A 72089-nucleotide genomic window follows, 5' to 3' on the forward strand; every position below is an offset into this window, starting at 1 on the left:
AACAAACCACGGTGATAACTACACACGCTGCATGGAATCAATTACAAACCCCGATGCGAACTACACAGCCTGCATGAAACGAATTACAAACCACGTTGACAATACAAAAGCTGCGTGTAATGAATTACAAACCCTGGTGATAACTACACAAGCTGCTTGGAATGAATTACAAACCATGGTGATAACCACACAGGCTGCGTGGAATGAATTACAAACCCCGGTGATAACAACACAGGCTGCATTGAATGAATTACAAACCCCGGTGATACCACTATACCCCGTGGGACATCAATTATACACCCCGGTGATAACAAAACAAACCACGGGGCATCGATTATACGTCCCAGTGATAACAATACAAACCACGGGGCACCGATTATAAGGCCCGGTGATAACAATACAAACCACGGGGCATCGATTATACACCCCGGTGATAACAATACAAACCACGGGGTATCGATTATACAGCCCGGTGATAACAATACAAACCACAGGGCATCAATTATACACCCCGGTGATAACAATACAAACCACAGGGCAATGGTTATACACCTCGGTGATAACAATAAAAACCACAGGGTATCGATTATACACCCCGGTGATAACAATACAAAACACTGTTTAAAACAGTGAAATACCTGTTTTATTTCCCTGATATTTCTCTATAACCCACTGGAAAGCATTAAATAAAAACCATGGGGCATCGATTATACACCCCGGTGATAACAATACAAACCACGAGGCATCAATTATACACCCCGGTGATAACAATAAAAACCACAGGGTATCTATTATACAGCCTGGTGATAACAATACAAACCACAGGGCATCAATTATACACCCCGGTGATAACAATACAAACCACTGGGCAACGGTTATACACCCCGGTGATAACAATACAAACCACGGGGCATCGATTATACACCCCGGTGATAACAATACAAAACACTGGGCATCAATTATATGGCCCGGTGATAACTATACAAACCACAGCGTATCGATTATACACCCCGGCGATAACAATACAAAACCACGGGGCATTGATTATACGGCCCGGTGGTAACACTACAAGGCTAGATTGAACTTTACCGGTACGCAGTTGTTTACCACCATCGACAAAGCGGGGGTTTAGGGCGGTAGCCTCTGATACCAAAGAAATATATAGGATAAAAGGATTATAAGGTGTTGTATTAATTGTTATGTGTTAGGTGTTAAGGGTTAGGGTACGCTGTTTGATGTAAAGTGTTGCGTGCCGGTAAAGTTCAATCGTCCCCACTACAAACCACGGGGCATCGATTTTACGGCCGGGTAATAACAATACAAACCACGGGGCATCGATAATACAGCCCGGTGATAACAATACAAACCACCGGCATCGATTATACGACCCGTTGATAACAATACAAACCACGGGGCTTTGATAATACACCCCGGTGATAACAATACAAACCACGGGCCATCGATAATACGGCCCGGTGATAACAATACAAACCACAGGGCATCAATTATACACGAGGCATTGATTATACGGCCCGGTGATAACAATACAAACCACAGGGCATCAATTATACACGAGGCATTGATTATATGGCCCGGTGATAACAATACAAACCACGCTTATATGAACAACAGCAAAAATTTTAGGCACGCAGCTAGAGTATTAGTTTTTTGGATCTAATAAAGCTTATTTAGTTAAAATAAATGTGATTGACACGCTGTGAACTTATTTGTTTCATTCAGTGTTATTTTTGCGTTTGTGTGTGTTTATTTAAATCTTACCAGGTGAAGTAACTTGAAATCAAAGAATGCACTGTTAACAGAGGTCAAAATGGCGCAGTTCAGGTCGCAAACAACTATTAAAGTTGTTTAAATAAATATATATATAGGTGTCTTAAAACAATTAACAAAGATAAACCATCGTTGTTAAATGTAATCATGCATACAAAAAAACAATATAATGCAGGTTGAGATGCATAAATATTTATTTTAAATCAGTATTTTCAATTCAGATTATATTAATACAAATTTAGTTCGATGTAGCCATCAATTCAGTACATTTCGACCTTTTGCACATGCGCATTAGGGACGGTGATTATCCCGGTGCATAGATCGTAAATAAAAGTATTCTATATCTCGCTCATTGTAGATTTCGAAGCCTCCGCCATTTTGTTTGTTTGTGTCTGAATCACGTGACACGAAGCGCGAAATACAAATAGAAAGGGATTTCCCAAGGTAGACGCAAAAGTCGTAATACAATTTGGCTGTTGCTCTTTAGTTTTGTAGTTTTTAGCAAAAGGTTGAGTTGGATATGGTTCAAATTAACGAATGTTATTAATTAATATCAAAATAATAGCCTGCTAAATTCAGGAAAATAATCCATTGGACAGTCCCTTTAATAAAACTATTGTGTTTCGTCACAGAAATGACGTCACACGATTTACTACGTAATACATTTCGTTATATAAAATCAAAGCGCTGAAGGCATTTAAAAATGAATTAAATACTATCTTATGCAAACGTATGATCATTGATGATATTTCGATTAAAATACAAAGAAGTTTGTAAATACAGAAAAGGGCTTTGTGTTATTCTATTGTTTTGGGCTAAAGGTGGGGATGTCCGACAAACTGCAGTTGTTTGCTCTTTTCGTCTTTTTAATATTATAGTCACGGGAAATGAAGTTCTACTTTTTAAGGAAGCTAATCGAGCAGCCACGAAAAAGTAAAAATGTATGCGAGCATTATGGTTACCATCAAATAATGCACAGAAAGAATTGGCTTTCAAGTTGATTTGATCTCCCCGCGCATTCCATCCCGCGAATCCCTTATTCTCCTAAGCAATTTAATCAAGCTATTATACAGCATTGCAGTTTACCTATATATTTTTCAAAAGGTCAGATAGCTTAATTGGTAGAGCAACACATGCCGGTATCATTTGATGGCTCATTCGTGGTTTCGGGACGAATCTCGATCTGACCTTCGTAGGTAAACTTGTGATTGAAAGGCTGGCAACTGATAGTGTGACAATCTGTTTTGAGCGGGGTTTTGGGCTAACAGTTCATTTCATCAGGTCACATGAAACGCTTAAATGTGGCCCGTTTGTTGTTTAATTGCTGATTAACATAATAATAAAAAGTTCATATCCTCATTTTTATACCAATCTTTACGAACTCTACGTTCTTCTGCTAGGAAGTGCCTTTAATAATTTAATTCAAATATTATCTTTATAAAAGTTTTGTGTTAGTTTATTTTATTCAACATTAATCGAGCTCGCTTTGAGGCTTTGCCTGTTTTAATATTATATAAAATCTCTCAGTGACATCGCTTCAAATGCATTTAAAACACACATGAATCATAAATAAATAAATAAAATATAAAATGTAAACAAATCTCACTATTACATCGCTTGAAATGCATTGAAATACACGTGTATTATGATTGAATAATCTTCAAATACATTCAATGTGTTTTTAGCTTGCACAGTAGTGACAAAGGTGCTAAAGTTTCTTTCTAGTATTCACCTATTATTCACACTTCTACTGCACATGCTATCTATTGCTACTTGGACGAAATTACTAAGTTCCCCTATTGCACACAAATATCAGTGTACGAAACTGTAGTAGGACGAAGCTAGTCTGGATTACCTGCCCCGGCCACTGTGGAACTAAAATATAATAATACGACGGGAACCAGAATATTATAGTACGACGGGAACCAGAATAGGACGGAGCCTCCATAAACTAACGAAATAGTGGAAAGTAACCTCGTCTATAACTTCCGCCTTCAACCGTTTGTGATCAGAAATGTGTTTTTACCATTTTTACACGAAAAACACGCACTTTGATATCGGCGGTATCAGGTAGAAATCTTTATATTTGTTTCTTTAGATTTTTTGTTTGATTCAAGTTCAGTTTTTTGTCGATGACATTTAATTATCTGAAATGGCAAGTAGTGGGTGGGGTATTCTTGTTTTCGCGCTGACGTCACCCACGGGGCAGTACCTTAGTAACTTCCTTAGCGACGGTGAAAACAATGCCTTAGATACGGTCGATTAACAACGCTGATTGAGCTATATCTGCTGGCATTTCGCCAATTGCATTCCTATTTGGAAGTTGATAAGTAATTAAATGTTAATTAAATGTTCTGTAATTGGTGTTTGAAATGTCTTTTGACTGTTCTAAATGGTTAGATTGCACTTTGAAAGCCCAATATGACCAGAAAATTAAAATATTTTGACTAAATGAAATATCCGTATAAATTACATACGGGATGTTGAAAAAATGACCCGAACAAATGGCCAATGTTCGAGTACGGCGACATTCATATCTTTCTTATTGAGACACTAGTAAATAAGTTTATTCTCTAATAATGGGAGTATCATGTAGATGTTGATGTAATTTATATTGTTGTTCTTTTAGAGTTCATTAATATTCGTACATTGTATTTGTCTACTATGTCAATTCATAATAATAATGTGAAGCTGGAAAATTAGTAGGAAATTCTGGTACATCTACTGAAAGCCTAAGTTGTGTTATCAAAATTAAGCTTTATTTACTTTATACTGATCTGATTTATAGTATTTCTTTTATTTTCGTGCATTATCCATTTACGTTGTGATTTACATGACATTCATTATGACCCAAGATTGGTTTAACAAACGTGACTTACTTACTAATTGTCTATCGCTTTTACGTTTTTGATGAAATCAAATTAAAACAAATAAATAGATCTAATTAAATAGATCTAATACATGTCAACCTGTAAGTTAGCAGTTACTCAAATGGCAAATGCATTAGAGCTGTAAGTCAATACTTAAACTGCAGTACTCAGCCCTGTTATATATCACTTCTCTTCCCTGACATGTGTTGTATAAACCAGTTGATTGTTATGAGTGACAAATATATAAGATTTTTAACACACACATCTATGTACATATTTTTAATAATTATTTACCCCTGTTGCTGTCAAACGTAATTTCTTGTTTTTATGATGTCGTTCGTTTATTGCCGTAACATTTAATCTTAATACGGTCCGTAAGAACGATTGTCCGGGATTCGGAAGGACGTCGTTTGAATAAACTGATTCACGTTAGATACGTTACTTGTGTTTTACGTAAATTTTATAATTATTAAATGCTTTATTTTTTTATTAATTAATCGGGCTAGTATCTTTAAGGTGGACAATTTCTGATAATCTTAATTGGACATGACTTTTAATTTGTACAATATGTAACATATCTAATTTAAGCAACTGTTAATATAAGTATGTTGGCGTTAATTATTCAACCAAATGACTGCTTAATACACACAGGAAAAGAAGACATGGTGGCATCATTATTCGTGTTTAATGGCGCTGTCATCTACCAACCATTGTGGTTTATGACACCATGCTGTTAGTTATGTCTGGATAATATCTGATCAAGACAAGATAATCGGTTTATGCAGAACAAAGGGGCAATTAAACACCGGAATGCAAAGGCTTAAAAGATTTTAAGATTGATGCAAACAATCAAATAAAAAATATTGCATTTAATGTAATTAAATGTTTATTTAAGGTATCAACGTGTTTGTTTTCCCAGTCAAGTACCATTATGGTTAATGTATATATGTTGTATATTTGAAATTGATATATTTATTTTTGTTTTTAATCTAATTTGTTTCAGTAAAGTAGAACAACTTGTTTGCATGTTGAAAAAAATCTTTATTTAATTGTTTAAATATATAAATAACGATCACGCTCTATTTCTCAATGCAAATAAAATAGCGCAGCGCTAAATATTGTTTTCACCGTCGTCAAGGGGCACGTTACTCTAACTGACTCAAGTGCCCGGATGTTGCGATATTATGAATTAATGTAAAATATTAGCTTGATATATTAAGTTAATAATGAACTTTGAAACAATAAGCACAACCAAAATAAAATATACTTCAGTGAATCATGACATTGAATCAGTTCTAATAAAATATAAAGGAGTAAATAATATCATTGTTTCACCTTATAAACAACTTTCTTCTTGGGGACTGTAGAAGATAATTTTAGAGTCTGGTAGGTTCTTGTCGAGGCTTGATTTCTTTTTGAGTTATAGAGATTGCATGAAATAACATGATAGATATCCTGCTTGATGCAGTCGTTACGAAAAAAAGTTTTGACACAGTCACCATAATTTGCTGAGCAAAAATGCAACAAAGAGTTCAATATTGTAATTCATCAGATATATCCTCTTTTTATTTTTATCCCTGATCACTGGGTCATAAGTTGTCCAATTACATCTTTTTAAAATTGATATAAAAAAACTACAGGCTGAAATTGATGAATTTATATTTAACTATTTCCTCTTATGTTCCCTTTATTTCCTAAATTGATCTACCAGGTATTTCTTTATTAAATTGTCCAAATAAAGTTTATTATATGTTAAAAATGAGTCCTGTTGCAGGGATTTTTCTTCCCCAATTGGGAATAGTACCTGTCCCATACACATTGGGAAAAATAAGCATGAACAACCCTGAAATTGGAAAGATTCGCTTCGTGAAATCTTCCAATTGAGATTACAGTTTTTTTAATTGCTTGGTATCAAAAGCAAAAATCAACTCAAATATTAAAGTACATTCATTCTGGCTTAAAATGTTCAGTGTAAGTGCCCATTTTATTTGTGAACTTGCAGACTATGCTCTTTTGGAACAAAAATGATGGCATTTTGTCTTTTTGGGGGAAAATTTTTAGACAGCAATTGGGAATTTTGAAGTTTCCCTTCAATTAGGAAAGTACCTTTTACGGGTACCGGTACTTTACAAAGAAGAGAAAACTCGCAGAGTTGCTTGCTTGTCCCATTCCCGGATTGTTTAATGCAGCTTGGATGTAGTCTGGTGGGAGTAGTGAGGACGTGAAAGTTTTACACAGCAGCTTGTACACACCGTCCTGACTCTCATACGCTGTCCTTAGACCCAGATTCCTGACACTTTCTATACAATTCTTAGCTCATGCTTCTGCAAAACCTGAAATGATAACAAAAATAACAATAAATATTATTTAATAAAATATCATTATAAAGGCAATACTTTCATAACATGATAAACATATAAGGTGACTTTTTGTCCATTGTGCGTCGTCAACACGTGTCAGATGAGTACAAAAATGGTTCTGGGTAGGTGAAAACATGGCCACCAGTGGGCGGCGCATTTTTCCTTATTAGCTTACCTGAGCAAACCGTCCAATCGTCATAACACTTGGTCAGAACATGTGTTGCAACGATATCTTGGATGAGTTTGCAAATGGTTTCGGGTGTTTGTGAAACATGGACGCCAAGGGGCCGGGCAGGTTTCCTTATATGGCTATAGTCAGGGGTTTTTATCTGATTTTTGGGAAAGGGCCTGGCCTTTTTTGTGGGGAAAAAAATCGCACGAAACGCCGCATTTTGGGGAAAATAAGGAAAGTCTTAAATAATCAATTAAGCATATTTTACTGTTTTTAAAACAAATTCAAGATAACAGAAATTTAATTATGCATTATTTTCTATTTTCTACTCTGGATCAGGTTAACTTATATATTTAAAGGTTTTAAAAAAATATATTTTTTTTTTGGAGGGGAAAATGAAATATAGGGGAAAATTAACCAGCTGAAGGGAACAAAAAATCAGAGGGGACAGGGCAGATTTTCGGCAGGTCACAAAGAAGGAAATAAAAAACCTGATAGTAAAACTTTGTTTACACTCTAAAAGTCACATGCATTGTCCAAAGTTCATGAAACTTAGTCAGAAGATTTGTATGCCCCCCATCCCCCGGATCGAATGATCGGGGGTATATTGTTTTTGGCCTGTCTTTCATTGTATGTGTGTGTCCCAAAACTTTAACCTTGGTCATAACTTTTGCAATATTGAAGATAGAAAATTGATATTTGGCATGCATGTGTATCTTATGGAGTTGCTCATTTTGAGTAGTGGAAGGTTAATGTCAAGGTCATCCTTCAAGGTCAAAGGTCAAATATATGGCTTCATAGCATTGAAGAGGGCATTGTGTTTCACAAACACAGCTCTTGTTTCTTTTGATATCTTTGATGAGTTCGAAAATGGTTCCGGTCTGTTGATATGGCCTCCAAGGGGGCGTGGCATTTTTCCTTTTATGGCTATAGTAAAACCTTGTTAACACTAGAAGTCACATTTTAAGTCCAATCGTCATGACACTGATTAGAACATGTGTTCTTAATATTATATCTGGGCTGAGTTCGAAACTAGAAAGTTAAAAAACATGGCCGCCTGGGGGCGGGGCATTTTTCCTTATATGGCTTTCGTAAAACCTTTTTAACACTCTAGAAGTCACATTTATTTTCCAATCGTTATCAAACTTGGTCAAAATATTTCTTTTAATGATAGCTCGGCTGAGTTCGAAAATTGTTATGATTCGTCAAAAACATGAGCGGGACATTTTTCCTTATATGGCAATTGTGAATCATTACTAACACTTTAGAGTCACATATTTAGTGCAGTCTAAATGAAACTTTAAATGAAACGGTGTTTGGTTTGTTTTTAGGTGTTAACGTTATTGGTGTACACAAGCCATCTCAAACCGAGACCCATGAGCCTGAGACGGAGGCATGAGAACTGTAGTGTGCCCCTGCATGCACAACAACAACAACACTAATTTTCTTATTTTCCTACCGACAAGAACTGAAATGTTATTTTCAAGGTAAATATTTTGAGTTTTTACGTATATAATTGATTTAAATGATATTTGTTAAAAAATGAGTGAGTTCAAAAGTGTAAGGCATTATCTCTCTTATTATGAATATTGATATACAAGATTTGTTTAAGCCACTGCGTTTGATTTCCCAATTTGTTCAGAATTGATGAGATAATTGGGGTTGGGGTGGTTAGTAAGTTTTTTTAATTTAAAGTCTAGAGAATCTTTGAAAAGTTTCTTCTCTAAAACACATACGCCTAGTCCTATAGATAGCTGCCGGTACTATAGGGCCAGTTAAAAAGCTGTTTAACAGGTAACTGAAAATAAACTCTTTTGTCTGCTCTGACTGGCACCTGGCCAAGGCGTCATCCTGGACTCCACCGGGGGCCTTCAAGCCTTCTGTTCCTCGTGTTTATTATGCCCCCTTTCGAAGAAGAGGGGGTATATTGCTTTGCACATGTCGGTCGGTCTGTCGGTCCGTCCACCAGGTGGTTTCCGGAGGTTAACTCAAGAACGCTTGGGCCTAGGATCATGAAACTTCATAGAACACTGTATTATGTGAATTGGGAATAAGACATCAATTTGGGAATAAATTGTGTTTTATCAAAAGTGCATAATATGCAGTTTTATATGTTGCATTTATCTAGTTTTACAAATTATAATTAAAACATATACTTGCATATATAATAACATCATTGATTTTACTTAAAAACTGGATTTTTTATTAATTTAAAAAAAATCCTCATGAAATGAAACTGTGTCCATGCCATGCATGGACACGGTTTTAAAATACACTTAAAATGATACAAATTCAATCACTGTTAATGAAAAAGTAATGGAAAATTTCTAATTAAGCTTAAATTATAGATAATATATTACAAAAATATATGTAGATCATGAAATGAATAGTTTTGTTTGAGAAAATCACCAAAATGATGTCCATTCCCAGTTTGATGTCTTATTCCCAATTCACATAATACATTGTTATAGGTACATTGATCATGACTCGCAGATGACCCCTATTGATTTTGAGGTCACTAGGTCAAAGGTCAAGATCACGGTGACCCGAAATAGTAAAATGGTTTCCGGATGATAACTCAAGAACGATTATGCCTAGGATCATGAAACTTGATAGGTAGATTGATCATGACTCGCAGATGACCCCTATTGATTTTCAGGTCACTAGGGCAAAGGTCAAGGTAACGGTGACTCGAAATAGTAAAATGGTTTCCGGATGATAACCTAAGAACGCTTATGCCTAGGATCATGAAACTTCATAGGTAGATTGATCATGACTCGCAGATGACCCCTATTGATTTTCAGGTCACAAGGTCAAAGGTCAAGGTCACGGTGACCCGAAATAGTAAAATGGTTTCCGGATGATAACTCAAGAATGCTTATGCCTAGGATCATGAAACTTGATAGGTAGATTGATCATGACTCGCAGTTGACCCCTTTTGATTTTCAGGTCACTATATCAAAGGTCAAGGTCACGGTGACCTGAAATAGTAAAATGGTTTCCGGATGATAACTCAAGAACGCTTATGCCTAGGATCATGAAACTTCGTAGGTAGATTGATAATGGCTGGCAGATGACCCCTATTGATTTTCAGGTCACTAGGTCAAAGGTCAAGGTAACGGTGACTCGAAATAGTAAAATGGTTTCCGGATGATAACCTAAGAACGCTTATGCCTAGGATCATGAAACTTCATAGGCAGATTGATCATGACTCGCAGATGACCCCTATTGATTTTCAGGTCACAAGGTCAATGGTCAAGGTCACGGTGACCCGAAATAGTAAAATGGTTTCCGGATGATAACTCAAGAATGCTTATGCCTAGGATCATGAAACTTCATAGGTAGATTGATCATGACTCGCAGTTGACCCCTTTTGATTTTCAGAACACTATATCAAAGGTCAAGGTCACGGTGACCTGAAATAGTAAAATGGTTTCCGGATGATAACTCAAGAACGCTAATGGCTACAATCATAAAACATCATAGGTACATTGATCATGACTCGCAGATGACCCCTATTGATTTTGAGGTCACTAGGTCAAAGGTCAAGGTCATGGTGACCCAAAATAGTAAAATGGTTTCCGGATGATAACTAATAAACGCTTATGCCTAGGATCATGAACAGTGATTTTTTTTGCCAGAAATTGCAGCCGATATTCGGCTGCTTCCCAATTGCAAAAAATGACGTTTTTTCCCAAAAATTTGATTAAAATTTCCCAAAAAAAGACAAAATTTTCCCAATAAAGTCAATAAGATTACAATGTAATTAAGCAATAATTTCGAACGAGTGCCGATCGAGTTGCCGAGTCGTCGCCGAACAACAACTGACTTACGTATTTTTCGCGAATTTAGCCGAATACGATTTTACGTTGCTATCCACATCTCTCTCTATATTGCGGAGGATACCGACGATAGTCGATGTATCCCGATTGTAAACGCCTGTTTTTACACACGCCCAAGATGGCGGCAAGCAGACGAGAAATTTGCGATGAGCGGCGAAAATGATAAATAACATTCAAATTAACAATGGGTATCATATGGTTATTACGGAATAATTTAATGCGTTTGTCAATTAACGCAAAATATAACGTTTGAGATAAAAACAACAAATATTTATTACAAATCTTCACAGTGAATGTGCATCAAGGAAATCAGTGTTGGGAAATTGGAATTAGTCTACCGTTACTCACAAAGTTAATGCATTTAACATGAGTATCGTTCGAAAATGGAAAGAGACAAACATGATATGATTTATATGTTAGTGGATCTGTGTAAAATCAGATTCATATGCATATTCTGCTTTATTATGTTTGTCACGCGTTTCAGTTTACTGAAATAGCATTGAAGTGCAAGATGTTGAAAGGTAAAGAAATGAAATAAATTATTTTAACTCCATATAATACATCATTAATATAGCAAGACCACAAAAGCGTTTTTTTTTATAAATATTTGTTAATGTTTTCACCATATGATATTTAATTTAAAAGAATACTGAATTAAATTCTTACTGCTAAAGAGGTTATGATTAAATGGTATATTTAAGAATCTTTATAGATTAGATTTTATTGCAAGTTCAATATGAATGTGGAAGGATATTAACTTAACATTGTCTTCATTGTAAGAACACATTAAATTTGTACTTTATAATATAAAAATGCTGTCAAACATACTTTAATAATTTTAATTCTGTTATTATAATCATATTTATAATGTTTCCCAATTTCATGGTTTATCGCGCTATTTTTCCCAATTTCATGGTTTATCGCGCTAATTTTCCCAATCCAAAAGGCACAGGCTGTAAGAAAAAAAAGCAAAAAAAATCACTGATGAAACGTCATAGGTACAATGATAATGACTTGCAGATGACCTTTATCCATATTGAGGTCACTAGGTCAAAGGTCAAGTTCAAGGTGACCCAAAATAGTAAAATGGTCTCCGGATGATAACTGAAGAACGCTTATTCCTAGGATCATGAAAAGAACAGAACAGAAAGTTTATTTGCGTCTTAAAGGGGCCTTTTCACAGATTTTGGCATTTTTTAACTTATTCATTAAATGCTTTATATCGATAAATGTAAACATTGGATCGTAAAAGCTCCAGTAAAAAATCAAGAATAAAATTAAAAAAAGGAAAAGAATATTGCCCGGACCAGGTTTCGAACCAGTGACCCCTGGAGTCCTGCCAGAGTCCTGAAGTAAAAACGCTTTAGCCTACTGAGCTATTCCGCCGAGTACATATACATGAAGTATTTTATACCTTATATAAGCAATCTTCGTAGTTTCACAAAATTTAACGACAAAAACAGAACTCTCCAAATTATTCAATCGTTTCGCGTTGCAACGCTTTATAATTTTTAGGTTTTAAAATCGTCAAAAGATGCATATAATGGCTATATTAGACCATGGTAAATGTTCAGTATTACTGTTTCCTCACAAATATCATAACTAAAACGAAAATTTGCGAATCTGAAACAACTTTTTTCAATTTTGTCAATTTACCAAAGCGTGAAAAGATCCCTTTAAGCAAAAGAAACTTGATAGGTAGATTGATCATGACTCGCAAATGATCCCTATTGATTTCAGGTCACTAGGTCAAAGGACAAGGTCACGGTGACCCGAAATAGTAAAATGGTTTCCGGATGATAACTCAAGAACGCTTATGGCTATAATCATGAAACTGCATAGGTACATTGATCATGACTGGCAGATGACCCCTATTGATTATGCCCCCCTTCGAAGAAGAGGGAGTCTATTGCTTTGCTCATATAGGTCGGTCTGTCGGTCCGTCCACCAGTTGGTTGTCAGACGATAACTCAAGAACGCTTGGGCCTAGGATCATGAAACTTCAAAGGTACATTGATCATGACTCTCAGATGACCCCTATTGATTTTGAGGTCACTTGGTCAAAGGACAAGGTCATGGTGACCAGAAATAGTAAAATGGTTTTTGAATGATAACTCAAGAACGCATACTCCTAGGATCATGAAACTTCATGGGTAGATTGGTCATGACTCGCAGATGACCCCTATTGATTTTGAGGTCACTAGGTCAAAGGTCAAGGTCACGGTGACCCGAAATAGTAAAATGGTTTCCGGATGATAACTCAAGAACGCATACGCCTAGGATCATGAAACTTCATGGGTAGATTGATCATGACTTGCAGATGACCCCTATTGATTTTGAGGTCACTAGGTCAAAGGTCAAGGTCACGGTGACCCGAAATAGTAAAATGGTTTTCGGATGATAACTCAAGAACGCATACGCCTAGGATCATGACACTTCATAGGTACATTTATCGTGACCCGCAGATGACCCCTATTGATTTTCAGGTCACTAGGTCAAAGGTCAAGGTCACAGTGACAAAACTCGTATTCACACAATGGCTGCCACTACAACGGACAGCCCATATGGGGGGCATGCATGTTTTACAAACAGCCCTTGTTTTCAGGTCACTAGGTCAAAGGTCAAGATCACAGTGACTAAAAACATATTCACACAATGGCTGTCACTACAACGGAGAGCCCATATGGGGGAAATGCATGTTTTACAAACAGCCCTTGTTTATTCAGGATTGTTACATCAATTTCCTCAGATTTCCCCACCACCTCTAGTGTTGAAAATTATTGTTTATTAACTAAACTTTAGTTATTTATCTAGTTAAGTAAATTAAGAATGATATGCCTTACGTTTCAGTTGGTTTGATTCTTTGAACAGACGATCTCAGTTTTGTAAAATATACTTATTTAATTATAGGACAAATAAAGCAACCAAGATAACATGATCAGAGGATGCTCATAGACAAGAACATTTACGACGTGCCATAATACCATCTACTCCTCGGTTGTCCACAAACTAACTCTACTGAATGGTTCATTTAGTCTCCTGGGGATGGCTGCCGACACCAACATCTTCACCGATAAGCAGACCAATAACTGGTTCAAAGCGTGCATTGCCCTCAATTTGACAAAGGATGGATTGACTGACCTTGTTGTGACGGAATTATTAAACGTCCAAACAAAAGTTGGTAGAAGTTGTGGACAATGCTTTATTCAAAATCTTATACCGTGTCCAACTCAGGACGTGTGTAAAAAGAGGAAAAGAAACAACTGTTCTTTCCACAATTCACAACAACCAAAGTCATGCCAAACATGTGATAAAGTGAAACAAAATATCACATTGTTACACAGATTTAAAGGTCCTAGTTGGGCAAACACTAAAGCTGAATTATGGGCGACGGATCCGTGGGAAATCGGTAAATGCTACCTCCCACGGGACGGATATAGCAGCGTATCATCTGTGCAAGAATCTGACGTCAATGGTGTGGTTAGCATTGTGTTGAACTGCACACATTTCCAGACATGCCTCTCCGCCGCATGTCTATCACCGCCACCACCTGATAAGCAATGCCCGCTAGAAAAGGTTTTCTTAAAATATACCAGTCTAATGGGCTGAATATGTGATTATTTTTTATGCCCCCCTTCGAAGAAGAGGGGATATATTGCTTTGCTCATGTCGGTCGGTATGTCGGTCTGTGGGTCCGTCCACCAGGTGGTTTCCAGATGATAACTCAAGAAAGCTTGGGCCTAGGATCATGAAACTTCATAGGTACATTGATCATGACTCGCAGATGACCCCTATTGATTTTGAGGTCACTAGGTCAAAGGTCAAGGTCAGGGTCACAGTGATCCAAAATAGTAAAATGGATTTTGGATGATAACTCAAGAACGCATACGTGGCCAACAGGGCAAACTCTGAACAATATAACTGAAGCAACTGGTCTGTAATCCTAAATCTATAATTATCAGTCCAATGAAACATTATCCTTTGAGTAAAATAAAGTGGATCAGTTAAAATATTATCAGAATATGAGATTTTTTGTATATTTTGTATTAAATATTGTGTTAATGTTTAATTTTGTTGATGAATATAAATACAAGCAGGACAGGGGAGGTAATACACTATTATATCTTTCTTATATACAGGGGAAACAAATGCAATAAGTTTAAATTTCATGTTTAATAAATAGAGGATATTTGTTCATGTCAGTGTGAGATCATTTGTTATTTTTTATGATCACATTTTATTATTACTTTGACAAAACAACACTTACCTGAATACCACAATGGATTCCACCCAAACAATACCCCACGCCCCGTCCAGAATCCCTTCCCTCCCCTCCCCAACCTCACCTCCCCATTTTTTTTATTTTTTTTAAACATCATCTAATAAATTACCACACTCCACATTATACCCCCTCTCACCCCCCTACCCCCCACCCCCCCCCCCAATTTTTTTTTTTAAACATTAATAAATTGCCACACCCCACATTATACCCTCCTCTTAATTCCCCCTTACCCCCTAACCCCAACCCCCCCAAAAAAATTTTTTTTTTTGTTTAAACATCAAATAAATTACCAAACCCCACATTATACCCCCCTGTCACTCGCCCCTTGATCATGACTGGCAGATGACCCCTATTGATTTTCAGGTCACTAGGTCAAAGGTCAAGTTCACAGTGACTCGAAATAGTACAATTGTTTCTGGATTATAACTTACATTAGGTCAAAGGTCAAGGTCACAGTGACAAAAAACGTATTCACAAAATGGCTGCCACTACAACTGACAGCCCATATGGGGGCATGCATGTTTTACAAACAGCCCTTGTTTCAAAGTTTAGTTTGTTAACTGAATCATTATAATACTGTGTTTTGTGACGCGATGTATGTCATGCAATTATTTCTCATTGTATCAAATATGCAAGTCTTATTTAAAATAGTCTGTGCATATTTAAGCATTTTTTAAATCACGTGTAATAACTTTGACGCTGAGAGTCCATGTGTGTGTAGGTTTACCTCAATGCTGCTTCTCTTGATCTTTAACGTCACAGCAATCCGTTCTCTCTCTAGGTCCGACAAATAGGCCGAGATGTACGCCATACTGCCGACTGCAAGGTTACAGATGCTGATCTGCAGTACTTCTTTCTGACACTGACCACCCTACTAGCGGATCCAGTCCACTTATTGCATGATACCTCAGCGACAGAAGCGCGCGTAAAACTCAGTGATGTAAATATTATTGTGTTTGTGTTTTTTGTCTCTATATAAAGGCGTATACAATGTATTTTAGTGAAGGATGATGTAAGCAATAGTCCAGAGAAATATTTGTACAATGATATTTTTAAGCGAATTGTAAATCTGTGTCATGTAAGAATAGATATTTGTATTCATCCTGATACTGAAACATTTTAGGAACAGTATGCAATTAGCAAGCGCTTTAAGTGGACAGAAAACATAATAATTTGATAACAGACAAGAGGAATGTCTTATTTGAAAATATAATTATATCGTACAGTTTATGTAAATTGGTCTATAGCTATTATCAACTGCACCTATGCTTGGTTATGTGACTAGAAAATTGCGCTTGAAATCATTTTAAATGAAAATCTAAAAACTGTTTTAGGAAATAACATCAAAATCGTGGATTGAACTAGCCCCAATAAACTGGACAAACAGGGCATATCACTACTGTCGTCACATATCAACTTTATCACGCACATTTGCACCTTTGAAATATCCACTCTTTTTGACCGGAGATACTGAAGTCACATTATTAAAAGGAGATATTGAAATCGCATTCTTAAATGACAGTAAATAATTAGTACAATCCATTAAGGCTTTATTAAAAACAGACGCATATATGAATTAAACAAATGTCAATTTGATAATTTTTTATATCTTTTACTGCCTTGCAAAATGTGCTCTACTTGATCTGTTGTATAATATGCAGACACAGATAATATAATAATGACAACTGTATCGATAATAATCTACAAATGCAAATAATGTTTGTAGTTGCAGAATGATCGTCTTTCACTTGTTGATTTGGGCAAGATGTTGAAAGAAGCAAATCAGACCCTCACACATGCAAAAGAGGCCGGAGAACGTTTTTCCGAAGAGGCTGAAAGGACCCTGAAAGAAGGACTGAATACCTTAGAAGCTAAAATACAGGCTGGGAAAGAACGCCTTGAAAACAAAACACAAACTAGTGAACAACGAATTGAAAAAAAGGCACATTCTGGTGAACAACGCATTGAAAACAAGACACAGGCTGGAGAACAACGCATTGAAAACAAGACACAGGCTGGAGAACAACGCATTGAAAACAAGACACAGTGTGGAGAGCAAAGCATTGAAAACAAGACACAGGCTGGAGAACAAAGCATTACAAACAAAGCACAGGCTGGAGAACAACGCATTGAAAACAAGACACAGGCTGGGGAACAGAGCATTGAAAACAAGACACAGGCTGGAGAACAAAACATTGAAAACAAAGCACAGGCTGGGGAACAGAGCATTGCACACAAGACACATGCTGGAGAACAAAGCATTGAAATCAAAACACAGGCTGGAGAACAATGCATTGAAAACAAGACAAAGGCTGGCGAACAAAGCATTGAAAACAAGACACAGGAAAGCATCAACCGCATAAATCAAGCAGAGTTTGGAAAGGAGCTAGACGAATACGAGCGTGGTGTAACAGGTTTGTGAACAAGTTTTTATTGAACAATATATATATATATATATATATATATATATATATATAAACAAAGTCTACATTAGCCTTGTATTATTTAAACAAAACGCTGTATTTATTTTTGGCCGAAGCTTTCGACCTCACGGTCTTCATCAGCGGCCATGTTTTATTTTCAGATGTATTATTATGTTATGCACGACGTCATTTCCGTTCATAAATATACATCTGAAAATAAAACATGGCCGCTGATGAAGACCGTGAGGTCGAAAGCTTCGGCAAAAAATAAATACAGCGTTTTTGTGGTTATATATACATAAAACATATAAATATGATCTAAAAATGGGAAATTTAAATGGAGAATCAAAGTAGTCCAAATCAAGCAAGAACATTTATTATTGTTAAATGCGGACATGCAATATGTATAATTGAATACTCTAAGCTAAAAAATGTATGTGCCAGTATTACGTTTCGCGGCGACGTATGCGTTTCGCGGCGACGATGACGCAATGGTTGTGACACCATGTCGAGTCGGTTGGGACAATGACGTAAATAATCTGGTTATTTAACTATAACTCGAACATTTGATGACGATGAAAGGAGGCTTAGGTGAAACGAGTGTTTGATGACACGCTACAGATGACGGTGTGTTATTTACACGTTGATTAGATGCACGTTTCACTAATTTTAGTGATGATGACACGATAATTCGATGGTGATGATACTATAGTTCGATAAACATGACACGATGGTTCGATGCTGATGACATTATTGTTCGTTTCCGATGGTTCAATGTCGATGACAAGATGGTTCGTTTAGGATTACGCGCACTTCCAGCTTTGATGTTATCGTTTGATGATGATGTCAGGATGGTGACATACCGATTACACGATGGTTTGGCGAAAATGACGGTTAAATGAGGTTCGGACGTTTAATGTGATTGGATTATTAACGATTATATCAATATCCGATGACAAGTTGGTTAGGTTTCACGAATATTTGATGACGATGACTCTATGCCAATGATATGAGTGTAAGATGGCAATAACATGATGGTTCGATGTTAAAATCACAAGATCACAAGATGGCTCGATTTATATGACACAAAAGATTGATCATGATTACGCAATGGTTTGTTGACGATAAATGATGGCTTGATAAGAGAACACGATTGTTGGGTGACAATGACACGATAGGTTTACGACGAGTGAAGGTTTGAAGATGAGAAAACGAGTGTTGGATTATAATGACACGACGGTTTTACGACAAATGTGGCTTCATGAAGAGAACACCATTGTTGGGTGACAATGAAATAATTATTTTACGACAAATGATGGTTTGATGGCGAGTCCACGATTATTGGTTGGCAATGACACGATGGTTTTACGACAAATGATGGCTTGATGACGAGAACACGATTGTTAGGTGACAATGACAACATGGTTTAACGACAAATGATGTCTTGATGACGAAAAGATAATATGATTGTTGAGTGACAATGACACGATGGTTTTACGACAAATGATGACTTGATGACGAAAATACGACTGTTGAATGACAATGACACGATGGTTTTACGACAAATGATAGCTTGATGACGAGAATACGATTGTTTGATGACAATGACACGGTGTTTTTGCGACGAAAACACCATAGTTCCTCGAATATGACAAGATAGTTCGATGACGACGAAAACTTGACAATAATACGATGTCTATCTTTTTAAATATACCGTTCAAAAGCGTCGGTACCGTAGCCGCTGGCACCGTTGACGCTTTCCCAATAATTTGTATTTTTATGTATTATATAAATTGCCGTTTCTCAAAATGAAGTTGTATGCGGCGGCCCAATTAATTCTAACGATTTTAAACAATACATTCACATAGATTTGCACTCAAGTATAAAGACGGCCGTTAAACACGACCACCACCGCTAAGGACCAGACGTTTTAAAAATACATTGAGCATTCTACATTTTGATTAGATTTTATATTATTTCAACTTATTTCGAATTATTTTTTAAATCGTTTAAATCGGTGAATGTGATGCGATTCAGCGAAAAATAGTTCATCCAAAAATGTACAGAAACATACGTTTCATAGCCCATTTGAAACGTAAAGACCTATATAATGTTATAATTTGTGACTTGGTGAAGTTTTTAAAAGCAAATCAATGTTTTTTCCTGTGTGAGAAGCAAATCTCTTTTTAAAAAAACATGAAGTGGCAACAATGCGCATGTTAAGCTAAAATAAAGTAACATATTTGATATCGGGGTTATTTCGTTCATGTATTATGTTCCCAGGACATATATTTGTTAATTGAATACTTTAATTGTCAAATATATAATCTGAGTCGTGCGCGTTTTGACACATATTTTATCAGAACAATTAATTTTTCTAATAAAGCCTTGAAGTGTTCAAAGGCTTATCTGTATTAGATTCAAAAATAATTAACACTACACAGATGTTACACTGAACGGGCGTATGCATCTATGCGTGATCCGCCTCCGTATATACAACCTTAACCAGCCCCCTGTAAATAATACATGAGTAATGATTTCTTCCAACAATTACTGCGCAATATTACTTCGTGAATACGTTATCAACACGCAACGTGTTGAACAAGGTGACCCATATAGTGCCAACTTTTAAAGGCCCAGTAAATTGTAAATTTTATGTGATCAATCATTACCATAATCAAATTATCAATATAAGTGAAAGTATATCAAAGTTTAATAGCATGATCCGTATAATAGAAACTAGCAACTTGTACATACGATATGTATGGTCAAATGCTTGAATAAGGTTTTGTTTATATATCGGAGTTTGAACTTCATGCTTCAATATTGCTTTGCAATATTGCTTGTCGTTTTAATTGTTTTCTACCAACTACGCAAGGCGTTTAATACAAAGTTGTTGGTTTCCACTAACAGGACTTATCCTAATTTTCGGTGCCTTTTTGTGTGGTATTTCAGGTTTATTTTTCAATATTTTTTCGTCTTAATTAGTACGTAATGATATCAAATCGAAACGAAAAGTATCATAAGTCTAAATACCAAAAAAATGTGCTGTTAACAGATCTTTAAGATATATGTCATTGAATATACTATTTTTATTGAAAAGTATTATAAAACAGGTAACGAATACAGACCGACTTACCTTTATTGTTTTGAGATGTTAGTGGATAAAAACGACACATTTTAGACTTATAGAGATTTGTTAACTCGTGTTATTTATTTTTTAGTTAAGCATTTGGATCAGGGGACAAAACTCATTCTTTCAAGCAGTAGTAAACTATTTTATCGTGAATTACCTTAGTGTATGAACAACACTGTTGTAATTAATTGATTTGAGTATGTTGGGTTTTTAGCTGATGAAGTTATTGGGTATCACATATTTTCGGTATATAGTGTACAATCTGTTTTATTTATGTTGCTGACTTCTTAACTGAGTTGGTTCCTAATATAATAACATATTTACATCCTGTTTTATTTATAGAACGTGTGTATGTTATCTTTATATTTATGTTAACGTATTTACGTTGAAAACAATATGTCAAAAAGGAAAACGTATATATCAACAATAAGTCATGTGATTATATTATTCTGATACGATTGTTAAATCAAATATGTTGCATTGGCGCTACCTCTTTTGCAAGTCCCTATCTCGTTTGGAAGAATGCAAAGTTATGTCTTAGATTGTTTATAAGCCAATCCCTCTGTGAATGCAGTAACTTTTATATGTTGAAAGCTATCGTTTGATGTCGTTAGCGATTCAATTGAATGAACCTACAGACAAAACAAATCGATTAGCTTTTTAAAAAATCCACCATTACACAACTCAAAAACACATCGATTAGCTTTTAAAAAAATCCACCATGTCACAACTCAAACAGGTCCTCATGTTTCCAAATGGTTTGTAAGTGTATGTACGTTTGCGGATGGGTTGAACTGAGCTGAATTTAACTATGTGTAAACTAAGAAACAAATTATTAACAAATTACTATTATAAACAAATGCGTAATATGTCGAAAAAAAACACTCTCTATTTAGAATAATCTGTGTATTTTCAAAACTATAGGTCCTAAGCGCCACATAGGAAGAATCATTTGCTCGTGTAATTATGCATTTCAAAAAATAGGTGGCGCCCTTGATTAATTCGGGATTTTCGTAATTAAGAAGTTGTCTCCCATTCGGGTAGGTATCACGAGTATCCCGAGTAAAAAGCGGTCCGTCTAAAATGCGTATATGACTCATATCCGCGGATAAGACCGAAAAGTGCGGATATGGACGAATATAAGCAATATCGACACTTTTTCTGCATTGTTCATTTCAATGTTCAATGAATAATACACAATATGTACTAAAGGGATCTTTTCACGGTTTGGTAAATTGACAAAATTGAAAAAAGTTGTTTCAGATTCGCAAATTTTCGGTTTAGTGATGATATTTGTGAGGAAACAGTATTACTGAACATTTTCCATGCTCTAATATAGCCATTATATGCATCTTTTGACGATTTAAAAACCTAAAAATTATAAAGCGTTGCAACGCGAAACGATTGAATTATTTGGAGAGTTCTGTTGTTGTCGTTTAAATTTGTGAAACTACGATGATTGCTTATATAAGGTATAAAATACACACCTTATGTATGCTTGGTAGGATAGCTCAGTTGGCTAATGCGTTTTTACTTTAGGATTCCGGGGTCACTGGTTCGAGCCCTGCTGAGGGCAACTTTTTTTTCCTTTTTTAAATTTTATTTTTGATTTTTTATTGGAGCTTTTTAAATTTAATGTTCACATTTGTCAGTATAAAGTATTTAATGACAAACTTCAAAACATGCCAAAATCTGTGAAAAGGCCCCTTTAAATATGCAAGGTAAAATATCTTATATTTGTTTTTTACTAAATATTATAGTTTATTGGTACGTAAACATATGCACGTTATTGTATTTATTCAAATAAACAAAGGATATCGTAGTGCTACATGTAAATGTTTCAAGAAATATTATTATCGTCATATAAGCGCTGTTATCGAAAAGCAATGCATGTCCCGCAATGTTTTTTCGATTTTTCGTTAATATTTCAACAGTTCATATCCAATATCCCGAAAAGTTAAAATATGAAGCCTATATGTTTAAGAATAATATTACAGCTGTTACATTCACTTATAAAACATAATATTAATATTTTAGCGGGACATGCATTGCTTTTTAATAACAGTGCAACTGTAATGGTTGTATAAACATGATGTGGACAATTTGGATTATGACTACAAATCATGCGACCTGCCTGGTACTTACGAATGGAAATGTAGGGCAGAGGTGACAGGGATGTTTTCTGGGAGTGGCTGTCTTAATATACACTGCTTTCTTTCATGTTTTGTTAATACTTTGCGCTGAGGTAAATTTTCAGTAGGACTTTTGTTTCGGTCAACAGAGTTTGGACCGATTCCGTCTCGAAAGTGGTCGGAACAGACTTGAGTATACGCCGTTAGAAATCATTTTTTTCGGCTAATTGCTGTCATCCAAGCTTTTCTTGTAATGAGTCTTTAGGCAATTTATGTCATGTTACTTTTGTTGAAAATGTACCTATTATACCGCTACAATTAAGGCATTTGACGATTGAACAGTAGTATTTCCCCATTGTTTTCCTTTACACCGGAAGTAGGTATACCTACCCGCACGAACGACAACTCTGTCAAGACGGAATTACGAAAATCGGGACATATTGTTTAAGAGTTAAACTTAAGATTTTCGGTAAGATAATGACGTCATTTCGTCAAAAAATGTCGTCATTTCACAGTAAAAGTGAAAATTATCGATATTTTTCACAGTTAATTTTCGCTGTTTGAAACATTGAAATTATCAGTTTTCATTCACTTATATTTCTCAATAAACCACCGGAGAGCATAAAATAAATAGTAACAATCAAATAAAAAATATTTTTACCTTGCATACAGTTATTTTAGCACTACAAATATAGATCCTTTATTGGATAAACCACATTCGTCGATTTTTCATATTCGCGCATTTGAAATCATCATTTATTTTCAAATGAAAATTGCCACTTGAAACAGTGACATTTCAGACAATATTTACTGCATTCATAACATTCAGAATATTTAAATAAACGTTTTTATTTCAAATAAAAATATAATCAGGGAAAAGTAACAACATTAATTACTTGTGGTCTGGCGATAATCGGCCCAAAAATATTTTAGTATTTTCTAAAGCATATTGTATATTTAAATACTAAAGTTTTGAGACGACATCAAGAATAATAATACATTCAGTATATAATATAAACCTTATGTAAACTTATACAACAAAACAAATTTGGTGTCGGCATGGTTATATTGTTTGTGGTGTGTAGCCCTAAAACTATCTTCTGGCACTTCGTCATGTTCGCGGATATGAATTAAGAGTTGGAAAAATGATAATGTCTATTGAATTGTTATATTTTGAGACAATACAATCATATTTAACCCATATTGTGTTTGTTTTTTATTTAACATTGCAGACAAAATGTCGATATTGCCTGTATTCGTCCATATCCGCACTTTTCGGTCAATCCGCGGATATGAGTCATATTCGCATGTTAGACGGACCGCGTTTTACACGGGGTACTCGTGATACCTACCCGAATGGGAGACACCTTCTTAATTACTAAAAGACCTAATAGCCGTGGTTAATTCAAATAACCTGAAGCCATGAAGTAACAAAATGCGCTAACAGGTGAGTGATGGTTATCTTTAAAACCGTCAGATTGCAAAGTTATGATTCAACTTGGAACACGGGTAGGTCGAAACTATCCACAACACAATATCAACTATTATTTAAATATTTTGTTATGCATTCCGAAGCACTATATAGAGGACAATTAAAAAAAAGGTTAACGCGTTTTTTTTTCAGGTCATAATAGATAAATGGAATACATTATTTGTTTTTCGAGTTGATGTGGTCATTATAAAACTAATAATGGTTAATTTAACATAATATTACTGTCATACTTTTAAACGTTTATCGTATGAATATAGTACTTTCAATAATTTCCATAGGTAAGTTATTTATCCACCGCAGTAACCCTGCAACTGTACAATGCAAGTAAAAAGTTATCAGTGCATTATCTGGACATTACAAATCATCTACAGAAATTCAAATAAATTGATTTTCCTGGGAATTTTGATTGTGTCCATTCTCACGAGGTGCATTCTATCGTTATATGAAGTCGAAATGATAATAATTAAAACGCGTTTAAAATTATTTCAAGAGAACAACCATATATGTCAACATTTATGTTTAAACTCCGTGACCCCAATAATTGTCAGCTTCCGACGCGCTAGACGTATTAGCCGTCCGTACACCCCTTTAAATATCGAAGAATGGTATGTTCTAAATATTGAAGAATGGTATGTTCTACTAAATGTTATGTACCGTGGAAAAAACGCACTAAATTAGCTGAATTTAATCAACACTTAAATGTTATGACATTTGGTTATATCGCCTTGATTGTTTGACAACATTCTCATTATTGTTTACTTTAAAAAGCGATTTCCAAGATTCGACAGCTTTATTTGTGCGTTCGAAATTTGTCGAGAAAAGCCGTGAAGAAACACGATTTTATTTTCATTGGTGTTCTTATATTTTACCATGCGCCGGCGCCTACCATCTCAGGAAAAGCTCTAAATTGCTCTACATAGTCATTACTTTAATTAAAATATTTAATAAGAATATTCGAAAAAACTTTAAACGAATGGAATCGGTTCTATGACAGTTTTCAAAATAATGTAAATTACATGTATATCTCAAAAGATAATTTTAAATTGTAAACAAGCAATATGGAAAAAAGAATTCATCATGATAAATATTGCATTGAGTTTATAAATAGTTTATTTTACATGTAACATTAATGAACGATCACGGACTAACCAAAGATAATGCTATAAACCGAAAACTTGAGTGTGTAATTTTGCTATTATATAAATAATCATATAATTTATATGATAATTTATATGATAGGAAAATAACACGCTCACGTTTACGGTTTATAGTATTATTTTTATTACTTTGACGATTTCTGTCGTAATATACCGTTGTTTACTTTTTGATTAAATAATTAAGATCATTTTCTAAAATCTCAAAAATAAAGAAAGAATATAGCAATAAACGTATTGTGGGTGAAGTCTAGAGCATGTTATATGAATTAAATGCCATGACAACATTTCATTATTTCATGCATATTTTATTACCTTTTTAGCCTTTAATCAGGTGAATATTTCTTTGGATGCCGAATCGAGCAAATCAGTAATTGTTACCTGGAAAAAATCAAGATGTGGAGTTTAAATCTTCTAGTTTTGAAGTGAAAAAAAGGTGAAAAAAAAAATGATTAAAAAGATTTGGAAGATATGTGTTAAACATAATTCTTTATCAAGAAAACTTAAGCTTAAGCTTCAGCTAAATTATTTGTAAACACAAAGGTTTGTCTTTTGTAACGCTGCAGTGTATTAGCGCATTGTAATTTTTCATTATCGACCCTTCCAGGAAAACATTTCACGGATTATGATTACAAAGTTAATGCTTGAATTTTGATAACACTTAAAACTCGAACAAAAGAAGTGAAGTTTTTCTTCGTTAATTACGGTTTGTCAAATTTAAGCAAGATAAATGGTCTTGCAAAACATATGCAATCGAGGCGCGAAAGCATTCCCTCATTGGGAGACGATGTCCCAAGGGTGGATTAAAAGTGTTACTTGGTATGTCTGTGACACCACATTTTTCGCATGTGTAGATGCCATTATTAAGATAAGATAGCACGTGTCGCATTCAAATAACATATTAAATGACAATCAAGGCCTTATTCATGCTGAGTTTTAGGACGCTTAAAGATGCAGATGAACATTTTTCTATTAAACACCAAATAACTGATAAACAAAATATTTATTTAAAAAATACGAACTATTATGTGATTATCAAATCCATTAGAGAGACTATTTAAATATTTAAATATATTTAATATAATCGCTTCACTTCATTTAATTGTTCAGGTGCCTATACAAATGGTATCATAAGTTTCTTAAGTTATTTTATAATTTTAGATTTTCGCGACCGGTTGATAAAGTTCTATACGACGACGAAGAAAACTGTGCCTGTTTCACCACTAAGTGAGGGTCGTGACAAACCCATCTCGGATGTCTTTGTGCAACCGAAATTGAGCCACGTTACAATAGAGAAAGATGGATCTAGAAAGAAAACGGGAAACCCGGTTAACCAATACAAAGCCTTACTTTATATAGACGAAAAGCTAAGTAGCCGTGTATTTGTTCAAGGAGAACCGGGGATGGGGAAAACTACATTCCTCACTAAACTGGCTCTTGACTGGTGTGATGCAGTGTCTGAGCACAATCCTGATCACAGGCCTACATTTAGTGATGTCGAAACATTGAAGGAATTCCGGTTTCTCTTTCAAATATCACTACGAGATGCAAGGGACCAACGGGAGGTTATAGAGATGATTAAAACACAAATTATCGACATGATATACCCTGGTGAAGTAAAACGTGAAGAGACCGTTAAGCTTTTACCACATATCCTAGAACGAGAGACGTACATCGTTTCTATGGATGGGCTTAATGAATGGGTTGATCGTTTAAATCAATTTGTTATACCGTTACTTGCACAATGGCATTCAAAGTGTGTGTCCATTATTACATCACGGCCATGGAAAATGGCGGATGAGCGAATCAAAGATTCTGAAATAAAAAAAATAATAGAAGTTGAAGGAATAATTGATACAGAAGAACTAGCAAATAAAGTTATAAACAGTCTTCAAACTGGTAATGTGAAGACAACCCCTGAATTCATGAAGTACGTGAACGAACGTCAATTTGGGAATTTGTTGAAGTCACCCTGGCTGCAAACTCTGTTAGTCAATTGTTGGATGAACAAGACGGAATTGAGTGGCTCCTTGTGTGAAATAAATTGTATTTTACTAGACACACTTTTTAAAAATGCACGTGCAAAAAAGGGATATTTTCAAAAAGGAAAATCGTTTCAGTGTTTAACAAATACAAGTTTTATTCAGCGGCAGATCAATATTTTTGATGCACTTGCGAATGTTGCATTTGATTTTACGTTTTCATCGAGTAAATCTCCAGTGTTCACCGAACGGGGAGTATTGAATCACATGTCAGAAAAGCAGTTGAATTTTTGTCTTCATGCTGGTGTTTTTACGAAAAGATACAGCTCCAATATAGCAGGTCAGAATGCACAGTTTTCATTTTTACACGAGACTTTACAGGAATTTATGACTGCCTATCATATCGCAAATTCCAAGCAGGACCTTAAAAAACAGTTCCGAACCGGATCTAAATATAATGTTTTAGAGATGAGCCAGACCATAATTTATCTATGTGGACTCGACTGTAAAAAAGCTAATACTCTTATTAATTGTCTGGTTGACGACGAGTTCCTCAAAGCCATAAGCCACGGAGTGCGCATGTACATTATGGGATTTTATAATCAGGAAAACTTATTAGCATTTCAGGACGACAATGGCACAAGAAGGAACGTTTTAAAATCAAATAATGATAACATGGATTACGGCGCACGTTGCGTCGCACTATCAGTCTTGTTCCAGCGCATGATCATTGCTGGATGCATAGAAGCAACTGCCAGCGGTGAAAAGGAAATTTGCTTGAATTGTAGAGACTTCATATTCAATCAGAATCTATCTGAGTCCGATTCAAATGCGTTAGAACGGCTTTTATTGTACAACTGTGCAGATGTGCGGTCACTTATTGTAGAAAGTAATTGTCTACAAATAAGCGAAATATTGACAGTCATACTCAAATCCAAACATTGTCTTACACGTGTTAAGATAACAATGACACCGGAAATAAGTAAAGCATTACATCATACGAGCATACAGGAGCTGAACTGTATCGGACAATTTGACGTATCATCATGTTCCTATGTTCTGCCGTCCCTGTCTCAATTAACATATTTGAGAATAGAAGACACAAGCTTTTTGCAAGATATATCTCTTCCTGAAACAATACAAACCATTTTCTTGTCGAAATGCGAATGTTCATCTGAATGGCTGTGCACCTTGTTGATCACGCTCTCTTCATTAGATCATCCTGTCGAGTGTGAGCTGTGGGATGTTGTATTGCAGTTAAGTGAAGACATCCGTGGAGACGAAGCGCATACACATATATCGGACTTGCGATCTGAAATACTGTCACATGACCTGTCCAATATTGAGATATTCGTGAAAAATGGCAGTGCGGAACTGTTTGAACTATTACGTGATACAAGTATTGGGATCCTTAACCTGAGGACGGCTGATAATGCCTCATTAGCATCCGAGATTCTTCACACGCTGAATAAGCTAACTAAGCTTAATTTGTGGGGAACCTATACGGGTAGATGTGATCTGAGTATGCTTGCGTCATTGAAATGTATAAGTCTCCAGGAAGGCGAATGTTCATCTGAGTGGCTGTGCAGCTTGTTGATCACGCTCTCTTCATTAGATCATCCTGTCGAGTGTGAACTGTGGGATGTTGTATTGCAGTTAAGTGAAGACATCCGTGGAGGCGAAGTGCATACACATATATCGGACTTGGGATCTAAAATACTGTCACATGACCTGTCAAACATTGAGTTATTCGTGAAAAATGGCAGTAAGGAACTGTTTGAACTATTACGTGATACTAGTATTAGGATCCTTAAACTGATGACGGATAATTGTGCCTCATTAGCATCCGAGATTCTTCACACGCTGAATAAGCTAACTGAGCTTTATTTGCTGGGAACCTATACGGGTAGATGTGATCTGAGACTGCCTGTGTCATTGCAGTGTATAAGTCTGCCGGAAGGCGAGTGTTCATCTGAGTGGCTGTGCAGCTTGTTGATCACGCTCTCTTCATTAGATCATCCTGTCAAGTGTGAGCTGTGGGATGTATTGCAGTTAAGAGAAGATATCCGTGGAGACGAAGCGCATACACATATATCGGACTTGCGATCTCAAATACTGTCAAATGACCTGTCCAATGTTGAGATATTCGTGAAAAATGGCAGTGCGGAACTGTTTGAACTATTACGTGATACAAGTATTGGAATCCTATGGATGAATGCTTATTGTGCCTCATTAGCATCCGAGATTCTTCACACGCTGAATAAGCTAACTAAGCTTAATTTGTGGGGAACCTATACGGGTAGATGTGATCTGAGACTGCCTGCGTCATTGCAATGTATAAGTCTCCAGGAAAACGAATGTTCATCTGAGTGGCTGCGCACCTTGTTGATCACGCTCTCTTCATTAGATCATCCTGTCAAATGTGAGCTGTGGGATGTTGTATTGCAGTTAAGTGAAGACATCCGTGGAGACGAAGCGCATACACATATATCGGACTTGCGATCTCAAATACTGTCACATGACCTGTCCAATGTTGAGATATTCGTGGAAAATGGCAGTAAGGAACTGTTTGAACTATTACGTGATACTAGTATTGGGACCCTTAACCTGATGACGGGTAATTGTGCCTCATTAGCATCCGAGATTCTTCACACGCTGAATAAGCTAACTAAACTTTATTTGAGGGGAACCTATACGGGTAGATGTGATCTGATACTGCCTGCATCATTGCAGTGTATAAGTTTCCAAGAAGGCGAATGTTCATATGAGTGGCTGTGCAGCTTGTTGATCACGCTCTCTTCATTAGATCATCCTGTCAAATGTGAGTTGTGGGATGTTGTATTGCAGTTAAGTGAAGACATCCGTGGAGACGAAGCGCATACACATATATCGGACTTGCGATCTCAAATACTGTCACATGACCTGTCCAATGTTGAGATATTCGTGGAAAATGGCAGTAAGGAACTGTTTGAACTATTACGTGATACAAGTATTGGGATCCTAGACCTGAGGACGGCTAATTGTGCCTCATTAGCATCCTAGATTCTTCACACGCTGAATAGGCTAACTAAGCTTTATTTGCGGGGCACCTATACTGGTCGGTGTGATCTCAAGCTGCCTGTGTCATTGCAGTGTATTAGTCTCCAGAAAGGTGAATGTTCATCTGAGTGGCTGTGCAGCTTGTTGATTACGCTCTCTTCATTAGATCATCCTGTCAAGTGTGAGCTGTGGGATGTTGTATTGCAGTTAAGTGAAGACATCCGTGGAGACGAAGCGCATACACATATATCGGACTTGCGATCTCAAATACTGTCACATGACCTGTCCAATGTTGAGATTTTCGTGAAAAATGGAAGTTCGGAACTGTTTGAACTATTACGTGATACAAGTATAGGGATCCTAGGCCTTAGGACGGCTAATTGTGCCTCATTAGCATCCGAGATTCTTCACACGCTCAACAGGCTAACTAAGCTGTATTTGTGGGGAACCTTTACGGGTCGATATGATCTCAAGCTGCCTGCCTCATTACAGTGTATAAGTCTCGTGCAAGGCGGATGTTCATATGAGTGGCTGTGCAGCTTGTTGATCACGCTTTCTTCATTAGATCATCCTGTTAAGTGTGAGCTGTGGGATTTTGTATTGCAGTTAAGTGAAGGAACCAGTGGAGACGAATCACATACAAAGATATCGGACGTGCGATCTGAAACACTGTCACTTAACATGTCCAATATTGAGATATTTGTGATACATGGAAGTGTGAAACTGTTTGAACTATTACGTGATACTAGTATTGGGATCCTTAACCTGACGACGGCTAATTGTGCCTCATTAGCATCCGAGATTCTTCACACGCTCAACAGGCTAACAAAGCTGTATTTGTGGGGAACCTATACGGGTCGATGTGATCTCAAGCTGCCTGCGTCATTGCAGTGTATAAGTCTTCAGAAAGGCGAATGTTCATCTGAGTGGCTGTGCAGCTTGTTGATCACGTTCTCTTCATTAGATCATCCTGTCAAGTGTGAGCTGTGTGATGCATTGCAGTCAAGTGAAGACATCCGTGGAGACGAAGCGCGTACACATATATCGGAATTGCGATCTTAAATACTTCACATGACCTGTCAAACATTGAGATATTAGTGATAACTGGCAGTAAGGAACTGTTTGAACTATTACGTGATACTAGTATTGGGACCCTAGACCTGAGGACGGCTAATTATGCCTCATTAGCATCCGAGATTCTTCACACGCTGAATAAGCTAACTAAGCTTTATTTGTGGGGAACCTATACGGGTCGGTGTGATCTGAGACTGCATCTGCGTCGTTGCAGTGTATAAGTTTGCCGGAAGGCGAGTGTTCATCTGAGTGGCTGTGCAGCTTGTTGATGACGCTCTCTTCATTAGATCATCCTGTCGGGTGTGAGCTGTGGAATGTTGTGTTGCAGTCAAGTGAAGAAGCCCGCAGATACGAAGCGCATACACATATATCGGACTTGCGATCTGAAATACTGGCACATGACCTGTCCAATATTGAGATATTAGTGAAAAATGGCAGTAAGGAACTGTTTGAACTATTACGTGATACTAGTATTGGGGTCCTTATCCTGAGGACGGCTAATTGTGCCTCATAAGCATCCGAGATTCTTCACACGCTGAATTTGCTAACTAAGCTTTATATGTTGGGAACCTATACGGGTAGATGTGATCTGAGACTGCCTGCGTCATTGCAATGCATTAGTCCTTAGGAAGGCGAGTGTCCATCTGAATGGCTGTGCAGCTTGTTGATCACGCTCTCTTCATTAGATCATCCTGTCGAGTGTGAGCTGTGGGATGTTGTATGGCAGTCCATTGAAGAAGCCCGTGGAGACGAAGCGCATACACATATATCGGACTTGCGATCTGAAATACTGTCACATGACCTGTCCAATATTGTTATATTCGTGAAAATTGGCAGTGCGGAACTGTTTGAACTATTACGTGATACAAGTATTGGAATCCTATGGATGACGGCTGATTGTGCCTCATTAGCATCCGAGATTCTTCACACGCTGAATAAGCTAACTAAGCTTTATTTTTCGGGAACATATACGGGTCGATGTGATCTGAGACTGCCTGCGTCGTTCCAGTGTATAAGTCTGCCGGAAGGCGAATGTTCATCTGAGTGGCTGTGTAACTTGTTGATCACGCTCTCTTCATTAGATCATCCTGTCAAGTTTGAACTGTTGAATTTTGTATTGCAGTCAAGTGAAGAAGCCCGCGGATACGAAGCGCTTACATATCGGACTTGCGATCTGATATACTGTCAAATGACCTGTCCAATATTGAGATATTAGTGAAAAATGGCTGTAAGGAACTGTTTGAACTATTACTTGACACAAGTATAGGGAGTCTGATCGTTATCGCTGTTGATAGTTGTACATTGGTAGTTGGAAGCTGTTATGAAAACAAAGTTGCGCATGTTGAAGAAGATTAATTTACTTGGAACTTATTTGACACGATTTGAATATGACATACCACAACCCGTAGAGTTTATGAATTTACACGAGGGCACGTGTTAATTGGAATGGTTTTACAGTGTCTTAATCAAACTGTCTACAATCAAACATCATGTGCGCTTGGACGTAGAGAAATGCTTCGTGATATCGAGTAATGAAACCTATTCATCAAGTTCAAACGATTACGTAATGCAATCGGAATGTTCAAAAAAATGTTGAAGCTGATGTTTATTATAGTTCGAATACTAATGTGTCTGATATACAGACACAAATGGTGTCATGCGACATGTCAAACATTGAACTACGCGTCTTAACATTCCATAAGGAGCAGTTTGAAATGTTGCGTGGTACGAGTATAAGAAGCTTGCAGCTTCAGGCTTTTGACGATGTTTCACTGACATTTGTGACACAAAACACATTACCCGCGTTTAAAGAAATTCGTTTACAAGGGACTTACTTGATCGATTTTAATCACAAGTTACCACCGACCCTTCAATTAATTATTTTAGAAAAAGGATCCTGTTTGTCAGATTGGCTGTTCAATTTGTTGATACAACTTTTAATGCTAGGCCATGCAGTACGCGTCTACTTACTTGAATACCTCGTTCAACAGATGCGAGAGGCGATAGTAAAATACCCCGATCCGCTAATGCGGGGTGCAGATTTGTCAAGTGTTAAGTTGGAAGTATTTAAGGATTGTCCTGGGTTGTATGAAACAATAACTACAATGCATATAACCAGCATGAGACTGACGAAAATAGAACAAGCGGACCTGTTGTCACAGACACTGCCCCTTCTCACCCACTTGCAGCAGCTATGCGTTTGATTGAACAAGTACGATATGGAGATGAAACTGCCAGAATGTATTAAGTATGTGTTTATAATTTATAAAGCAATGACCCCATCATCACTACAACATTTCGGACAGAATATGTCTACTACCAAACATAGTGTACACTGTAAACTGTTGTTCCATATGGAGGAGAATGATGATGAACATTCGAGAATCAAGCAAGACTTTTGTGAATTAAAATCAGTTAATGTCGAACAGTTTGAAGTTGTGAACAAAAAGGGTACTGCTCGTAGAGCTGCTGCTCTTACACTTTCTGCTACTGCTGATGATGGCGATGACGATTATGACAAACATTTACTCCGACGAGAGGGGGAATACGTTGATACGAAGCCGTGGATTCACTATTGTAAAATTTGTCTGAAGATATTGTACACAGATACCTGTGGAGAAAGTTCTGAAACTCGCGCGTTTTGAAAGTTGTGTTATTTTATCGCATGTTGTAGTTACTTTAAAACGGACACAAAGATACGAACTTGAATACTAGTTAAAAAGTCTGTATGTTTGTTCTTGTTTTTCCTTATCGTACATTTAATATCATTTAACAGAAGTTTGTTTTGTGAAAATTAATGAATTTGAGCAAAGACACATTTGAGAAATATACTTTTCCGCACTATTATACAAATTGTATTTAAAGAAATTCACTTCTTGAAAGAATCAATATTTTTAATGATTATATATAAGTGCCTAATGAGTGTATACGAAACCAAATCATAAAACTTTAACATGACACAAAATAAAGTAAATTTACCAACAATATAAAATCCTTGATAAAAATGTGTCATTTACTTAGAAGACGTGTTTGTGCATCGTGCTTTAAACCATGGCCATCAACCCGGACAAAAAATTAAGGAGCCAAGGAGTCAAACCATGGTTAGCATTTGTCTAATCAAGTCATCAGCCCAAAGAATGGTCGTCAACGTTGGCCACTAAGCTATGGTCATCTATCGGGTTACCACGTCGAAAGCGCAAACCACGGACGATAACGTGGGTTACCAAGTCAACAGTGAAATACATGGTCATCTCGCGGGTAAACAAGTTAGGAGCTTGAAACATGCACCAAACGCGGAATTGCCAAGTAATCGGCGCACGGACACTATTTACCTAGTGAGCAGCGCAAACTAAAGTAGAAATTGCGGGTAACCAAGTCAGAAGCGCAAAACAATGGTAGTAATAGCTGTTAATACCGTCAACACCTCAAACAATGGTCATCATCTCGGGTTATACCCTCAGCCGCGCTCATCATGGTCGTCATTTAGGGTTATATCTTCAGCAGCTCATACACTGGTCATCATCGAGGGTTATACCGTCAGTAGTAAACACACTGATCATCATCGTGGGTTATGCAGTCAGCAGCGCGCACAGTGGTCATCATCGTGGTTTATACTGTCAATGGCGCACACCGTGGTCGTCATCTCGGGTTATAACGTTAGCAGCTCACACACTGGTCGTCATCTCGGGTTATAACGTTAGCAGCGCACACACTGGTCATCATCGTTTGTGATACCGTCGGCAGATGATGGCCATCATCTCGGTTTATGACGTCAGCAGCGCACACCATGGTCATCATCGCGGGTTATACAGTCAGCAGCACACACACTGGTCATCATCGTGGGGTAAACCGTCAGCAGCGCACACACTGGTCATCATTGTGGGTTATACCGTCAGCAGCGCACACACTGGTCATCATCGTGGTTTATACCGTCAGCAGCACACACACTGGTCATCATCGTGGGCTATACCGTCAGCAGCGCACACACTGGTCATCATCGTGGTTTATACCGTCAGCAGCACACACACTGGTCATCATCGTGGGGTATACCGTCAACAGCGCACACACTGGTCATCATTGTGGGTTACACCGTAAGCAGCGCACGCAATGGTCGTCATCTCGGGTTATACCGGCAGCAGCGCATACCATGGTTGTCATCGTGCGTTATACCCTCAGCAGCTCACACACTGGTCATCATCGTGGTATATACAGTCAGCAGCGCAAACCATGGTTGTCATCTCGGGTTATACCGTCAGCAGCGCAACGAATGGTCGTCATCTCAGGTTATACCGTCAGCAGCGCACACACTGGTCATCATCGTGGGTTATACAGTCAGCACCGCACTCACTGGTCATCATCGTGGGTTAAACCGTCAGCAGCGCACACACTGGTCATCATCGTGGGTTAAACCGTCAGCCGTGCACACCATGGTCATCATCGTGGGTTATACAGTCAGCAGCGCACACACTGGTCATCATCGTGGGGTATACCGTCAGCAGCGCACACACTGGTCATCATCGTGGGTTATACCGTCAGCACCGCACACACTGGTCATCATCGTGGGTTATACCGTCAGCAGCGCACGCACTGGTCATCATCGTGGGTTATACCGTCAGCAGCGCACTAAATGATCATCATCGTGGGTTATACCGTCAGCAGCGCACACACTGGTCATCATCGTGGGTTATACAGTCAGCAGCACACGCACTGGTCATCATCGTGAGTTATACAGTCAGCAGCGCACACACTGGTCATCATCGTGGGTTATACAGTCAGCACCGCACACCATGGTCGTCATCTCGGGTTAAACCGTCAGCAGCGCACACACTGGTCATCATTGTGGGTTATACCGTCAGCAGCACACACACTGGTCATCATCGTGGGTTATACAGTCAGCACCGCACACCATGGTCGTCATCTCGGGTTATACCGTCAGCATACCGTCAGCAGCGCACACACTGGTGATCATCGTGGGTTATACAGTCAGCGACGCACAACATGGTCGTCATTGCGAGATATACCGGCAGCAGAGCACACCACGGTCGTCATCGCGAGTAATACTGTCAGCATCTCACACATTGTTAATCCTCGTGGGAAATACCGTCAGTAGCTCACACCATGGTCGTCATTGCGAGATTTACCGGCGGCAGCGCACACTCTGTTCATCATCGTTGGTTATACCGGCAGCAGCGAACACCATGGTCATCATCGCGGGTTATACCGTCAGCAGCGCACACACTGGTCATCATCGTGGGTTAAACCGTCAGTAGCACACACACTGGTCATCATAACGGGTTATACCGTCAGCAGCGCACACACTGGTCATCATCGTGGTTTATACCGTCAGCCGTGCACACCATGGTCGTCATCGTGGGTTATACCGTCAGCAGCGCACACACTGGTCATCATCGCGGGTTATACCGTCAGCAGCGCACACACTGGTCATCATCGCGGGTTAAACCGTCAGCAGCGCACACACTGGTCATCATCGTGGGTTATACCGTCAGCAGCGCACACCATGGCCATCATCGTGGGTTATACCGTCAGCAGCGAACACCATGGTCATCAGCGTGGGCTTTACCGTCAGCAGCGCACACACTGGTCATCATCGTGAGTTATACCGTCAGCACACACACACTGGTCATCATCGTGGGTTATACCGTCAGCAGCGCACACCATGGTCGTCATCTCGGGTTATACCGTCAGCCGTGCACACCATGGTCGTCATCGTGGGTTATACCATCAGCAGCGCACACACTGGTCATCATCGTGAGTTATACCGTCAGCAGCGCACACCATTGTCATCATCGTGGTTTATACCGTCAGCAGCGCACACACTGGTCATCATCGTGAGTTATACCGTCAGCAGCGCACACCATGGTCATCATCGTGGGTTATACCGTCAGCAGCGCACACACTGGTCATCATCGAGGGTTATAATGTCAGCAGCGCACACCATGGCCATCATCGTGGGTTATACCGTCAGCAGCGCACACACTGGTCATCATCGTGGGTTATACAGTCAGCAGCGCACACACTGGTCATCATCGTGAGTTATACCGTCAGCAGCGCGCACCATGGTCGTCATTGCGGGTTATACCGTCAACAGCACGCACACTGGTCATCATCGTGGGTTATACCGTCAGCAGCGCACACCATGGTCGTCATTGCGGATTATACCGTCCGCAGCGCACACAATGGTCATCATCGTGGGCTATACCGTCAGCAGCGCACACCATGGTCATCATCGCGGGTTATACCGTCAGCAGCACACACACTGGTCATCATCGTGGGTTATACCGTCAGCAGCGCACACACTGGTCATCATCGTGGGTTATACAGTCAGCACCGCACACCATGGTCGTCATCTCGGGTTAAACCGTCAGCAACGCACACACTGGTCATCATCGAGGGTTATAATGTCCGCAGCGCACACCATGGTCGTAATTGCGGTATATACCGTCAGCAGTGCACACACTGGATATTATCACGGGTTATACCGTCAGTATTGCTCACAGTTGTCATCATCGCGGTATATACCGTCAACAGCGCACACAGTGGTCATCATCGCTAGTTATACCGTCAGTATCGCACACAGTGGTCGTCATCGCGGGTAAAACCGTTAGCAGCGTAAACAGTTGTCGTCATCGCGGTTTATACCGTCAGCAGCGCAAACAGTTGTCGTCATCGCGGTATATACCGTCAGCAGCTCAAACAATTGTCGTCATCGCGGTGTTATCCGTCGTCAGCTCATACAATGATCGTCAATGCGGGATATACCGTCAGCAGCGCACACCATTATTGTCATCGCGGGTTATACCGTTATCAGCACAAACCATTTTCGTCATCGCAGGTTATACGGTCAGAAGCGCACTCCATTTTCGTCATCGCAGGTAATACAAATGCAACGCTCACCATGATCACCATCTCGGGTTATAACGTAAGAAGTGCCCAGCATGATCGTCATTGCCTTCGCAAGTAAGGTCCACGTCGCGGTTGCAAAGTCAATAACAACAATCATGGTCATCAAAGCGATGTTACCAAGTCAGCGCCGCTCGAATGCTCAAAGGTATTTGTAACATTTAAATTGATATATTTGCATATATATTTTAACGTGATTGCTTTTATTGTCCAGTGTCAGATGTGACGTAATGTAACAAAGAGTTTATGAACCCAAATTGTTTTATTAATCATATTTTTTAAAACAATTCTTCACTGCTTAAACTGTTTGAATAGTGATAAACACAATACATGTATAACAATATTCATTGTTTTATTACCTTTCGCACTGGTCACATTCTGTGAATTTTTGTATTTAACTAAAACTATGTAAATGCAAACTAGTATGGACCTTCTGAGGCAACAGCTGAACAACTGTTTTGTCCGATTCCAAGCTTACACTCTTATTTTCATAAAATAACATGTTTTTGGACTTTTATGATGTAACGACGTAATATGTTACCAATAAATCCAGCCAAGCGATGAATGCTTATAATGTAGACAATACTATACTTTCAATAAATTTGGATCTGCTACAAACCAACAAACTATGATTTTAAATATTTAATTAAACATAAAAATATGATATGGTTTTGAGACTAATGCACAATTGTTCAAAATTCAAATTATAAACTACAGTCAGAATGCAATCACGTTCCCTATTCAACATATATTTAACTAGTAGAAAGAAATCTAAGATCTTACCGCTGACTTTTAAAGTTTATTCAAATGCATAACCGATTAAAATGGAATTTTGAGTTTTAATCAATATATGTACGACGTTATTTAAATCAGCGAACAGAATCAAATCGAGTAAAGGGCCAAACATATCTTAAGCATGGCAAAAATCTAAACAGAAACAGTATTAGGTTTTAAATAATGTATGGACATGTATGAAACAGTTTTAAAATGTGTTATTTATGCTTGCAATTCGAATAACATTAATATGATATTTGCACGTTTTCATTTTAGCTGCAAGAACGTGTGTCATTGAGCCCGCAGTTTATAAGAATACAAAGAGCATGAACGACAAATCTGCAGGTAGATTGTAAGGGAAGCCAATAATGCTAGTCTCAACCTTGTGTTAGTTTTTATGTCATTTAGAAATAAATCATGTAATTTTTGTTTCAATAAACCCAATTTGTATCGAATTTAAAATAAAAATACAAATGTAAAATGTAATATTAAACCGGCTTTAAAACAAACTATAAAGTAAAAGTATATAACAAAACATGTTTGTTCCGGTAAACTTACAGTTTTCGTTTACTCGTGATCAACGTTTAAAATGAATGATACATATATATATATTTGTTTTAAAAGCCTTCTAGTTTACAATCGAAATATCGCCTCTTTTATTGTTTTTTTCTTTTTATTTGAGCAGGTGCTCCGCTATGGTCTCAAGAGTGCAATTAATAAGAAGTGTCAAGGGACCCTGATTGAAGATTAAATACCGCACCAAGAATAAGGATCACCGCACGTTTTACTGCACTGTCCGACACGTTCTAGTCGGTATGGTTACGTGGTATCCCGGCGATGAAGAAGAAAACCAGTAGTGCGTTCAGTTACAGCGAACGTTCGCTATAGTTCGCGAACGGTCGCGAACGTTCGCTACTGAACGCTCGGTTCGCCGCGAACGTTCGCGAACCGAAGCGAACCCTCTTGGGAGGTAGTTCGCTATAGTTCGCTAGCGAAACCAAGATGGCGGACAAATAAATATGTTGTATTTGTTCAGTGTAACTTCGATATTGTTTCCTTTTTTTTGTAGTACAAAAATGAATTGAACAATAAACAAAGTGTATATGAGGTTATGGGGATTCCGATAATGACGTCGCGTTTGCGCATCCTCAAATTTTGGCCGTCAACACTGCGGCCATTCTGCTTTTGTTTGCGTTTGATGATCCGCATCGTGATAAGATTTCAATCATATTCGAAACCCTTTTAAGAACAACAAAATACTCAGAAATTGAAATTCTTTCAGATTAAATAGAATCCAATGAATGAACACAAATAAGGACGAAAACAAACAACAAATTGATTGATTTTATGTAATCAACATAAAGAAACTATTTGAACCTATATGTCCGTAAAAACTGACCTTGTTGGAGATTAACTAAATCCTCTTGATACATGTAAATGTTTTTATTTAATTGTTCACACAATTTTGACACTCCTTATTTCAGCATGTTTAACCACCCATTGTTTAATTGCCCCTTCATCACAAACCGATTATCTCGATATGATCGGATACTGTCCAGACAATAACTAAGAACAGGGTGTCATAAACCCAGGGACCTATATTTGTATGACTCAGTATGGGGTCTTTAACCACATGTGTCTGGTCATTAAACACAATTTATGATACCTCCGTGTCATCTCTTGGCATATTAAGCCAAACACTTAACAGTTGCTTTAATAAAACATTTGAACATATTTAAAAAATAGGCGTATATTTGTCCGAAATGGATTAACAGGAACTATGAAGTATGTATATTAACCAGTTTAAACATAACACTAAAGTGTTTTATAATGAAATACATTTAAAATATTGTAGAAATTTACTGCTACACAATTATCGTATTTAACGGGTACCTGCAAATGTAAACTCCGATGTTATAACGTGTAAAGATCGTGCGTTTTTGCAGTGTTCGAAACATCATCGTGAAAACAAGCAATCGCGTTTGATCATAATACGGATATGAAATACTTGGGTAAAATAAATGTATAGATTATGGTATAATAAAATGCCAGATTTGTATCCCTCATTATCACTACAATAAGTTTTCAATATAGATGTGCATTCAAAGACAGTTCAATTCGCAAAATATGCAGGTGTTTTTTTCCATTTGAATGCTAAAATTTATTAATATTTTCATTAAATGTAAACGAAACGAAAATTCATTCAATGTAAAAGAAAATAACAACTACATTTGAAGATTGTAATGTATTGCGCTATTTTAGGGCTTTGTTTTATAACTGATTCAATGTACCTCTTACACTAAATTTCGATCGCTAATGAAAAAATAACACTATCGCATCCACACCACTTATAATTATAATCAAATTATTATAGGTTTTATTATTTTTGAAATATCTGTTAGATAAGTACTTTCGGTGTTATTAGCGATTTCCGCCATCAACATCGCAATCAATTTTCTGGGAGCCGCCATCTTGAAACGTTCGCGCCGAACTTATCGTTCAATAAGACCGAATCGCAAACGAACCATCATTGGCGAACGTTCGCTGTAACTGAACGCACTACAGCACTGCTTTACATACTAGTGAACGTTTATAGAGCAGGTAATCCATGTCTAGATGGTTTCTTCCTGTTTCCGATGACTGGAGTCAGTGACAATACTTTCTCTTTATGGAGCATTCATTGAACTTGCAAATTTTTATTTTAGTTTTGTCTGGATTTAATTGACGCTTGATTATGTGCCGTCATTATTTACGTAAAGTACGATGTTTTACACTGTGAATTCGTAATGTTGATAAATACTTTGGTAGTTGATTTATTACCCGATAACATTTGACAAACGTTTATGTATACATTGTTTTTACTCACGTCATTTTGATAAATGTAAATAAAAGGTTTTATGTAGACTTAACCGCTATTGAATTGTGTAAAAAGAAGGTTGTATGTAGACTTCACCACTATTGAATCGTATAAATAGAAGGTTTTATGTAGACTTGAACACTATTGAATCGTGTAAATAGAAGGTTTTATGTAGACTTCACCACTATTGAATCATGTAAATAGAAGGTTGTATGTAAACTTAACCTCTATTGAATCGTGTGAAAAGAAGGTTTTATGTAGACTTCACCGCTATTGAATCGTGTAAATAGAAGGTTGTGTGTAGACTTCACCACTATTGAATCGTGTAAATAGAAGGTTGTATGTAGACTAAACCTCTATTGAATCGTGTAAATAGAAGTTTGTGTGTAGACTTTACCACTATTGAATCGTGTAAATAGAAGGTTGTATGTAGACTTCACCACTTTTGAATCGTGTAAATAGAAGGTTGTATGTTAGACTTCACCGCTATTGAATCGTGTTAATAGAAGGTTGTATGTAGACTTCACCGCTATTGAATCGTGTAAATAGAAGGTTTATGTAGACTTCACCACTATTGAATCGTGTAAATAGAAGGTTTTATGTAGACTTCACCACTATTGAATCGCGTAAATAGAAGGGTTAGGTAGACTTCACCGCTATTGAATCGTTGTTTTACATGGACTAGGTAGACTTCACCGCTGTTAAATCGTTGTTTTACATGGACTACGTAGCATTGTTTTTAAATTTCCAAAATAATTTCTATCTGTAAATATAAAGGTGTAAGTGGCAGTATGTTTTCACTGTGTAAGTCATTTCGAATAACCAAAGTGTAAATGCCTTATTCACATTACGTTTTCACGTTCATATATTTCGTTTTATCTTCATACTCCCATTAAATTGTACCTATGTTTCAAATTGAAGAGATCCCGCAACGCAATGTACATAATGATGCACGTGCATAGTGGTATAGCTGCATTTGTAAATAATTTGTTTGCACATGTATATTTGTATTTTTTATTGATTTACAGCGGTAAAGGCAAAACGTGTTTTAATTACCATGTTGCCATCATGGTTATGGTTTTGATTTTATATACTGAGATGTTACTTCGGGCATTGCTGTAAATTACATAATATTATTTCATTCTATTTCTTCATTTCGGATGATCGTGTAATTACCTTGTACAAATATTAAATAACATGCTGATGGAATGTAAATGCATTTATACATAAATGTTGTTGTAAATACATATTTTTTATAACCTGTATGCAATTATATTAATTTACATTTAATTACATTACATTTAATTACATCGTTACTCTTGTAAGTTGATTTATTCAAACATAAGGATCGATTTAAGTTTGTAGAAAAGGTTCTGAATACTGTAAAATACTATTTGCTCCGATTAATGCAATTAAGAATATATTAAATTATGTAGAAACGGTTCTAATTATCATATTATTTTTACGCAATACATTATATAACTCTGACAAAACTTTACTTTTAGTATATGTTTTGGTTACGAGTAACAATCATGCATTATATTAATTACAATTATTTTATGGTTCCTGCGTATTTGAAGCTCAATTGGTATTGGTTAAGTATTTTAGTTTTGATTTTTAAATTTGTAAAAACTTCATTTTTTTTCAAAATTGTTCACGTGTTTTGTTTTATGTTTCAATTCGTTGATAGATAACCTTCATAGATGAAGGTTAAACGCTACTTGCAAAGTATAACTTGTCTCCCAAATACAATAAACGTTAATGCATCATTTATTTTGTTTTACATATGTTGTTTGTGTTAATATAATTGCAGTATTACTGGATTGTAAATTATTTGCAATGTGAGAGTTGACCAGCCACAATATTCTGTTCTAATGATGCTGATACCTGCACAGCTTCTATTGACCGAAAATACAAAATACACGGATAGCTTTATTGTAAGCTCGCCAATTTGAACGAAGCTCTGCAAGTAATTATGCAGTTCGCGTTTTAATTGTATCATGTGTTTGTCCTTTCATTATAGAATGGAACTTATTTTATTTCTATTTATGATTAACATTTTAAATATTGTTTCAGAGAATTGTACATTGTCCAGTGCGCCATTTTGATTTATTGATCGAAAGTTAAACTGACGTTTTAATTGCACGTGTGTGCATATGAAACTTAATTGTTTGTTTTTTATTTTACGACATTCTGTTAATTTTTAAATATGATGTATCAATATTTTTTTTAATTTCAATGAACATTGATTGTTGAATTTATTGAATGTTGAATACACGCTATCAATGTGTAACGTAATGTACATATAATATATATAATAATAGAATTTATCTCATAGAACCTTCGGGTAGGGTATACATATAATATATATAATAATAGAAAAAATTCATTTGAAAGAGTGAGTTGTGTAACGTCATAGAACTTTCGGGTAGGGTATACATATAATATATATAATCATAGAATTTATCTCATTGTACATTATTGTGTTGTTATTGTCGTGTTATTGTTGTATAAACAAACTAATTTAGGAAATAGAACCTTCGGGTAGGGTGTAATGAAATTTGAAATTGATTATGTAGATGTGTAATGTAATGGGTTATAATGAATATGTTACTTTATGAAAAGTCAATAGAAATATTTCAGCGAGATGTAACTAACAGAAAACATGGGGGTCGTGACTCGCAAAATGCATATAGGCAATTAGTAAATCCATTAAGCAAGATTCGTGACTCGTAAAATGCATATAAATGGTTGGTAAATACGTTAAGCGAGAGGACTGACGTTCCGATAGCATTTGTTACTCCTCTAATTTGTTCGCTTAAATTTTGAAAGAATTGTGGAATTGCTTGATCTGCCATCTTAGATAATTAACCATAGGAAAATAAGTCAGTCACTCACCGAATATTTGCCCGTTCGTTGTGGAGGTCCGGCACGTCTTCTTCCCTCTGGCCCGTGAAAGAAGTGGTACTTCTGGTTGATCCTGTGTCACCGCGCACCAGTTAAACACGTGTCACGTAATCGGATGTACATTAGTGAAGATAAAACAAGTCTCTGATGTCTAAAATATTTCTTTTATTTTACTCTATTCCCTAACACCAAAATTGTACTATAATAATTCCAAAGTCAAAGTAAATAACATAACGTGTATAATTCCTAAGAGAAAGCGAGGTCCCGTCTGCCTATTTTGAGGATTATTTATACTGATCCCGTTGTGTATTCGCTTAATTCGTGACCCACGCCTGTCAACAAGTAATGGACGTCAATGTGTGTATCTTGACGTATATAGACAGATGATGTATGATCCCTACAGATTTTACACCGCCTGTAATCGCGGGCCCCTATGTAATTTGACAAGCCAATTTGTGTTCACAGGTGAAAAACGTCCACATATCACCCAGAAGCTAACGGTAAAAATGAACGCTCTCACTCGACTATGAACAATATACTATCAAAACGCGTGCAAGAAAACGTACAACAATGGGATTTACATTTAAACATGTCTTTGGCAGCTATGCGATTTTCCCATTCAGAAACATCAAAACATTCGCCTTTCTTTTTAGTATTTAACAGAGACCCCATCCTACCAATAGACAATTTGTTAAAAACTAGGCGTAAATATCACGGCGAAGATTATCATAAAATAATATTAGAAGAACAACACAAATCATTTAAAAAGGTGTGTGCACAAATCCAAAAATCTAAAGATAAACAAGCCGAATATGCGAATAAAAATACAAAAGACATCAAATTCGAGATTAATGACCCCGTTTACTATAAGAACTTACACCGTACAAATAAATTAGACAGTAAATGGAGACCATATTATCGTATTATCGAACAAAAATCACCGTTAACATACATAATAAAGAATCAATTAGACAACTCAACTATTAAAGTCCATGCTGACCAAATAAGACATGCTAATATAAATGAGTGGCCTATATCAAATACTAATATGGGACGCCCCATAAGGAAAGCAAATTTAGCTTTTGCCGAAACTAGTGAGTCTGATAGTGATTTAAGTAAGTCAATACAAGGGTTACCTATCATAACTAGGCAAACTCGTCAAATTCGGGACAATTCTGACGAGGAGGAAGACATCCCCTTAGCAGAATTGCAAAAACATTTACGAAAAAAACAATTCAAATACAATGCGTCAAACTCTAGCGAATCTGACACACATCAATACGATAGGGCTGAACAACAATATCCGCCCCACGTCAATCGGACACCGATTCGACCGATAATCACATGCAAATTGATGAAATAGCTATTAAGCACAAAAAAAGAAAATCCATACGACAACGTCAAAGATCTAATAAATCTATTAAGAAAGTGATTTTCAGGTGCCTAGAAGCAATAGCCGATCATATGTAATATTTACCGTAACGACCACACAAGCAACGTTGACGTCTATACGTTTGAATGACCTCAAGTTATGTAAATAGCATTTAGTTAGTAACCAAATCGGATAATATACTTCTTCTTTGTAATATTTCAGATGATGTTGCCATCATTTGTTTTTATATTATCGTTGCGCATGATCGGGGGACTTGAGATTAACGAAAATGTTATATTTCAAAAAGTTAACGAAGTGTCTGTGACCAGAGCTCATTGGCAAATAGCCCTACTTCTCGATACCAACGTCTTCTCTACATTTCTTACCCAACTTGAAACAAGACTAAACGATATCACAAATACCACGAAAGACATGATGTTCCAATTCAAACGAAATGATCTACTTTTAAAAACAGACGCCTTTGAACAATCATTAGCACAACTCCATACGGAAATTGAATACATCCGTTCTGACCATGACAACGTACTTGACAGCTATCTAGATTATAAAACGCTCAGTCATACCCAGAAACGCTCATTGTTACCCCTAGGCGGATTCTTTAAATTTCTTTTCGGCACAGCTGACGATTCTGACATCCGTAATATTCAAACACACGTTAATCAACTTCAAGAAAGCCAAAAAACTATTATCCATGTGTTACAAAATAGTTTATCTATTCTCAATGTTACCCAACAACACATAACTGAGAATCGCCACTCCATTAACACTCTGATATCTACCCTCAGACAACTTGACGACAAAATCATGCACACACATGAACGTTTACAGGCAATGACCCATGCTGTTCAAGATTATACGGTTAATTACAACTCCCTGAAGATCATGATTGATGAATTACGTCAGGCTGTTTTCCACGCATCACTATATCTAGAAACGTTTAAAGGACAACTTAATATGCTCAGCACTGGCAAACTTTTTCCATCTCTTATTTCACCTATTCACCTGAAAGACGTACTATTAGACATTGCGACAAAAGTGCCTAATAATTTACAACTACCAGCTAATCCCAAGACCGACCTATGGCATTATTACCAATCTACCTCAACGACCGTCGTAATGTCACCTACTACTATTATCATTACAATGGACATCCCTCTCCTCGAGATAGGAGCTTCTTTCGAGGTATATGAAGTATTCAATTTCGATATGCCCTACTCACCCATTAACGAAACTATCAATGACAATAAGATCCACTATAACATGTCCGCTAGATACGAACTGGAAACTAAGGGCTTCTTGATTGATCAAGCGCGAAATCACTACTGCCTATTGACAAATAACGAACTGAAAACTTGTCAAGCGCGACGTACATGTGACGTACAATCCCCATTCTACCAAGTAGACATGTCTAAATTATGCGTCATAGCCATTATGATTAACAACACTCAGCACATAAAAGATTATTGCAAGGTGATCATACACCCTAACACCGTCTTACCTGATGCCAAATATTTAGGATCTGGTAACTGGGCGATAGTCTCTAGACAAGACCTACGCCTCGTGACGATATGTCAAGATCATTCCCAAAATAAAATATCCGCTCGCGCTATCGCTCCCATAGACATTGTTAATGTACCCATGAACTGTCGCGCATACAATGAATACTTTACATTAAATGCCTGGTACATTAACTCCAGTCAAACCCGGCTTCAGACCGACAAACTCGACATACCTACCTTTAAGGGTTCTTCCATTTGGAAACCATTCCATACCTCTCTCGTTAATTTCACTAAAACCGAAATGCCTCATGAACTATCAAACATCAAAGAAATACCTATGGAAGCTTTAATAACAAAACTGCAGAGTATCAGACAATTAAATGACATTGACACGACATCAGGTGACTTCCCATTATGGGGTTACATTATCATAGGTGTAGCGACCGCTCTGAGTTCTGGTGCAGCACTCCTTATTTACTGTAAATGTAAACGTATGACCCGATCTAATCGTCCCATAATTACCCAATTCCGATCTGCCAACGATGATATGCACCTGGGAGAAATCAGTCCCCCGGGTTATGTGGGCGTGGCTTCCTGTGATGTGGCGCACGAACCTCTCGTGTCTGAGGTCAAAAAGCCCTCGGCACCCCCACAACGACCGAGAACACTGTCATCCCTATACCCGTCTCTACGAGGGTAACAAATCCTTCCAGACGACGACACCAGGATGATCCTTGGCGATAACAACTTGTCAACAACCAAGTTGTGAACCATAAACAGCACCATGGGCTGTTTACTGGATATTACCTACTATCGTCAATAATGAACAGAACGATATACTTGAAAACTAAAATCTACGAACAATTGTTTAGTACACTACCACATCGATCGATATATCACCCGTATTCATCTATTGTGACTGTATATATGTGTTGAACACTCGTATAATCTTCAAAGAACGTTTGGAATATGTATTATTAGGATGTTGTCTATAGTTAACCAAGATGCGTTGAACACTCGTATAATCTGCAACGAACGTTTGAAATATGTGTTATTGCCACATTGTATATAATTTACCAAGACTAATGTCAACACCATGAACTGTATCTAACGATGATTTTGATTCCACGAGTTATTCTACCGCAGAGTCAAACCAACAACTACAAGAACTCTACCGGACGCTGCCGCCCAATCTACCAGAAACCCATCATCCGCGGGCGCCAACTCTACAAGACCAACATCGTTCACTGACACCAAACTTCACAAACTTTATCGTCTGCCGACACCCAGTCTGCAGGAGCTCCATCGTCCAATATCACCCACTTTATCGTCTGCCGACACCCAGTCTGCAGGAGCTCCATCGTCCAATATCACCCAGTCTACAAGACCTACATCAACCGCTGACGCCAACTCTACAAGAACAACATTGTTCGCTGACGCCCAGCTACACTAACTTTATTGTCCACTAAAACAACATACAAGAACTGTGTTGTCCACTGACGAAACGGATATAAACATTTCCTTATTTTTATAACTATATATTTCATTTATTAACCATGTACCTCGTTGACCTCTTTGTACACATTACTTTTTGGATCACTAATTCGATTTTCTTTCAATCATTTTTTAGATTTTACAAAGAATTTAATTTTCAATTGCCAGTTTCCATTACTTTACCCATTGAAGAAACTCAATTAGAAGAAATACATTATTTTATAACTACGTTTGAACAAATGTCCACCCTTGAACAAGAACATAATGTTTCAATTTTTACTTATATGATGAGATCTGGCGAAATTCAAGTGGATACATTGATTTTCTTGATTACGTATTTCAACATACCTCTTCTTCATCAACAGATGCTCAATCATTTAACAAATGAACAACACATTCTCAATTACCAAATTTGCAAAGCAATATTCACGTACTACGGCATTGACTCTTTAGAATCACTACAAACATTCCGTCGATTAAAATATTCAACATCCATCCCAAACAAAATACGCAACATGTCAATCACCACATTCGCTCAAACAGATAACACTCAATTGCATAACCACATCCAACAATATTTCACTCAAGGCCACCAACGTCAAAGACGTTATCAATTTTTATCACAACTTTTATGTAAGTTCTGTTCAAAACATAGTATAGCAGCAGTACAAACACCTTGCTGTAAACTCAGATATCATCCAACATGTGGCACACCATACAGAACTTTCAACAACACACGTGTATGTACATTTTGTTTCACACAGTTGACATTACCAGATATAGCCCTCATTCATGCATCACATCAGTTACCACACATACAGAGATACAAACAAATACTACTAGAACGCAAACGACGTAAACTTAGTAATAGACATCACCAAGTTTGGTAAACAAAAAAAAAAAAAAATAAAATAAATAAAAAAAAAATCATTATTTCATAACAGGAAATATTTTTAGAATCTCGTTGGTTCAGAGTTATACAATATTTTATCTTCGTACAGATCTCATGATTAAATTGTTGACATCATCGTAATTTTTTCATATCATGAAATAAGAAAAAATTCATTTGAAAGAGTGAGTTGTGTAACGTAATGTACATATAATATATATAATAATAGAATTTATCTCATAGAACCTTCGGGTAGGGTATACATATAATATATATAATAATAGAAAAAATTCATTTGAAAGAGTGAGTTGTGTAACGTCATAGAACTTTCGGGTAGGGTATACATATAATATATATAATCATAGAATTTATCTCATTGTACATTATTGTGTTGTTATTGTCGTGTTATTGTTGTATAAACAAACTAATTTAGGAAATAGAACCTTCGGGTAGGGTGTAATGAAATTTGAAATTGATTATGTAGATGTGTAATGTAATGGGTTATAATGAATATGTTACTTTATGAAAAGTCAATAGAAATATTTCAGCGAGATGTAACTAACAGAAAACATGGGGGTCGTGACTCGCAAAATGCATATAGGCAATTAGTAAATCCATTAAGCAAGATTCGTGACTCGTAAAATGCATATAAATGGTTGGTAAATACGTTAAGCGAGAGGACTGACGTTCCGATGCGTGTTCCAGGTGTGAATACACCTGTGAACACAAATTGGCTTGTCAAATTACATAGGGGCCCGCGATTACAGGCGGTGTAAAATCTGTAGGGATCATACATCATCTGTCTATATACGTCAAGATACACACATTGACGTCCATTACTTGTTGACAGGCGTGGGTCACGAATTAAGCGAATACACAACGGGATCAGTATAAATAATCCTCAAAATAGGCAGACGGGACCTCGCTTTCTCTTAGGAATTATACACGTTATGTTATTTACTTTGACTTTGGAATTATTATAGTACAATTTTGGTGTTAGGGAATAGAGTAAAATAAAAGAAATATTTTAGACATCAGAGACTTGTTTTATCTTCACTAATGTACATCCGATTACGTGACAAATGTATTGAATGTGGAATTGTTAATTTAACATTTGGCGAGTCATCGAACGATTTGTTATACTTCCAATTGTCGTATGCTGCAAAGATAAATAGAAAAAAGTGAATATTTTGGTATATATGAGAAATATTCATCTATGTTTGCGGAATAATTATCTAATAACTGTGTAAAACCTTGAAAAACTAAGTTCGAAATGTGCATTTTTAATAATTTACTTCTATACGAATGTACAGGTACATACACATTTCCGAATTTTACAATGTGGTATAAAAATCCGTAGTTAACGGTTAGCAACTCTGACAATAGTACGTCTTTGTGCTTCGTATATTCTAACACGATTATTTTACAATAATTATGGGCGGTATCCAATGTTTTGTAAAAAGTACTGAAGAATTCCTTGAAATTGAACAGTGAAATGCAAGTGCTAAAACGCGCCCGATCACATCGTCACAAATTTGCCGTTTCTGTGCAACGTTATGTAACAAAAGCATTATATGCTGTGAAAAAAAATCGTTATTAATATGTATAACACTTGTAAAACTAAGTGAAGTTTATGTTAACCTTGCTTGTTTTTATGTTGCATCATCTATAGCATCGATATGAGGTCGCCATGGCGTAGAGTGGATGGTGTCCGCCTAGCGGGCGGGAGGTCACGGGTTAGATCCCCACTTTGGAACCGTTCTTTAGATCTCCCCCAAAGATACCAAGTACTGGTTCTACACAGGAAAATGGCTCGAGAGCGTTTCAATATGCCTTATGCTTTCGATGCGATCGAGCTTTATAAAAATATATTTAAACTAACTACAGTATCAATTAATATGAATTAATATAGGTAATTTGATAGTCATTTAGACACAGGACACAAACTTAAGTACATTATATAAATATAACATGGCTGACAGGGTGACAGTAAATTTGTCAACTTGAGGAAATACTGTCAACCGAGGCGAAGCCAAGGTTGACAGTATTTTTCCGAAAGTTGACAAATTTACTGTCACCCTGTCAGCCATGTAATATTTATTTTATTATACCGAATAAACTATTCAAACATGAACAATTTATATGAACCATGAACAATTTTAATATTCAATAATTGAATTTAATTTCAGCAATGATTAACCATTAATATGTTGAGTGGTTCAGATTTACGGGCAGAGCAAAATGAACTTCGCTTTATTCGGCACCGACCTAGTAATCAATTTATCCCATCAATTTTCTTAGTCGTCAATTATTTCTTTAAAAATATAGATCTATTACAGAACCAGCTTTCCGTATTTTATTTTCATCACTTGATTACGCAATTTATGACGTACTTGTGTGACGTCATTTCGGTGACGAAACATTTTGGGACAACAATATGGACGTGGTGGTTTTTTTTAACAGTAAAATATTTGATTAAAGCATCGAACGAATCCAAAACTTTCTGAAATTTGTTCAACGAGGATCAGGTGACATTTCCCAACCTATACTGCTCATATATGATGGCCATGCTTCACATGTCTCCATTGACATAGTCAACTGGGCAAGAGAGCACAATGTCATACTGTTTGTGCTACCCCCACACAGTTCTCATGCCCTCCAACCATTGGACATTACATGTTTTGGGCCGTTCAAGTCTATTTTCCACAATGAATGCCATCTATACATGGCTAAGCAGAGGGGAAGAGTCATTACAAAATATGACATAGCTGACTTGTCCGGGAAAGCTTACTTAAAATCCATGGCACCAGCAACAATCCAGTCTGGATTCCGGAAAGCTGGCATATCGCCATTTGATCCGACAAAAGTACCAGCAGAAATGATAGTGCCGTCTAAATCATTCCCCAAAATCATTCCAGAATTGCCAATTAGGACCATGAAAGAGCTCCTAGATGAAAAGTTAATGGAAACAGCTCCAAAAGCCAAACTTGAAAAACCAAAAGCTAATAAAAATAAGACACAGGACAAAAAGAAGAAACCAAAAATGGGTGGAAAGGCCATTACAGAAGACTGTACATACTTTCAGCTGCTAGAATACCAACAACAGAGAGAAGAAAATAACACAAAAGAAAAAACAAATAGATCAAAACAAAATTTGCACAAATCACCCCAACCAAGCACAAGCAAAGGAAATATCGTGGACTCTGACATTGAAAGCGAAATTGAAGACGAAGATCCAGCTAACAACTGTTGTATATGCAAGAAGTTTTCACCGCCAGGATTGGATCAGTGTGATGAACTTGTGATCGTCAAATGGGCCCAGTGCACAGCGTGTGGTCATTGGTGCCATCTGCGATTTTGTTCACAGATCAGAGTAGTGCGCCGGCTATCTGATTTCTTCTGTCCGCATTGTGCTGAAAGAGAGTGTTAAATCTTTTGACAGTTACTGCATCTGTTAGGTTGTTTAAATAGTATTTTTATTAAATTGTTATGGATCAGTTAATTTCATTCCATCAGTATTTAATGTTTATAATTGTTCTTGTTGTTGTGTAAATAGTAAGTGACTATCAAGTAATTATTGAGTTTATGCACAGCAATGACTTTTGCATATTTGTCAATAAAATCAATTGTGAAGATATTTTGCAATAACTGTTTATTGACTTTTCTTGCATTAGCTTTATTAACAGAATTGTGCTGTTTTAATTCTTAATTATTGATCAACTAATTTGTTTATCATTTAAATTATTTATTGTTATAGAAAATAAAATTGCATATGTATTTCAATAAAATTTTATGATTATTGTTTGAAATAAATTAGTTATAAAACACACACACACACACACACACAATAAAACACTTACTTGGTTTGCATATAACATTCAATAAAGAATGTAACCTGCAGTTTATATTGCATTAGTGTGTTTACAGCATGACATATTTGCTTACATACAACAGCCAATCAGAATCCACGACTCAATGAGAACGTATTTCCAAGATGGCCGCTTGACATGATGTAAACAAAACAAATAGTTAGAAGTTTTTGTATTCGTTTAAATCAGCAAAAAGTATCCAAATTGATTAACAAAGGGTTATACTTGTGAAATTAAATCTTAATTGATTTGAACTCTTTAGTTAATAAAATATTTTACCGATTTATACACAATTACCCACGACTTAACAAGGCAATAGCATATATCGTTGTATCTTTATTGTTATAAGCATTGGATTAAAGTTGCCTTTGAGGTAAGCGTGTCGTTTATACTAAATTGATTTTCTTTTTGACTCCTGTCAAAGCTTAAATAATGGCATTAATCTATTCTACAGCACAGTTACAGCTGCAATCGATATTTTAATTATCTAAATACAACGGACAGGCAAAACTGCGTACTGCGCATGCGCGAATGGGACAGTATAATTTTCGAACATTCCGCACGTGATTGCTAAGGCAGCGGGATACAGTATTTTTTTGTCAGTAAATTTTTTCCCGCTGGTGGCACGTGATTGCTATGGCAGCGGGATACAGTATATTTTGGACAGCAAATTTATTCCCGCTGGGTCTGACAGTATTTCTATGTCACGATGGCCTATGGGAGTTTAGCATTGTAAATAAAAGTGAGGTATAATAAAATATAATGTAAGAATTATATTGACGTCATAGTGTTTTGGAAATGCTAAGATGACGTCATTGATAAGCGCGGTGATTGAGAATCGTAGAAAGATTGGCGGAGTATAAAAACAGTTTTAGTAATCATGCATGAGCTTTTAGAATTAACCTATATAATTAAGCTCGATTTCATCGAAAGCCTTATTTTCATTAAAACTCTCACGAGTCCGTTTCCTGTGTAGAACCAGTACTTGGTGTCTTCGGGAAGAACGCTCCCACAGTGTTGATGAAATCCGTGATCTCCAGGTCGCTAAGCGGACACAACATCCAGTACGTCACGGCGACCTCTAAGCATCTTAGCTTATGAGCTTTGCAATACAGACATTATGTTGTATAATCCACGGTCATTAGTATTGATGCGTAATAAACAATTATAGAACAATATCATTATTCCTTTATCTGAACTTTTTGTCTATGTAATTAAACATGTAAATGCATGTGATCATTCTTAAATAGTGAAACCATACGATGAAATAATTTCACGTCCTTTGAGCAGATGAAAGTTTGATATATTATTAAATTCACCAATTTCCATTTGCTGAAATTATCATATTTATTGAGACTATGTTCGTATAAGATCGTTTAATTGTATAAACCATAGCACTGCTTATATTGTATGAATGTAAGTGCGTCGCCAACATTGTCTTATTACTGTTCTTGATTTGAATAAGAAGCTCAAGACAATTGTTGTTCTACCAAGTTAGCATTTAATTAACAGTTTATTTTGTTCTGTGTTATTTATTGTTTTAATACGATTAATGAACTTAATATATGTATACATCTTTTGTTCAGTACGCAGACTTTTTGTTATTGATTTTCATCAAACATCTCTATTACAACGTGAATAAACAAATGAAGCAACAACACATTTTGTTCTCTTTCATATACCCAAATATTATACATTTGTATATATTTACTATAGCTGCACATACACGTGTTTAAGGTATAAACTAAGAAAAACACTTTATTTGCATAGGTATTTACATGGTATTGTTTAAAAGTGTTACCAGAAAAAACATTTTTGAGACGATGCTGTGTTATTTTGTAAATAGTGAAATTGAGAGGGGAGAAGCTAGGTTGCAGTATGCAGACTTTTATGTTGATAGGTTTTATATGCTCCTTATGGAACATTACATCGAACCCTCGTACATTTCGTGATGAAAAACAGGAAACTGTGAACGTTCTGTTGTTCTTTTGAAATGTTTAAGTCATCCATTTATTTAAATTAAGCTACTTTTTCTTTATTTATTCGGAACTAACACACGTTGCCACCGGTATATAAACCGTAAACATGTACATAGTGTTAACTCTCTTGTAATTCTTGTAACCAATATTTTGAGACAGTATATATCTCAGAGTTGCAAATACGGCATATACTTCAATTAAAGGGGAACATCGACGGTATTCAAAGCAATAGAGGCACGAACTCAACAACGCAGTGTCACTCCTTTCAAGAATATATTTCTAGAGTAAGTACAGTTTATAAAATGTTTTTAAATTCCGGATTATATTATACTTATATTATATTATATTATACTTAAGAATTATACAATATAATTATCAATGTGTGACAGTACTTAGCCTCCGGCTTTAGTCCATATACAATTAGAGGCAACCTGGCTGGTCACGTTCATGCCATAGAGTCCGATGTTGGGTTTTCTATTTCTTAAATACATTGAGTATGTACATGTAAATGCAAATCTATCAACTACTATACGCTAAATTTGAAAAATACTTGCTAATACAATTACCTATAACTCACTAGTATAATTTCAATTAATATATTTTAACCCTTTCAGTGCGGGAACCGAATTTTGAAGGCCTTTGCAAACAGTTTGGATCCTGATGAGACGCCACAAAACGTGGCGTCTCATCAGGATCCAAACTGTTTGCTATTCTGATAGTATTCTTTGAAAAAAATCGAAGAAAATGCTAATTTTAGAAATTCAGCAGACGACATTTTAGCAGAAGACAAATTACCCAGCATGCAAAGGGTTAAAAACAAAAAAACAATGAAGTATCGACTTACTCGTAAGGTGCAATACGTGCGTAAAGCCCACTAGGGTAAATGGAATCTCAGAAACAGATAAGAAAGGAACATATACATATATGATCAATATATAGGTTTTAAAAAGACGTGAGCCCGGAAGTAGGTTTAGTACTTATACACATACTAATCGATAAATTTGATAGCGCGCTTTGTTTTAAAATGAACGTACTGTCGGTATGTGACTTGAATCACGACCCCCGAGACAGGCCACTATGACCTGATGAGTACACATTTATTGACAAAGATATCCATGGCTAGGTGCTGTCGGGTTAGCGATGCTCATCAAAGCATCCTAGGTCCAATCCCCGTCCCTGGCACCATGTGAGTTTATTATGTGGTCACCATTTCGGACAGGTGGGGATCCGCCGGGTACTCCGGTTTACTTTAAAGCAAAAAATTAAGACAAAATTAAATATCTTCCAGTTAAAATTAATAGCTTGAAAATATAGTTATAATTCAAATTTTGTCCCAATTGTCGTGAGTCCGTTAAATTGGTATTTTATTCTTCACTAAACGCAGTCAATCCACATTGTCTATGAAGTTTGCAATGACATCCAATCTCTATTTCACATTTGACCTGTTTTATTTAAATACATTTTTTACGCTAGAAATGTGAGAGGTATCTTATATGTGTGCTCTATGCTGTTAACAATATGATTTGTGAAAAAAAGATAACGGCTTTGTACAAAGCATCTGCAAGATGCGCAAAATTATACCCTACTACAAGTGAACCCCGCTTTGGAAATCGATGATTAATGAATGTGCATAAAATGTCATCCCAGATTAGCATGTCAAGTACACACAGGATAATCAGGAACAACACTGTCCGCTTTAATGGTATTTTTCGTTAAAAGGAAGTATCTTAGCGAAAATCCTGTTAAGGCGAAAAGTGTTGTCCGTGATCTGCCTGTGCGGACTGCACAGGCTAATGTGGGACGACACTATAAACACATGCATTAAGCCCCGTTTTTCCAAAAGACAGGCTCACATATAATGCGTTATTTGCGCAGCTTTCTTGCGGCCGTTAATCACAGAAGCCAACTCTTTTAACATATGCATAAATAAACGAGCCAATTCTACGTAGTTGGTGGCGCTTAACACGCATGCACTTAGTCCCTTTTTCCCAAAGCGAGGCTCACATATAATGCGTTATTTACGCAGCTTTTCTTGCGGCCTTTAATCACGAACGCCACGTCTTTTTAGAGATGAATTACCGGTAGTGAACGAGCCAATGGTACTTCCGTGGTGGCGCTAAAGAACGGAAGTGTTTTAAATGCACAGAGCATTGTACATGGTTAGAAGGTTGTATATGTTTTCTTTCAACATATTTCGATTTATTAACAAACAAACGGGCAATGTTGTGTCACTAAGCTGAGATTCATTCACCATCCACAAATGTGCAGAAACATACAATCACACATAATTTGGAAACATGATGCCCTTTATAAGTCATGAGATGGTGGAGGTTTTAAAAGCAAAGCGATGTTTGTTTGCATATGTTGCATTTTTTTAAAAGAGATAGAGCCACTGTCAAGAAGATGGCGCTAAGAACGGGCGCTATTAAAAGCGTATTAACAAGTAAACAGCAAAGTTGTGTATATCCAATGATAAGTGTTTTGCATTTTATTTATTCAATAAAGATTTAGTCCCTGAAAATCTCGAGCCGAACATGTTCGACAACAACTCTGATTTTTCCTATTACTAATGACGTGAATGTGGAACACAATGACGTCACTACCGTGTTGCTAACCTTATATCGATTATTGACCTACGTTGGAGTGAGCTACGCCCGGTATAAAGATCATGCGATTGTAGAGGCCGATATCTGCAATGTATACTTTCTTTATGATAAGACGTTGTAAAGTAAGTGCAAACAACTTAATAAGATGCATAAACGTCGAGCTCGTGTTAAAGAATGCTTTTCACAATGGTATGACAATATGGGCTTCAACTTTGAGTAAAGTTTTGGCGCAATGCGTCCGTCCTCACACTATTGAAATTTATTTTGAAAAAGACCGGTCAAATTTGACCTTGACATTTTAAGTCGGGACATAGAGATTGCACGCGACACACACTTTCCATATGGTAAGCTTTTTTTATCAAGTTATTGTTAAAAAAGCCTTCTAAATCACACATACAATGTAAGTTACTTTATTAGACTAGTCCTAATTCAAGGTATTGTTCTTGTTAATCACGGTAGTGAATATGCTAAAAAAGCGAAACATAACATGGTGATGAATCATATGAACTAATAATGTTTGAAAAAATACTTGATCAATAAAAATTACCATTCATAAGCTAAGTCTGCGTCAAGTTTAGGAAATGAGAAATCACATTTTTCAAATGGTACGAGCATGTTCGTGTCCCAATGTTTAAATTTCAAACTTGTAATTGGTACTCGTGGTGTATGCAGTTGTTAATTTTACTCGGATACGGCATTTCACAGATTTTTTTCCATATTCAGAAGGAAATTACTCGTTACGGATGTCCTATTGTAAACTGAAAGGGGAGGTAACCTCTGTGTGGTATTTTGGAGTAATGTGTACAGAAGACTTCGATCTTAAAATAACGGATTTGATCCCCGGCCCTTCCTCATTAACTAATGTTGGATAAAGCGTTAAAACCTGTTTAACATTTATTTTCTAACCTCTGATATAAGCAGGACAGTCGTCAGGTACTGGTATAAATATGTGCACTGGTAAAATGAAAAAGTGGGCATTGGTTAACTTATCGACTACATATGGCTAAAAGTTATGATGAAAAAGGAGGAATATTCAACTAAATATATAAACATTTTTTTTGTAACAAGGGAAAAAACCCATGGACAGTTAACACATATGATCAAGGATGGATTATCTCACAAGTCTCGGGCGAGTCCTTGTACTTCCGGCAGAACCACGTGATGGTGGGAGAAGGCTGACCGGTCACGTTGCATCACATGACGACATATGGTGTCCGCTTGCAAACCTGCATGTGCCAGTCACGTGATGGATAAGCAACAATCTTCGGGCGTCTAAACGGGTCGTATAAATATAATTCTACCACGGCATGTGACTTGTTTTCTATATACAAAGAAGAAAAACTACTGTTGGTTATTACCCCGATATACCAACGGTTGTTTAAAGTGACGTCACTTTGATTGTCCGCGCACATTTTATGAATGAAGACGACGTCATTTGATTGTAATTGTTGCGGTGACGTCACGTTTTCGCGGAAAATTGGAGGACGTTCGGTTAATATAATTCTCATTTATAACCTTTAAATCGCGGCTAACTTATTAATGAAAACGTGTTAGAATCAAAATAATCCACGGGTAACCGTTGATTATTGCGGTAAAAACGAACGGTATGTCGTTCCGATGCTTGTTATCAAACCACTCGGGCTACGCCCTCGTGGTTTAATTCCTACGCATCGGAACTCCATACCGTTGGTTATTACCGCAATAACCAACGGTTACCCGTGGATTATTTCTTAATTCCACCACGGCACGTGACTTGTTTTCTATATACAAAGAAGAAAAACTACTGTCGGTTATTACCCCGATATACCAACGGTTGTTTAAAGTGACGTCACTTTGATTGTCCGCGCACATTTTATGAATGAAGACGACGTCATTTGATTGTAATTGTTGTGGTGACGTTACGTTTTCGCGGAAAAGTGGAGGACGTTCGGTTAATATAATTCTCATTTATAACCTTTAATTCGCGGATAAGACATTAATTAAATCGTGTTAGAATCGAAATAATCCACGGGTAACCGTTGATTATTGCGGTAATAACCAACGGTATGTCGTTCCGATGCTTGTTATCAAACCACTCGGGCTACGCCCTCGTGGTTAAATTCCTACGCATCGGAACTCCATACCGTTGGTTATTACCGCAATAACCAACGGTTACCCGTGGATTATTTCTTAAATTAATGACAATGAAATGACGTATAATAAATGACGTAACCCATTCCATGCATGAAACTTTTGAAAACTTGAAGATCGGTTAACATGCAACCCAGAATGTGTTAAGTGAACGTGGTTTGGGAATTGAAAACAACCCACTCACCAACTTACTCTGTGTGCAGGGTGCTGTCGCTTTTGTTCTAGACCCTTAATACAAACATGCGTATCTTGTCACTTACTGACATACTATTAAATGAGTTATGTCACAATAGAAATCTAGACAAAAACAGCAGTTTACTTCAATCTTTGACAAACCGGCCGGAGATTACGGTGGTTGCATTCACCACGCGTGCGTACGAGCCAGCATCCTTTCTATGTGCTGGTTTGATCACCAGGAACATTTTTACTGAAACACAAGATCGAATCATGTACCCCGCCAATTTACTCGATTCCATTAATTAATTAATTTCCATGGCAGTTAAATCTTTATACACGACTCATGTATTTTAGTATGTTCCAATACTGATTTAAATGAACAAATATCTTCCAAAATCAGAATAAAATTTAAAAAAACAACACCACCAATATGTATTGATTAAAAAGATAAAATCGAACCCATTATTAATGTAATTAAATAAGGGCACGAATTCATTAATTAAAAATATTTCAATGCAGAAACTAAATAGTGTAACAAGTTGGGCGATATTCGTTTTATTAACTTGGAGCGCACATGTGTACATTACTTTCAACATAATTAAAACACGTCAGTTACCAGTCAATGGAGAATGGCCGTTGGATGGTGAAGCGCACCCTGTCGGCATCGGCCATCTCCATGGTAACGGTGTCATTCTCCGACACCACCAAGGAGTTGTAAAGCCATCTAACCTGAATCACTTGCATAGTGAAATCTTCGGAGTGCCGTCAATACCATTGGCTTCCAAATAAGACTCTCCAAATAAGAATATACATAAATAGATAAGGAGTTCCACACTCCTTGTAAGGAGGTATAAAGTCGTAAGCAATCATGTATCAATTCGTAAATAAGGGGGTACCAATTCATAGATACGGAGGATCCAACTCGAAAATAAGGAGGTACGAATTCCTAAATGTTGAGTAACATATTCGTTATTAGGAGGTATCCATTCGTAAATAAGGAGGTACAAATTTGTAAATAAGGAGGTATCATTTTCGAATATAGGAAATTACCAATCCATAAATACCGTGAAGGAGGTTCAAATTCGTAAATAAGGAGTTACCAGTTTCTTAATAAGGAGTTACCAGTTTCTTAATAAGGAGTTACCAGTTTCTTAATAAGGAGGTACCAGTTTCTTAATAAGGAGGTACCAGTTTCTTAATAAGGAGTTACCAGTTTCTTAATAAGGAGGTACCAGTTTCTTAATAAGGAGGTACCAGTTTCTTAATAAGGAGGTACCAGTTTCTTAATAAGGAGGTACCAGTTTCTTAATAAGGAGGTACCAGTTTCTTAATAAGGAGGTACCAGTTTCTTAATAAGGAGGTACCAGTTTCTTAATAAGGAGGTACCAGTTCGTAAATAAGGAGGTACCAGTTTCTTAATAAGGAGTTACCAGTTCGTAAAGAAGAAGGTACTTATTTGTAAGTAAGGATCACAAATTCCAAACATTACGAGGTACCACTTCCTAAACAACGAGGCACAAATTCCTAAAATACGAGGTACCAATTCCTTAACAGAAAGTATCAACTCTTACATAAGGAGATGTATCCGATTTCTGTTTTAAGGACGTACTCCTTCCTAAATAAGCTGGTAACTAAACAATTCCTTAATGAGGTACCAAGTCCGACGTACGAGACACTTAATCCATCTTATAAAAGCTTGCTTATTTTCTATATAAACGCTTACATATTTGTCTGGTTACGTGTCGACGTTACAATTGTCCCGTTTTCGTTTTCGCGCTAAAATCTACGTCGTCAAATCAGATGACGTCATATGTGACGACATTAAGAATAAACCGGAAATCATTATGTTAAGCATTCTTTGACTGTTAACCACGCTTAATAACATATTTAAGCTGTTAAGTGTGTCGAGGATAACGAGCTAAAATATTGCTTTGTTTACCCAATAATGCTGTTATTCTATTGAATAATACTTTTACCAAATTAATGTGCTTAAGTGACGATAAAATGAAGAAGACAATTCTGAAATACGTCTGCTGTGTGTGTCTAGAGGACGATGACGATGATTATGACGTCTACGTACTTCCGGTGTTCCGTTTAAAACGCGCTAACTATGAAACGCACGGCGACAATATCGATCAGCATTGTCGTTTAGAGTACGAAGTTCCCGGAAGCTGTCCGAACGAGTTTCCGGTTTCCGCCAAGTGCCGAAATGTGACGACGAGAGTTATTCCAAATTTTAAAAAACAACCAGCAACATCCAAACCACACTCGACAGACTTCTTTGATCTGATGAAGTGCGGTTATAGAAAAACGACACTTCCGGTGCAAAATCGAGCACGGCCATGACTGACCAGGAGTGTCTGACCGGAAATGTACGTTCTGTTAAATAAAATGCTGTTTAACCTTTAATAAAACAACAACAACAAAAAATAACACAGAACCGACTGTTTGGGGAGGTGCACAGTATTGAGAAATGACGGCTCTTTTTCAAACACGTGTAATAACGATAAATGAAAATTGTTTCACTACGGTCTATTCATATTTATACAGTGATACAGGTATTTTTAAAACGCGTATCTAGTAAAGGTACAGTAAATTAAGTTGCAATATGATAAACTATGAAGATGGCCCTTTACGTACCGTAAAATTCACGTCTGCTGTTGGCGATAGTATACACAGGAGTCGAAGGGTTTCTCATTCCGGTAGGATTATGCTGTTTGCCACAGCCTCGAGCACTGCGAGATAAAAAAAAAAACAGAAATTAAATAGAAATTAAATAATTAAATAATGGACTGACATGTTTATCAGTTCCCTGTGTTCTGTTGTAAAATACAAAAGTTTTTCACTTTGAATATCTCGATCTTGATATCACATACTGATCCTATACTTACACTTCTCATATAATTCTATCAGCAGCAGATATTGGAATGTATGTATTACATGTATGTTATTCAAAAAATGCGTTCATCAGGTATTGGAATTTGTGTAAAATGTCATACAAAAATGTGTTAGTTTATCCGCATTTATACACTTTTATCGCATTATAAATGTTTTAGGATTTTATCTGATAAAATGAAGATTAATTAAAAGGAATTATCCGCACATTGCTACACACTTTGTTCATTGCGGGTGTTCGTTTGTCTCAAACAAATGCTTGGAATTAATTATCATATTTATAAGAAAATCCTTACTGTACACATGTTTTCTCTATAAACATTGAGCAGAATGATTTAAAACATTACAATGATTTCTTGAGTGACAAACTAGAAATGGTCTTGTTCTTGCCTTCCTTTTGTAAGAAATATCTTAAATAAGAAGTTGATTGTCTCAGCACTCTGGAAACTGTGTTAATTAATTATTTTGAGTTAATTCGTTCTTGTAAAACTTGCATTAATGCATGTGCGTAAAGTGTCATCCCGGATCAGTGACAGCGCTTTCCGCTTTTATTGTATTTTCTGTTTTAAGGAAGTATCATTTTTACGAAAATACAGTTTATGGGAAAATTGTTATCCCAGATTAGCCTGTGCGGACTAACGTGATTAATCTGGGACGACATTTTGCACACATTCATTAAGTCCAATTTTCCCAGAACAAGGCTCAATTTATTTATGGAGCGGGAGAAAACACAGGGAGCGACTCATAATGGTTGGTATTTGCATCGGGATATGGCTCCTTAGTTATGTGTTTCCAATAATGTCATTTTACTGTTGTTATTTTATCACGCCCCTCCCTCCCACTTCGACCAAGGCGGAATATAGCATTGGCACAGTTCGTCTTTAAGGCTGTGCAAAATGTCTTGTCTCAGCTATAACAATACTATATGTTGATGGATTTTAAACAAACTTGCTGCAAATTTGAACTAGACGACGTGTCGCGTGAAATGACCTTCTACCTTTTACAAAAGTCAAGATCACACTTAGAGGTCAAAAGTCAAATTTGACCACACACAACCTGAATATTCCTTTCTCAGCCATACCTTTATCATCTATTTAAGTTTTTTTTTAAATAACTTGTCATAAATGCAATCCGTAAAATGAACGTCGAGTCAACACTTGCGTCCTTAACTAAAAGGTCATAGTTTAAGTTCAAAGGTCAAATTTTGTCATATACAGCTTTCCTGACTGTAACTGTGTACTTTATAATGCTATTTAAAAATAACTTACCAGTAATGGCTACCGTTACGAGACTCCAAGGTCGAGGTCAAACATAAAATTAAAAGGTCACTTTGTTCATACAACTGCTTGTAGCTTTATCATTCATCATGCAATTTAAAAAAATAAACTTAATACAAATGACGACTTTAGGAGACTTAGTGTCGCGTGGGTCATTCATCTCATTATCTGAAAGGTCAATGCCTCACATACATGTACAAATTGAACTTTGACCATGAACCGTTTGTTTGTGACATTCTCGAATTTTTGAGACAAAAGAGAAATTTGTTGGCACATATGTTTTGTTTATTTAGTATAGACACCGCTAAATAACTGAGCTTCGAAACAACTTGTGTTTAATGTAAATAGGAAAACATGGTTTTGCTTCAATATGAATAGTTTGAAAGACATACAGAAAATAAGATAATTATTAAATGTGTATTAATTGTAGAACAAACTGGTTACATGTGATTATATAATAGCAAGTATAACTATTAACTTTACATAGAGACCATTTTAATTGAAATACAAGTTTTGGGATTTTGCCCAGCGAAGTTTAAACTCATGGTTTATTACATAATGTTTGTTATAAATAAATCAGAATTTTTTGTAAAGCCGATGATTAATTTGAGGTATTTTTAAGACACTTGCATTATGGTATGTCTGTAAATATTTCTATTTTGAGTTTCGAATCGAAAGTGTGCATATGTTATTCACCGGAACAACGTTCTGCCTAAAGCATTTAACCAACACTCACATCATTTAATAAATAACGAGTCAACAATAATCATCATCATCATCATCATCATTATCATCATCATCATCATCATCACCATCATCATCATCATCATCATCATCACCACCATCATCGTCATCATCATCATCATCATCATCATCATCATCATCATCATCATCATCATCATCATCATCATCATCATTCATCATTCATCATTCATCATCATCATTCATCATCATCATTCATCATCATCATCTTCGTCATCTTCTTTTTCTTCTTGTTTCTTACTGCGATATCTTAAACAGATATATAACAGAACATGTGTCGTATAAAAATTGATTCCTATTAAATTGCATTATAAAATATAAATATGGTCGTTATATAAACCATGCACTCAATTAAACATACCATCAAGGCTCTAATAACAGAACATGAAATACCGTTCGTCCGATTAATCTTTGATAACAGCGTCTTCGAGTTTTACTTGAGTATGAATAAATACAGTGTTCCCTTTGCTGCTTTATTTTAAGAAATACGCTGTAACATCGTCAGTTGCTTTCCCCAGTTACGTAACATCTTCCCCAATACTGAAACACGTGGCATAATGGTTGAACAAGAAAGTGAGGAGCCGTAGCAAACAATTTGTTACAATATACATGGATGAAAAAACAACCATATAGAATAAAATATGTATTTGTTCGAGGACAATTTATTTTTCAAAGATAATGACCAAAATGCAATACAACATGGATTAATATATATATAAGAAAAACACACACTCGTCATCTCTTTAAGAACAATCATACATGTATTTTGTGTGCATATTAACAACATATGACGTAATTAACCAACATACATCTCAAATACGTACACTACTTTCTGTAATATGACTTTTGACTTGCGTAATATATTATACATGTTATAATAAATCACCATGTCAATGCATTGACTAACAACAATACCATTTTCTAAAGGGACTTGTAACTATAATCATAATTCTTCTGAATGAAAATTAGTATTAACACATGTGTAATTGTTAATGTAAGCCTCGGTCTGTGAAAATTGTGCTTAATGAATATGCGTAACGTATCAACCCAGATTAGCCTGTGCAGTCCTCGTATGCTTATCAGGGACGACACTTTCCGCCTGCTCTCGATTTCCATTCAGAAGAGACCTCTTTTAATCAAACAATTCAATAAAAGCGGAAAGTATCGTCCCTGATCTGGTGCGACACTTAACACACACGCATTAGGTTCAGTGTTCATAGAACGCGGCTAACTTGATAATATCATGAATAATCTACATACGAGTCCATTGTATACTTTACATTTAGATGTAGTTAAATGCACTGCTTACAATTCGTCGGACTTGAACTTCAAATCAATAAAAGGAAATAAGAATTATCCATTACTAATATGTTAGATTACTATCACAAAATACACACTTATAGTAATTTGAAACTATTTCTGTTTTCCCAAGTGTCTCCGGAACAGCGCAATAAAACGTATTGTAACAAGGGCTGTTTATAAAACATGCATGCCCCCCATATGGGCTCTCCGTTGTAGTGACAGCCATTGTGTGAATATGTTTTTGTCACTGTGACCTTGACCTTTGACCTAGTGACCTGAAAATCTATAGGGGTCATGATCCTAGCCATAAGCGTTCTTGAGTTATCATCCAGAAACCATTTTACTATTTCGGGTCATCGTGACTTTGACTTTTGACCAAGTGACCTGAAAATCAATAGGGGTCATCTGCGAGTCATGATCAGTGTACCTATGAAGTTTTATGATCGTAGCCATTAGCGTTCTTGAGTTATCATCAGGAAACCATTTTACTATTTCAGGTCACCGTGACCTTGACCTTTGATATAGTGACCTGAAAATCAATAGGGGTCAACTGCGAGTCATGATCAATCTACCTATCAAGTTTCATGATCCTTGACATAAGCGTTCTTGAGTTATCATCCGGAAACCATTTTACTATTTCGGGTCACCGTGACCTTGACCTTTGACCTTGTGACCTGAAAATCAGTAGGGGTCATCTGCGAGTCATGATCAATGTACCTATGAAGTTTCATGATCCTAGGCATAAGCGTTCTTGAGTTATCATTCGGAAACCATTTTACTATTTCGGGTCACTGTTACCTTGACCTTTGACCTAGTGACCTGAAAATCAATAGGGGTCATCTGCGAGTCATGATCAATCTACCTATCAAGTTTCATGATCCTCGGCCTAAGCAATCTTGAGTTATCATCCGGAAATCATTTTACTATTTTGGGTCACTGTGACCTTGACCTTTGACCTAGTGACCTGAAAATCAATAGGGGTCATCTGCAAGTCATGGTCAATCTACCTATCAAGTTTCATGATCCTAGGCCTAAGCGTTCTTGAATTATCATCCGAAAACCATTTTACTATTTCGGGTCACCGTGACCTTGACCTTTGACCTAGTGATCTCAAAATCAATAGGGGTCATCTGCGAGTCATGATCAATGTACCTATGAAGTTTCATGATCCTAGGCCCAAGCGTTATTGAGTTATCATCCGGAAACCACCTGGTGGACGGACCGACAGACCGACCGACCGACAGACCGACATGAGCAAAGCAATATACCCCCTCTTCTTCGAAGGGGGGCATAATTATTGTAATGGTTCAAAACCAAGCCGAGACAACCGCTGAAAAATCATACATACTTGTACCGCTATTGAAGACTGGCCCTGCAATTTCACTACGAGTTCTTGCAAAATACAAACATTGCTGATAAATAAATTGCGTGACCTGAATCTATATTAAGTATACTTTAATATTATTAATAAAGTGAATAAATATTGGTTGTGTTATTTGTCTGAAAACAGCAATATAAGCCAACGTTCGGAGGCGCAACAATGAGGGATATCGAATTAAACTTATTAATAACAATTTTATTAATTGACTTTATAAGTCAACTTATATACTAGTATACGAGTATTTCAGGGCAAATAAAATAAAACCTTTTTTATATAAAATTAAGACACATATTTTAATGTGATACCTTTTAACACCTTGCAGATAAAAAGAATGGATCAGATGGATAAACTCAAAACTGTTTTTGAAAGTGGACAACAACGACTGCACATAAATGCTAATTGAAATCTAAAAAGTTAAATGTTTGTCTAACTAGTATTATATGAATTCACTTTCATAAATTAATTGTTTCAACTGGCTCGATTTATGTCCATATTGGAATGGTAACGGCGAGTTGACAGAGCAAATTCTCACCTTATCCTCCTATTTCCTTTCCTTTATGGTATGAATATCAATCCAATTTTAAAACAACAATTACAACAAATTCATGTTTTAGCAAAACATACACAGATTCAAAATTTAAAATATGTTATGGGAAGCAAGTCTGTGTTTTTTTCTGTTATGTTAGTTAATCTCTTGGTAATGTGAATGTACAGTTAACAAGAACCATAACTCATTCACCATCTGTGTATAACTATTTCCTTGTTGATTTTTTTCCTTTAAATTTTGTAAAGAACATATCCTGAAAACTAAAATGTATTAACTGGAAACTTTAAAGATTGGTACATACCTCACCTCCTATAAGAATGACTTAATCCGATTTGCTTAGAGCGGTCACGTGCCCATGGTGTATTTTCCATACACCCCGAGTAATTTGCATACTACCCGAGTAATCGAGTAGTCGGTGGAGATATAATCGTAACACCGTAAGTAACTGACGGTGTATGGGATATAAATCCTTAGTAATTTAATACTGAGCGAAACTCGAGTATGGTATTTAATTACTGAGGGTGTATATCCCATACACCGTCAGTTACTAACGGTGTAAATAATAATAATCTTATACTAGGAATGCACAAGAATTATAACTATTGCATCTTTTCCGTAAAATAATTGCCCTTTGTAATTTATTTTTCAATTTTGCCCGTATCATGTCTTGAAAAGTAAAAGAGGTATCAACTTGAAATGTCGTGTGAAGGTCGATCTTAGTAAACGGATACGCAGAATCATACGAAGCATAACTCTTTATCATTTTAGAGTGTGTGAATTTTGTAAATGTTTGTACTATTTAGCTAATAAATCTATATATTTCGATTCCACTCAATACTAATATATGAGTCCATTGCTAAACAGCAGGGGGAATTTTGTGTTTATTATAAAAATAAGTCCTGTCCTTTGTTACTATTACCATTTTAGTTTCAGATTAAATAATGTCCATATTGCCATCTGTCCATGTTTCAAGTTTCATAAAAAATATAAGGAACTTTAAAAGTTATCGCAGGATCCGCAAAAGTGCAACAGATTGACTAACTGACAGACTGACCGAGAGACACACAGAGCGCAAACCATAAGTCCGCTCCGGTTTCACCGGTAGGGGACTTATAATGGCATTTATTACGCAAACGGCCTCCATCTGACATATATATATATTTATAAATATATATAAATATATATATGTATATGGAGAAAGATATGAAATATATATATATATATATATATATATATATATATATATATATATATATATATATATATATATCTATATATATATATATATATATATATATATATATTCAATTAATATATTTGCTGGATTTTAAGTCACATCGACACAGTGTAGGTCATACAGCGACTTTATGGGAACAAAAACATAAATGTTGGTTATGTTAGGACGGACATATACGAGATTGTTTTGATTACTTGGAAACATTAACGCAAATTAATTAGCTGCTGTGAAAGTGACCACGACAACATGTATTTCGTGTTTTAGGAAAAAGTTCAAAGCACGGGCGAATTGTCAAATAAAAACTTTGTAGCGCAGAGAACATTGAGATGTTTACTTTGACAGTTAAAAATGTAGCGCGTTGTAATTAAATTGTGTCGCCCATTTCGCGAACGCAGTTTAGTTCTTAAAACGATAGAACATAAATGCGCTGTATAGGTTAAGTGTAGACAGTTCAGTATCGAACCGATGTTATGCGCTGTATACACCTTCCATGATGACTGCGTGTTACTCGGGTGCTAATGCCACAGGGAAAAGACGTTGAAATGGATGGAACGCACTCATCGGAGCTATTTTGTTTGCGAGTGATGAATCTGGATGCAAAATGGTCAAATGCAGTAACGGACTACATTTTCCTGTATACGTATATTATGTTACCTATGGAGTGTATTTCAGAAGGCAATCGCCCCAATAATCATGTGATGCTAATACCAAGTATTACTTTATGTTTGATTCTGTTAATTCATACGAAGACTGTCTGGTTGAAACCTTGCGTTGTTTTTATATCTAAGGTTATAAATAACATCTGTTATAAACTGCTCAATATAGAAACTAGACGGTGCTCATGCGTTGACACATCTGTTTTTTCACGCCAACTTTTTAATGATAATGATGACGATAAACGGTATTACGGGACAGGTCTCAACAAGGTTTAAAACAGAAGTGCGTTTTGATATGAAATCACATTATTGGAATGAGTCACCATTGCTGCCATTTCGGATTGTTCCTTTACCGATGCTTTACGCCAAACTTTAATCTCATGTACTGAAATGTTTCATTGAACGCACCTACTCGAAATGATAATTGAGGAAAAGGGAAGTAAATAATGAATACAACTTATTTGCATCGTGGCATTGTGACAGTATTTGTCAAGTGTTCATCGAATTGAGACATGAAAATAATGTCAGAAGTGATCGTGAAATTTCGACAGGAGAATAATTTCTGAATTTATCATTCTATTGCGACAGGAGAATAATGTCAAAAGCAATCATGACATTGGGAAATGAGAATAATGTAAGAAGTTATCATGACATTGGGACAGGGGGGAAATGTAAGAAGTGATCACGGTATTGCCAAAGAATAATGTCAGAAGTAATCATGACATTGGGACAGGAGAATAATGTCAGAAGTGATCATGGCATGGGGACAGGGGAATAATATAAGAAGTGAT

At 36.6% G+C, this 72089-nt stretch overlaps 1 protein-coding gene across 1 annotated transcript; it reads left to right on the plus strand.

Annotated features, from left to right (window-relative positions):
- Positions 1–3746: 3746 nt before the first annotated feature.
- On the plus strand, positions 3747–32082 carry LOC127849098 (uncharacterized). The gene is made up of 9 exons (XM_052381821.1): positions 3747–3858; positions 8522–8677; positions 13943–14608; positions 16096–16254; positions 17041–17728; positions 26813–28965; positions 29365–29593; positions 31637–31705; positions 32075–32082. Exons 3-9 carry the CDS (start codon positions 14078–14080, stop codon positions 32080–32082), a joined length of 3837 nt encoding a protein of 1278 aa, XP_052237781.1. The 5' UTR covers positions 3747–3858; positions 8522–8677; positions 13943–14077.
- Positions 32083–72089: the final 40007 nt, after the last annotated feature.

The sequence above is a fragment of the Dreissena polymorpha genome, chromosome 10 (assembly GCF_020536995.1).
Source record: "Dreissena polymorpha isolate Duluth1 chromosome 10, UMN_Dpol_1.0, whole genome shotgun sequence".
In the NCBI taxonomy this organism is placed as follows: domain Eukaryota; kingdom Metazoa; phylum Mollusca; class Bivalvia; order Myida; family Dreissenidae; genus Dreissena; species Dreissena polymorpha.

Excerpts from the sequence above, each read along its gene's own strand:
- LOC127849098 (XM_052381821.1), top strand. The coding sequence starts at position 14,078 with ATGGCTGCCGACACCAACATCTTCACCGATAAGCAGACCAATAACTGG. Across the intron at positions 14,609-16,095 it reads AGCAATGCCCGCTAGAAAAG|GTCCGACAAATAGGCCGAGA; the intron begins GTTTTCTTAAAA and ends TTCTCTCTCTAG. Across the intron at positions 17,729-26,812 it reads ATACGAGCGTGGTGTAACAG|ATTTTCGCGACCGGTTGATA; the intron begins GTTTGTGAACAA and ends TTATAATTTTAG.